Source organism: Limanda limanda, chromosome 13 (assembly GCF_963576545.1).
Source record: "Limanda limanda chromosome 13, fLimLim1.1, whole genome shotgun sequence".
Taxonomy (NCBI): domain Eukaryota; kingdom Metazoa; phylum Chordata; class Actinopteri; order Pleuronectiformes; family Pleuronectidae; genus Limanda; species Limanda limanda.
The window spans coordinates 19,536,241-19,608,329 of record NC_083648.1 but is presented as its reverse complement, the minus strand read 5'-3'; the positions used below and the strand labels follow the sequence as shown (position 1 = coordinate 19,608,329).

The 72,089-nt window shown below is 40.4% G+C and overlaps 1 protein-coding gene across 1 annotated transcript; it reads right to left on the bottom strand.

Moving 5' to 3' along the window:
- Positions 1-16,530: 16,530 nt before the first annotated feature.
- On the bottom strand, positions 16,531-69,692 carry LOC133017626 (vertebrate ancient opsin-like). The gene is made up of 4 exons (XM_061083753.1): positions 69,317-69,692; positions 61,673-62,001; positions 30,171-30,404; positions 16,531-16,812 (listed from the first exon to the last, which is right to left on the bottom strand). The coding sequence occupies exons 1-4, from the start codon at positions 69,690-69,692 to the stop codon at positions 16,531-16,533; spliced, it is 1,221 nt and encodes a 406-aa protein (XP_060939736.1).
- Between the last annotated feature and the right edge of the window lie 2,397 nt (positions 69,693-72,089).

The window sequence follows — 72,089 nt, the reverse complement described above, 5'->3', positions numbered from 1 at the left end:
TGACAAAAGTTAACTGTCAGAGAACATGTTTTACAAGTGGAAATAGGGCAAGGAAGGAATTGAATCACTACAATAGCTTGGCTGACTAGTTGCCACTGGAATGTACAACTGAACAAAAACATGTGTTAAGCCGAACACAGTCTGATGTGAGGATGGAATCAAATAAATTCAATACAAATCTTGCTTTACCTGTACAGCTTTATATGGCACACACTGCAATCCTTCACAATCCACACAAGTGGGACTAATAACTTCAGAACGCACACTTCAGTGAGCATATTTGTTTTGCTTTTCTTCTTATTAATGTATGAGTGATTTTGAAATTATAATGATACTGGTCCACAGCCACTTGAGTGCCAAAGACCTGTAGACATGGGGAAAACCCAATTATTCTACTTTCATTTCTAGCAGATGAGTCATGGGAAGTGCATTGCTTCCTGTCGCCAATTTAAAAACAATGCATTTGGTGATGTATGTGTTTATTTGCATATAGAGTGAGATATTGTCACAGGAGACGGATGTGGAGACCCATGCTAATGCTTGGTGTGAACTGTCTTTCTTACATCTGTCTGCTTGTACTGAGGTCACTTGAAATGCATGTGACCGACCGGTTAGAACAGGGAGTTTACCACAGCGGCCATTTATTTGCTGGTGGATTCCTCCCATGCTTGGTTATCCTGTCAGGGGCTCCAGCAGAGCAAGCCGTATACATGCAGCCATGCAGGCCATGACCCACATATATTATTTAGAATGGCATAACATTTTTCCAGCCTTGACACTCATTCACTAGGTATTCTAAGTTGCACAGACAATATATATGTGGAGGATCTCCTGTCATGATTCTGCCCTGGCTCCTATACAATTTTGAGGAAGACTGCTTTAGTTATGGTTTTGGACTCCTTAGTTTATCAGTTTTTACCTTAGTTTTGCTTGCTCCTTGTGTGTTTCCAGATATATTTCCTTCCTAATGTGTTCCTCTTGTGTTGAACTTCATTGCTTGGCCTTAATAAAGCTTAGTCAGCCTTGTAGTTTTTTTTGTTTATCATGGCGTCACTATCTGGGCTGATTAAGTGGGATAACTTTAAGTTACTATTACATCCGGTTCCATCTCAGAAATGTCCCTGTTGCTGTCACTTTCAATTAATAAATTTTTATTGATATGGTGTCATATGAGTCATGATTAGTTGGAATGGCCTCAATTTTATATTCATTAAGAGCCTCACAGGATGAATACATCATTTTTTGTGTCAGGAGGGACAGTCGACCTGTGATCAAATGATGCATTTTGTTAAATTCGATGACAACGAAGTCGACCATATACTTGCAAAGTGCAGTTTTCATATCTAAGCTCAACAACTAACATGGCACCTCGTGTGTTCAATGCTTGAGGCTTTATGTTTGGGCTAATGATTACGTTAAATGATTTCAATATGCTACAGATACTAGCTTTTTATATTTAGAATTTATTATGGTTAATGTTGTCACCATTACACTAGATGCATTGTGGACAATTTTGAAAATCTACAGATACCATGCTGATTTTTATGCCGCCATGTCAGTTACAGACATAAGACAGAGGCATTCATTTTTTAAGGTTGTCCATATTTTACTTTCGAATTTGGTACAAATGTTTTGACCCAAGGTGGAACTGACTCGAATTTGGAGGGAAACCCTTGATAGAAGCACTACAACAGGGATAAAATGACTACTGTATTGCCTGCCAATCAAAAGAGATGAGATTTTCAACATAATAAATTAACTTAAGGTTCATACATTCATAATAAATGTAGTTAGATACTGATGTTTTATGCACTCTCTTGTTTCAAGGGATGATGGCTGTTTGCTCTTCCTTCCTTCATTGTTTTTTTTATGGAGCTTAAACAGAGAGGAGCAGATGAGCATTGTATGAGCTGTGACAGTGAGGTCAAGGACCACCATGTGGTGTACAGGCTCATTCATCTAGAGGTGTAGCCACACAACGAGCAAGACAATTAAGAACTGGCAGGGCAACCTTTTATTTATATAACACATTTCATATCTGATCTTTCAAAAGGTAAAGCTCAACAGTCTTCGATTCGATAGCAGTAAACTGGCACAATGAGCAGATGAACCTCCAGCACCATGTATTCCAATATTGCATCTATGTGCATGAAGTCTCGTTTGATAATGAAACTCTTAATAAAAAAAACTTGTAGCACTGCTTGAATGCAAAACTTCAGATCCTTTGGCTAATCCTGGTGCTAAACAGCAAGCAACTATTGTTTTGTGGGCGCATTTTGATGAACAGTCTTCATATTAACTGCAATGACACACATGGCATTTTCACTGCAGCACAGTTAAACAACACTTTGTCCAACATTTTGATGTGAGGCAGGAGCAGTCTAAATAAATAGGTTTAAAAATAAGAATTTAAAGTTAATTTAAGTTAGTGATAATTGTAATCATTTGTCTGTAAGTAAATGACCACTGCCATTTATTTATCTTATTATATTCATTTGAAATATTCTTGCTCTATTTGAGAGATTCAAGCTGCTTCAGAGATAAAATAAAGACAAAACACCAGATTTGCCCCGATACACGCTGGATTTAGTTTTTCAGAAAACTCCCACAGTAGCTTAATATAGATGCATGAAAGACAACAGGTGGTTAACGTTCCAGCCTTGAGCTATATCACTATGAATGAGATTGTCAGCAGTGGAGTTTAAATCTCATGAGAGGGGCCTCCCAAATGTGCTTGGCAATCCTTTCTGCTTAATAGGCGTGTAAAATTAATCAAGGCAGTTTTGTCAGAGAATTAGCTGAGTAATACAGTTTACTGTGTGGCTTATACTCACAGACAGCCCCCATGTCCTCTCCTGTTACCTTTGCTGTTTCACCTCAGCTTATGAGATGCTCAAATTCTTCCACCCGCTGCTAGTGAAAGTCTGCTCTGTTTAGTGTTGGGTCAGTAGCCAAAGCCTTGGTGTGTCTGTGCTTGTTTGCTAAAACATTTAAGTGGAGGACTTGGTGAGGGCAGTGAGTTTATGTGTGGGCTGAAAACAGAAACTATTAGATAAAAATGGAAAAGCTGCAACACAGATTCTCACCTGGTTTGGAAATATTAATGTCATAATTGGTTACCCATTCACAATCCAAATCTTCATTATTTGATTGTTCTTCACTGGAAACACCCTGTGGTCCTCCTTCTTGGGGGACCAACAAATCATATTTCTGGTCTTTGAAGAGGAGTGATCTGAGGAGCTGTGATGATACCCAATATCCTTAACACAAGTCTCAGTCATCACAGACACCGCAGCAAAAAAGACTGATTCGAAATAGCATCACAGCTTTGCACCATCGAATACAAAATATGTCTGGAGGTTATTTTTTTAAAAACAACTGTTAAAAGCACATTTCATTCTTTAGAAATACTCTCTGTTATGTCTCCCTTTTTAAAATTTGTATTGTGGAGTCTATATTTAGGAAATAATAATATTTCAATCGTCATATCCAGAAACTTTACTGCAGATTTACAAACTGAACATAAATATATTTAGACACAAATAGTCAATTAATTAAAACATATTGCTGCCAGCAGATTAAAAAACATTTTACACTGATACAAGATCTGACGCAAAAGAGGCCCAGACCTCACTGCCGAGGTCTAAAATCCAATTTAAAGCCGCTCTAGTTGTGAAGCCGAGACATTGCCCTCTCCTCGTGTCTTCTTGCATTTCACCGTCTGCAGTGGGAGGGACTAAAATGTGATTAAAAGAGGCATGTGAAGGAAATGCAGATGCAATAAAAGGAATTGGGATGTACCTCAATTCAGACCCTATCTTACTGGCTCAAAGAAGCACACAGCAGCTCCAAACACCAACAGTGCCATTCTTCAATTTCTATCTACCAATCTCTTTCAAATGCAATGTGGTCAGATACATTGCGTTAAGGCAGTGATAAGATCTTTTCACTAATAATCCGGTCTGAAACCAATAGCAGATCCATTTCCTCGGCAAAAGCGCTCTCCTCCTTCCTGGTAAATCTGCATCAGTAATTACCTATATACTTGAACTAAAATGATTCACCTGGTGCTTGGACATTTTGTTCCATCGTAAAACTAACAGAAGTGGATTTGGACAGACCCTTAATACAATTGTGCCACATACCTTAGACCATTCATTCAAATTTTCAAAATCGAGCCTTCAGTGTTGATATCAAGCTTGGCATCTAAGGCACCTACTACAGTAAATAAGTTAAAGCAGTTGGCTCTAAGAAAAAAATATCGATTTTCTCCTGATATTTTCATGCAAAAGTAACAATCTGGAGCCTTTTCTAAGGAAGACATTTTCTGCACTGTCTTTAGAGGCACTTACCATCCCAGTCCAAAGTTTTTAAAGAACGTTCCCATCAACCTGCTTTTCTGGTGAACTGAAAGAAATAAGATATGTCTTGAATGTGACCTTCTTCTTTTTGTATAATAAAAACTATATTGACCTTTACCCTTTTTGTGCAAACAAATACAATGTAATATGTGGGGACTGATTTCAAAGCTTGATACTTTTAAATCATTCTCAATCTTAACTTATATGCAACAGAAAACCCTAAATGTTTCATTGTATGTGTAGTCAAACAGCCAACTGTGAAGTTTGAAATTAAATTTCATGAACCTTGAAATTGTTTTGGTTCTGATGCGAGTGTTTTCAGAAAGATTTAAATGAAATGCTAAGTGCAGCGACTTGTATAGCTTTCATCTGAAGTTATTAAAAGTAATATAGAATATTGTCTATCAACACACATCATCCCATGTGCTACTGTCATCTACTCTAGCTGTGAGCTGCCTCCTCTCCCGTGCTGTGTGCGCTTGTGTACAGTCCACTGAAATTCAACAAGGAGTTTATGCAAGAGTTTGATAGCAGGTATTTCAATGGATTATAATCACTTTTTAATTTGTGCGGATTTGAATGTACATGTATGCTATGAAACAAAACCTATGCGTCAAGACTTCTTGAATCCTTTAATCGCTCCCATATGGTGTCTTGCGCCACACTTGAAAAGAGGCACACATTCTACCTTGTGTTGTCTCTTGGCCTATGTGTTCATGTACAAAAAATGCCTGTTTCGATCACGATGACAGTCCCTTGCAGAACTGTCTGTCTGATTATCAGGAGGCTGTCAAATCTGCAAAAACCTAGTTTAATATCTTTCTTCCTCTCGAATAACTGTCACAGGCCTCAGGTTGTTTTTTCAACATTTAAAAAAACTCTCACAAACCCCCAGTAATTCTGCTCCTATTCTACCTTCATCTGTCGTGAGTTATTCTTTTCTTAAATTCTTTGTCGAAAAAATGTCTGTTCTTAGATCTTCTTAACTACGCCCACTGACCATGACCCCTAAGTGCCCAGCTGTCTTGGATCAGTTGTAGCCGATTTTCAATCTCCTCCCTATCCGAGGTGGACTGCCATCTGCAGTCCACAAATTGCTTCTCAGAATGCATCCCTGCTCATTTTCTTAACGAAGTCTTTCACACTGTTTTCTGACCATGTATTCTGTCATTGATAAATACCTGTCTTCTCTCTGGTTGTGTCCTTCCTGCCTTTAAACATGCTGTTGTGCAGCCCTTGTTCTTTCTAACTTCAGGCCCATTTCTAAACTGCCTTTCTTTCCCAAAGTCTTGGAGACGTATTTCTCATGTAGCTGCAAACATTTCTAGTCAACAATTATGTATATGAAAAGTTCCAGTCTGCTTTTAAACCTCGTCATAGCACTGAAACGGCTCTTTTAAGAGTTTTAAAGATCTGATTTTAATTGTTGATTCAGGAGACTCTGCCATTCCTATGCTCTTAGACCTGACGACTGCTTTCGACACATTCGATCATGCAATCCTGTTGGAATTAAAGGTGCTGCCCTCGGGTGGTTTCAGTCCTACCTAAAAGATAGGAGTTTCTCGGTCCACCTGGGTAATTACTCCTCCAGGGCAGCCCCATTTACATGCGGTGTCCCCAACCTAATCTCCCTATATATGCTGTCTCTAGCATAAATTTTGTGAAATATGATGTCTCTTTCCACTGCTTTGCCCTTGAATCTTAAAACTGAGAGTTCACTGCGGCCCCTGTTTGACTGCCTAAATGACATCAAATGATGGATGAACGTGCACTTCCTCAGCCTAAATGAAAACAGGACTGAGGTTATTGTGTCTGGACACCCTGAACTGCCGGATGTGGGCCCCCTTGGCCCTCTAACCCTTAATATTCACTCCTTTGTGAAGAGTATTCATGTTCATTTTGATTACCTAAGTTGTTAAACCTAGCTTTTTCCAACTGAGTCTCAAAACCTTTCAAATCAACAGATCCATAAGGGAATATGTGGGACCGGGGCTGCAGTGCGCCTCCTGGGAAATGTTTTAAACTCTCTGACCATTACAACAATGTCAGAAATGCTGGATCCACGGAGACCTCCTGTAATACAGCCAAACACATAAAATTGGTATTGCGTGTTGCTGTCTTCTTGTTGTACCTAATACTTTGCTAAGCACTTTGGTCACCAACCTGTTTTAAATGTGCTTTATAAATTAAATTGACATTGACATTGAAATCCCATGCACACTCAACCATATAGTCATTATGTTTTGTCCTCAAATATAAAATCAATACATTTTCTCACCTCTTTGCCTTTTGTTAATTACCATCCAACAATTCACTCATCCACTTCAGTGAAAGGAGAGTTTGGAGGTAAAGGTCAAACTGTATTTCAGCCAAGTTTAATTGGAGTTTAACTTCTCTCTTTAGTCTTGGATTTACTCGTGGATTTCTATAATACCAGATGGGACAATTAACATGGCCGGGCATAATAACCTTCCATTTTTGTCACTTTTCCACAGCTAATCCCCATCAGCCGCTGTCTGAGTAATTAAATTCTATAACCGAGCTTAGCCCATGCTTGTGGATGATTACAGAGACAGTATAACCTCAACATAAATCACAGTGACATTCACACAAAAGAAGCTGACTAATTTATTTTTCCTTTCCATTTTGAATAAATTTTTTTTCTAACATCTCCTGTCTTCAAATGCCAGAGCTATTCTTGTTGCAGACAAGCTCAGTGTTCTTAAAAATATCACTTATGTGCTTTTATTTGGACGCTATCCTAATGCAAGTTATTGCGCTAGAGTTTATCCTTTTAATACGTTTAAAGAAAGAGTTTAGAGAAAAAGTCTATAGTGTAGATGGAGGACATTTGGTCCGTGTGTAGGAGGTAGAGGATCTCTCAGCTGAAATGTCCTATTAAATACGTAAAACTAAAGAAACTAAGAATCATGTTTTTTTGTGAGCCTTTTAGAATGACTGTTACATTTGGTTAGGGTTATTTTCCATAGTCTGTTGCACTGCTGTGTTTTTAACGGTAGCCAAATAGACAAACAAACCCTGGCTCTAGAGAGGGCCATTCACCCTTTCCTGTGACCTGAAGGTCCCTCTAGGTTTTCCTACATGGTTGGAAGAGGACGTTGAGGCGAGGGATGTTCAGTTGGTTACACAATGAAACTTCACTGCTACAAGACACCAGAGGTGGCAGAAGTACAAAGTCTTTACTAGAGTAGAAGTGCAGGTCTTGAGTAAAAGTATCCATATTGATTCAACCTCTTTAAAATATACTCAAAGTTCAATGTAAAAAGTACTCCTGAGGGCCATTTACCGACATCAGTGCAAAGCAAACTGATACTCGTGTCGCATTAATATAGTTCAATGAACATTTAATTTAAACCATTCTTACTTCAAATCAAAATTAAAAAAAAAAAAAGATATATGATATGAACAGGGGTTGAAGCAAGAGAATAGGTTTGAGCATGAAAAATTGTCCAGGAGGAAATGTGTTGGCAACAATGGAATAAAGTATTGTTAATTTAAATAAGGGCAGGGATAAGAGATGTTTTGTTGCCCTGCTTCGTTGTCGACGTTATCAGTGATGTTGCATATTTCTTTCTTCTGTGTTGTTACCCCTCGTCATGGAGATATGCTCTGAGCCTCGTCACCGTGGTTGAGTCTCCTTTTTGGAGACAGTTTTTTCTCTATGTCTTTGAAACTGCATAGGATTTGCATTATATGCACGAATAGATGCAATCAGAATCGTGTTGTTGTCCATTTAGGTTCAAATCGGTCCTGATATTGGGAAGACGGTGCTCGATGATGCAAAATGAAAACAAATATATCCCCTGAAAGACATTCACACAAAAGTTCAGAGTAAAAATAAAAATTCATCAGAAAAATGGACTTAACAGACACATACTAAGTATTTGTAATCTATTATGTCCCACCTCTGCATGCCACTAAGTAATCCTTTAACAAAGATGATGAAGATTGATTTAATGAGCTTTGTATTACAGAAGAGAGCAGAGTAGGATCTCTTTGTAGATACTTGTAGATTTCAGAGGAAAGCTGACCTGATACTGTCCACTTGGCCTATTTACTGAAGCCCATGGCTCCAATTAAAGCCTTATGATTGGGCTTAAGTGCGCCGCAGGCTTATCAAACTAACCACAGCACACAGTGGAAATGAAATATAGTTTGTCGAAAGTTAGGCTTGGGCTAAAAGGTACAGAATGGACTGTCTCGTCAGCAGCTTGAATGTCGACAGTAAATGGGTCTATGTTGCTTTATCGACAATGACAAAGGTTATAGCTTAAAAACAAAAAGATTGCCTCTGTTCTTTCAGTCCTATCTTTACTTTAGATCAAATACAAGAAACCTCACAACTGCTGTTTTGTTCAGTTATCTATTGGACATGTTTGTCTACACAAAAAACTGTGATAGTGTTTCCAAAAGTTAGTTATAACCCTTGAGATTTCACTCTAACAGGTGCCGCAAATGCACAACGAAACATTGCTATCTAAGTATTTGTTGAAGGGCTTGTTTTCCAAATCTTGACTGTTGGAAACTGAATTAATGAGTGAAGCTGCTTCACACAAGTCAGAGACAGGCAAGTGTAGCCTGTCTCCCTGTCGACACTCTGCCTTATCCTTAGTCTGCATCATTGCTATTGGAAACAACAGAACCTTCTTTACAGTCATTTTTCAATACACACTTGTTTTCAAACTGGCAACCAGCTCTCCTGCTTCCCCGTCATCTGGTGCCACATATCTATTCTGTCTTCTCATTGACGTCCTGCACAGCTCTGCAAGTTGATTCTGCCTTCTGGTCATTGCCCACTGAGGAGGCGGTGACTTTGACTGTGACTCATTGGCCCTCTCCCGGTCTTTTCATGCTGTATCTGCTGTTGACTTCTTGTCAACATTCCCATCACCTGTTCCTGTTTTGTTGCTGTTTACTTCATTAGCATTTGTACCAGAAAATGTGACTGCATGCCTGCCTGATTATCTGCATGTTAAAATATGTCTCCATTTGTTGTGACATACAGTATAACAGAATTTCTCCAGCCAGTCTGGTTTCATGCAATTGGGTTCTCTATCTTGTTGCCTACTGCTATACGTGTGACAGTATATTCTTATACAGATGCAATGATTAGCTTATTGCTGAAAAGATGCAGAGGATATAGTGTAAATGGTGATTTCATTACTCTTTTAAAGCGTATTAATTAAATCAGAATACAAATATTTCAATGTAATGTAATTTTAATCTCTGAAGCAAGGGAAGTCATCTGATATCGCTGTTGCTCAACTATCTAAAAAAAGTATAGTGATTCATCCTAGCAAAGGGTATCAAGGGGCTGAGAGGCTTAATGTCTAATATTGTGAGTTCAGCTTTTGCTTGGTTGAGTGCCCCTTTGCTCCTGTTTGGCAGACCTTCATTTAATTACTTTCTGTGGGTAGAAGATCGTTCACAGTGTACCAAAAAATATATTTTTCATTCTGATTTATAGTGCATCAATGGAATGCCACAAATCTATGTGGGTGGGCTTTTTTTCCAATATTATATGAAGAAAAATTTTCTTGAAATCGTGAATTGCCACAAAACAAGGAAAGGTGATGAGGTTCCTGATAAAACGTATGACAGAAACTTACAGCGACAGACTCTACATGCAACATCAGTTCACCAGACCCCTGTCACTAAATAGACATCGGCAATTAAAACATTGCAGTTGGAGGGTAAAAAGGAAAAAGACAGGCAGGCTACAAAGTGACTAGCTTCGGAAGAAATAATTGGGAACATTTTTAGAGAGAACTGCAGAGGTCCAGAGAGCCACTTGGCTGGAGAGGAACTTTGGAATAGGAGGTGTGAGATGATTATTTTTAGACATTCTTTGCTACAATCTTCCACCCTCACTCTCTTGCTCATACTTCCCCAAAAGCCTCAGATACACAGATAGGTCAACTTAAACATTGACTTACTAATAAAATTTTGTAGAATAATGGTAGTTTAGAAATACTGCAGACTTGAGCTTCTGCATCTTTTAAGTAGAGTTTGAGTGAAGTATTAAAATAGCATATTAATAAGGGCTTCAATGCATGATACATTTCATTTGCAAGTTTGTCATATCTTGACAATTCTAGATAATATATTATGATTTCAAATGATAAAAAGTAATTTCCCCAAAAACCAAGTTAACTTAACCTTTGTCTGACCAGCAGTCCAAAGCACACAAATATTAAATTTGCAATGATGTAAACCATCAACAAGTGTCAAGGACATGGTATAACATAGCCCTTTAAACAATTGATTATCAAAATGGGGGATTTCTTTACAAAGAGAATCAAGCTAATGGTTTTAGCCTCGACTTTTCTATGGAGCAGCATAACTTTCAAAAGGTTAGGTTTCACTTAGACACTAAATGCTATAACTGGGGTTCAGGCGCATAGGATTACCACACCGATTTCTGTTTTGTACTTTAATTTAATAGAGATAAAACCTATTTGGTTCATTTTTACGTATTAGCAGTCTTACCCGTGCACGTTCGCGGTCAAATAAAACTCCCCTTTGTCTTGGTCTGAAGGTGCAGTTGTAAAGTGAAAGTTTCAGCTCCGTGCAGCAGCAGATTCACATCATAGAGCAGCAGGGTCTGATCACATCACAAGGTAGAAGTTAAGGATAGTTAAAAAAGTTCTGTATGTTTTTCTCTAACAGATGCATGGATTAACAGGGTTTGAGAGAGAGAGAGAGAGAGATACACAGCTCTAATCAAGCAACAGCCCAAAACCCTAAGATTATGTAACTGTGTAAGAAACAATTGAACAATGGCTGGACTGCTCTGAACTTTAAGTGCATCAAAGTAAAAGCTCTACAGATACTCAGACAACAGATGGCCATCTTTAGTCAGTAAACCTGTGTTGTCCCGTGTCTACCTGGTGAGAGAATTTCCACACCATGCATGATGATTAATAGAAAAAACATTAACAAATAAAAAAGTAAATTGTGAGGTTGTTGGTAAATGCAAAATTAAATTGACTAAAGTTGTATTGCCACCAGTAAGTGAGCTAAACGGTTGAAATTGAAGAGCCCATGACGAAATGATGGTGGACAGTTTCCAGGTGTCAGTGGACCGTATTAATAAATTAACTCTGGAATCCTCCGTACTGTCTGCATTCGTTTATAATGTGTTTTATCATCAGAGTTCTGGCTGCCCCCTATGGTCACAGGGCAGCCTGCCAGATATTACAATTGCCTCGGTGCGGCTTGTTTGGCAGGCGTCAGAGACATACACAATACCACGTTTGCTGCAGGGCCGTCGGTTAGAGCAACAGATGTGTTTAGTAATTCACTGCCTCGAGAGACTCAATTTTGTGTCCAGTTTCCTTGATGCATATGGATTATAACTTCAGCAACAGCATTTTATGATGGTGAAAGAAATGTTACCAGGTGTTGTTTTTTTCCCCAAATGTTTCTTTCTTCATAATTCAGTCCTGCAGCAAAGCCTCTCATCTGTTTAAGAACCCAAAAACAGATTATGACCTTGATTTAGTATTATAAGAGATTACAGAAGATGGTGGAATAGAACATTAGTTTGAGTAGTAGTAGTAAGAAGAATCACTAAAGAGAGCTGGTTCCCATTATCTTGAAATGTGATGGGTAAGGCTGCTATATAACATGATGCAAATCAAAATCAAAATTGCACTAGGATAATGTGATTTTATGCTGTTAACGATGCAAATTTAAAGACGGTGCACATGTCCTCTACCTTAATTGATATAAGTAAAAATGGAGAGAGGGTCCATAGCTGCTAAAACATGTTGAACTCATAGATATTGACTGTGAATCTTGTAGCAACACTAAGCTGTGAAAGTATAGAGTTATTGTTCCTGATATAGTAACACAGGCCTATAGAATACCTGTCGATGAGCATCTCTGTTTTTACGCTGCTGCAATTTAGAGATTTAACCAGTGGTTGATTAGGGTGGGATAAATGCAATCACTGACTATATTTTATATGAGAAATGGAAGACATCAATCAGCCACCCTATTATAGCCAGTAACTGTTTTTTATGTTGTGGCAGATTGGTGCATTTTTAAATTAATCAAGTCCCGGAGCAATGGACGATAACTGACTACATAATCAGTTTTACATCATGCTACTCATGGCTCAGAATGAACTTCACAACAATCCAGTTATATGTAGTGAAAATGACATGCCTATATGGGAAAATAAAATGTATGTTTGAAAGTAAATAAATAAGCGCTGAAATCTGAAATTGTTTGTTTGGTCACAAGCAGCTTTTCATTCCATTCTATGTGTTTTTTAATTCACTAACTGTGTAAAAAAGACACTTATATTTTCTGTGGCTTTCAAAAGACGGCTGGACAGACTCACTTCCGAGGACACCCATTGACATCGTACATTCCCAAGCCCCAACCTCATCAATCTGAGGTAAATGCCTAACCCCAAAGTAATTGAAACCTAATCCCCTAAGAAGAAATCAATCATTAAAACGTGTGGGGTTCAGCATTTTTCATCCCCACAAGTCTTTAGAGCCCTCATCTTTCACTCCCCATTAATATATCAAAACAAGAGCCCACACATTGAGTCCTAGAGTCATGTTGGAAGTATGACAGAAAGGGAAAGCAACGTTGACTCAGGCCCTTAGTGGGAAAGTGTTTGGTTTCAAGCCGACTGATGGACCTTTTTTTTTGACAAAGAATGAAAGATGACGAAGATGAAAGGCTTTTTAACAAAAGGTCATTTGGATTTGACTCCAAATGACCTTTTGTCGGCGGCCTGGTTAATCAGACATTATGCCCTGAGCCGCTGGTTAAAGGAGTTGATTATTGGGGCGGCTCTTATCTCCGCTCACCAGAGGCTTTATAGTAAACAGAGGCGAGTGAGGACCAAGCATTACACAAAACAATTAGCAGAACATCCCTAAAGGTGCATGTAAGCCTGAAAAAGATTAAAAGTCAGCACTGAAAAGAGATTTGTTCAACCTGAAGTCCCACTAACAAATTCAGCTCAGTCTCAACAGACTTGGGGGTTTAGTCTGTCCAGCTCTTGCAAATCTTTTGAGTGATATCAACTACAACAAAGGCTACTTTATAGAAACCTATCTCATAGTTTAGAATATAATATTCAGTGCTCATAATATAACGGTAACAATAGTTTAATAAGCCCAAAAGTGTATCGGCCCAGTCTTTTGTTAGTTTACTTGATGTCAAGAGTTTGATGAGACTTCAAGATAGAAACAAGACTCCTTGACCTTGTAAACTTGGCCAAATAGTGTTGGACAGTTTTGGCAATTGTATAGTCACAAGAGTCCTGCTTTAATACTGTGTGAGCGTTAAATGTGGGATGACTTCAGTTCTTGGACGTAGATCCAGGTCGACACAGGCTCTTCAGTGAAGTGGTGGAAAATCTTGTGACCTGATTAGACCTAACCTGAAATTTGATATTCCCTTGGGAAATCTGTGCTTATTACATTATTAACCGTAAGTTAATTTACAACTTGCTAGATTCACCAAAGGCAACCTTTTATGTGAAGTGTCTTTGTAACAGGGATATTCACAATTATCAGGGTCAAAATCACGATAACGATATTGCTACAATGTCTGTAGAAAGTCAGACAATGTCAGTAGATTTTATCATTAAAATTGTGAGTTTCATCCAATTTTTTGCAAATTAATTATGCTCAAATTAATACAACATATTATAAAAAATATTTGTACTTTCTATGCTTGTGCTGATAGATAGTGATCTTGTGATCAAAGATGGTCAAAGTGATCAAACTTCTATTCTTATTACACTTATTGCCTGTTTAAAAGGCTGAAGCTGCATCTTTCAGGCAATATTCCCCCCAGGAGATGTTGCATGAAGACATGGGGATTCTAGGAAAGCATTATTCTTATATCAGAGTAAACTGTTGAACCCGGAATTATACACATGGGGGGAAAAATGTGGAAACCACCTTTTTGGATTCGATGCATGTTTTATGTTCTTCAGAGTGTTAAAAGTTACCTAAACCTGGCTGTAGGTTTGATGTGTAGCTGATAAACTCTTTAGCTGTACACATTTTTAGTTTAAGAGTGGATGAAAGATAATACCCCCAAAAACTCTTTATCTGCTGAGTATCACCCTGAATATAGTGGCATGCACATTGGCTGCTAACACCCCCCCCCCCAACAGCTTCTGACAAATGATCTATTACATATAATTTTCATTTTCATATTACAGACAATTACCACCATTGACTCTGTCTCTCCCATATCACCCTGTAGGTCTCCTTGGTTTTAATTATCCTACTTTTCTAGTAGGTTTGCATTAAATAAATCATTGCATATTTAGACCAAAACACTTTATTGAACAGCACTTTCAAAATATATGACAATTTCTTTAGCTTTGGTATCAACATGTGTACAATAATCTATACAAGATCTCCACAGCCATAAACAGTCTTTGTGCTAAAAAGTGAATTAATTAAAGTGATCGTATGCAGTAGAGAAAGGTACAACACCAGACATTCACTTACAACACAGCACTGATACACTGTTGTCAGAAACTTCAGTTATCTTTGTATTGCAAGAGGGAAAGTGTCAAATCAGTTACCAAAAAATTGCAACAAGCTGCAGACAAGCAATTTGCAAACAAAATATACAGAACAACCATGTGTAATGTTTTCAAGCCTCAGATAAAGTCTATTGTTGCGTCCTTTGGAAAAGACATTTCCTTTTGCTGTTGGTGCTGTGGCATTTACTGAGATAACGCCTGTTATTCAGAGGCTGTTCAAAACATTAGTGACTTTTGTAAAAGAAAATACATTTGAAATCTTTAACAATGCACTGCTGACTATGTACACATGAGCAAAGCACTGCTGATCATTTCTAGGATGTTTGAATATCACCCCATCACAATAAAGGGCCTGTGACCTCAATTATTTTAAGGACGACCTGCGCTTTGGATTTAGCCAACTTCAACACATGCAAACTACATTGACTGCATACGCATACAAACACCGCCTTTTGGGGGATTCGGAGCCAGAATCTGTGCAGCAGTGAGCGGAGGATGGAGCTGCTGCGGGAAGGTCCCACCGATACACAAGCTCGACCAATTTTGAGTTAGTATCAGATGTGAATAATTTAGTTTCAACCCGTGTATACATAGCATTGAGTACCTATATAACTAGTACCAAATGTAATGAAACAAGCACTTGAACATATGTCACTGCGATGTCAGTGTCCCAACCACTAACATGGAGGAGTCACAATTTGGGACCTATATAGTAACCAGCCACTACTTTTTTTTTTTTGGTGGGGGGGGCAGTCATTTGAATATGTCAACTTGAAAACCATTACGAAATTAGGTCACAGAGGCACACATTTTCAGGATTTTTAACTACACCAAGTGTTTGTCTCCGGGCTGACCACGAAACATTACCAGATATTGCATTTTCCCGACCTCTTTGCATGTCAATTACAATCTTTATTGAAAGAACTGTACAGCAACCTTCCAACATGCAACTATTTCTGCTGCTAGAAATGCTACATTTTCAACAAACTACTTATTAATCCACTTAGTTCAATCTCCTTACACATTTCAAAGTGATAAATCAAGTAAGCTTTCAGGGGATTTCATGCATTTCTTTATCATGTCTACTCTAGGAAAGAGTTTTAAAAAATTCACTGTAATAAACATCTTGTGATTTTTCCTCTCACTTTGTAACCACAGTCAAGTCACATATCAATGCATCGTATCCCTTTGTCCTGCACTGTGAACACATTTCTGTTATAACTTTAACATGACGGAATACCTTCCCGAAAAACAGATATTGCACAAAATAAATGATTCCTTCTCTTGCTCTTCTATTGTCACAGCAGTCTGGCAGAGCTTTTCCCCAAAATTGTGGCAAGAACATCCTTCACTTCCTATGCGTAGTGAGACATATGTGCACTTCTTCCTCTACAGAGAAACATAGAGCCTCATTCTGAGGCAGTCTAAGATTACCCTCTGTTAACTGTCCATCATCTCTACTAGCCTGGGCGGAGCTGATGCAACAGCTGTGTCAAATCCACCTGGACTGGCAGGTTGCTGATCTCTCAGCCTCAGTTACACCACCCCTCCTCTCATTATTGATGACTTCCTGGCTGACTATGTTGGCTTTAACTATGAAAAAGTCCACAATCATCAGCCATCCATGTGGGCCACTAGTGATACTGCGGCAGGTTTGTTGTCTGAAGAAGAGGCTTTAGTGATGTCGTTTGTAGGTTCAAAGGGAGGGCCCAGTTGGGGCAGTGTGGCGGCTGGCTGTCCAAGGGATGCTACCATATATAGTAAGTCGTTGGTGCGGCGGGGACCATTCACTGCTACACCCCTCATGACCTTGGTGGCGACCTTGGAGGAGCTCTTTATGCTGGAGCCGCGTCGAGGAGTCTCACATCGCAGCAGGGCTTGGCAACATCTGTAAAACTGGGGCAAGCATGACACACAAAGACACTTGGTCAGAAATGTGCTGTAAACTAGAGAAATGTCAGAAGACCACAAAGAATAAAACTATGAAAACAAGCCAAGAGAATTAATGTTGTTCACAATTGGTTCTTGCACCTACCATTGCTTAATGAATTTACCTGGCGGATCTCTTCTCCTGCCCTCCTCTGCTTCACACAGCACCATTCTGTCACATGGGTTATTGTGTCGCCTAAAGGGTTTTTGTTGAACAATAGGCCAAGGGACAGTATTTGTAAATGGTAAATTGATTGCCTTTATATATAGATTTTCTGTGGTTAAGGATCACTCAAAGGGCTTTAAACAACAACTGTCACTCCCACACATTCATACACTTTTGTTCAAGGACAAACCAATACTACAGCATCAGGGGCAGACTGGGGTTCAGTATTTTGCTGAAATATCATGTTTGAACCGTTATTAAATCTTCATGTTGGATTAGGGTTGTTTAGGTATTTGGTTTAGTTACAAATCTCAAAATATTCACACATCCACACAACAAGTTCTTCCCCCTCACTTACAATTTCTGACCTGGAAGCTGCTCCACTGGAGCAGTTTGTGGGTTCAGGCCCATGGTCAAGTTGTTAAAAAGGAAGGAATTGTTTTGCCTGAAAAACACTGCCTGTTCTCTGATTGTCTTGCTCTCTCGTCATTAGTGGGCACGGTTGCAGAAATAAATTGGGCAAAAAGCTGATCTACACTCTGTGTGGTAGTTTGTGGTCATAATTGTAGCTCCTCATCTCAGGATGGCACAACTCCTGCCAGACCACATGATATCAACCTTTTTGTGGGAATATATTGCCTTCACTGATGGTATGAAACCTGGGTGACTACTGAACATAGGTTTGTGATTTGTAACATTCCCTAACTCGCATCAATAAACCCAATGACCTGCTCCTCTGAATCACAGATTTCTTACCAATTACACGTTTGATATTTCAGCTTCCAACAACCTTTTTGTGTCAGCACTTTCTTCGTCTCCAGTGGGTTTCTGTGAGAGACTTGGTCAGCCACATAGCCCTTGATAAGGCACGGTCAGCACTGGGGCCCTTACTGTACTGGTAAGTTTTCCTGTAAGTGTCCTTCAAGTGACTGGATTACTTGTAAACTATTATCAGCAATGTCCTGGTACTTAATGTGACTGCAGCTAGAAGCCAACTTTTGCAGCCAGTGTGTTGATCACACAGAGGAAAGAGGTGACACCCACGGTCCCTGTTACCGCAGCCTAATATCTCTATTCTGCACCTTGTGATTTACGTCTTATTGTAAAACTTCAGTGCCAACTCAGTAGATGGGATTTCTTTTATGCAGCCAGGCAGAAAATAAGAGAGTGAAGGTCAGGGGAAGAGGTGTGGCACAACTGATTTAATGCAGGCAACTGTCGTTTGCTCTCTACAGGCCTGCAATCAACATTTGACCTTCTATTAACTTTAATGATTTTTTCTTTAAGTGTTTTATCAGTCCTTAACCACTATTTATATTTTGGCCTCAAACAGAGTCCTTACCGTACCTTGACAACTCCAGAGAGTGAGGCTTTTAAATACATTAGCTCTGAATGTTCTTGGGTTTAATAATCCCAGGTTTTAAACCAGCCACACACTATGATTTTTCCCATTCGGACATATTAACTGTGCTTTGCATAGTGCACCGGAAATAGGGTGCTATGCTTTTATTGACTAGTATTTGCAAACATTTCCACCACTGTGGCTTCGATCAGAGTCAGATTACGCTGCATGACATATTCTCTCGTTCCAACGTGTTATAATTTATTCAGGTCTTGGCTGATGATCAACATGTACAGTGTGAGCAATCGTGACATTTTTGTTCACAGATGATCTACTCATACAGTCTGAGTTAAAAAATCACACAGTGTATGCCCAGCTTTACAGAACTGTCCAGAATCATCGTTCTTGTTGGCTGCAAGGCTCCACCTGTGATCAATGAACTAGGATTCAAAGTAACACCTTGGCATATTTTAAGCATAATGACAGTTGCTCTGTAACCGCTGTGTGTACATTGAATTCACTTGCTGAGGAACTTCATGAAGAGCATAAGGAACAAGATTTTTTTATAATTAAGTAAAAAACATACTTTTCTAAATCTGATTTTAGTTTTAGTCTGAAAACCTTAGCATCACTCATTAGTCAAACACACAGCACTTTTTCTCAACTTTGAACTTAAGTCTTTAAAGCTGCATTGTGTCAGCAATTCAACAACTCTATTTTGTTATTTGAAAATGGTGAAATGGACAGCATCATGCTTTGCATTTTGATTTACTATTTAATTCTCACTGTTAACAATACAAACTCAATCGTAATTTTAAAGCCTTAAAAGTAATGGAGAATATGTGGGTACACCTAAATTTAGTCTTGGTGCGCTTCAGTGAAAAGGTTGAGTGCATTGCAACCAATGTTAAAATTTGGTCTGAAATCCTGGTAATGGTTAACAACCAGCAAATGTTCTTTTATTTGAAAATCTAATAATGTTAATGTCACAGTGATTCAACCTTGTGAACGAGTGAATTCGCAGACAGCTAACATTCTTTAACCAATAAACATACGAAGCAGCCCTTTCTTTGTCTCTCAGCAAATGGATTTTTAACCTCCTCTCGTTTATGCAGAAAAGGGTTGTGACATTAGCTCGATAGTGTAGTTAGTCGTATCTAAATGGAGGCACTGAAGATGCACAAATCTAGATGGAATACAAACATTTTCATTTTAATCCCAGCTATAAAAGTAGCAGTTGTTTTAGTGATTTCATGTTATCCATTACAGGTCTACACCTCCACTACTGCTGTGTTTTCACCAGCACCAAGGATCGGAACACATTATCAAAGATATGTTGTGGTTAGAAAAGACAGGCTGTCCCCAAGGTGCAGAGTATAGGCACTGGAATATGCTATCTATACACCATCTGTCAGGGTCTAATAAATAGTGAATGGACACCGTAATATATTTTCAATGTGGGAAACAGAATTCCCAGAATTCAGATTTCCTGTAGTTCTCCCTGTTTTATACCACCTTCTTCACAACAGAGAGCCACAGCCGCTGATAGACAGATAGGAAGAGTCTGAATAATTGAAGACCCCCAGCAGCAGGTTGAAAGCGTAACAATGCATTCAGGGCATTTGGCTATGCTTAAAATTCCAGGCATTTCTATCCATATCCAAGACATGTTCACAGGCAGCCACTAGACCACAATTTAGACTTTTTTTAAGTCTTCTTCCGTGGCTCCCGTTAACGGTGAATCCGATTAATGCCGCTCTTGAGTAAACGTAGTATACTTAGTATACTTTCTGAGTTTCATGTATACTTATAGTCTACTACATTTTCTCATGAGGTGCAATATATGATGAACGTCTTTCACAGCATCTGAGAAAAGCGGGGATATCACAAAAGTCAAATAAACAATCAAAGCATTCCAACTATACAACACTATCAAAGAGACACAGAGAACAGGACAATGGGCTGATACATATGTAGACTTGAGATGAAGATGCTCGGTAAAATGTAACTGATGTGATGTTGATGTTATAGGAGCTGAAAAATATGACTAAAATTAAAATTTGGACATTTCTCTTGCTGTCAATAAACCCTATGACAACGCAAAAACCAATGACAAATACTGTTTCTGTAGCCAAACCTTAATATGTTGTATTCCTCCGTGCCACAGAGCACCATTTCAAAAAAACTAATAAAAAAAGACATAAAGGAATTTTTCCTCACGAAATATTTGCGACAATATGAAATCCACAGTTGAAAATAGTTCCAATAAATGTCCTGTTCACTTCATTTTGAGTTATATTCAAAACTACACCCCCCTGTTCGTCTGCTGTTTATTTTTTAAGGAAGTAGGTGTTAAAGTTAAACTTTCAGAGATTTAAATCTTTTCACATGAATCACGGAGCTTGTGACAGAGATCCGTTGACAGCCGAGGAGTTGCAAAACATTAATAGATTAACTAGCGGCTTCTTGACTTTATTCATCCCATGGGATCAAAGTGTCAAAGAAAAACCGTGTATTGCTAACTTTGTCCTTAAAATATGGACCAAGTTCTTTTCAGTTGATTTCCTTGAACATGAATTTTTTAAAGCATCACAAACTCATCTCGTTAGAATTTCCTAGCTTGACTCGACATTGGACCTCACATCGTCAGAAGCCCGTAAAATGCCTGCAGAGAGTAAGAAATGCCTCCGGACATAACTTAAAATTCTCCTCGCATGTATCTACGAACAGTATATTTGTCCCTGCTCTGTCTCTCTGTAACCTATAGGTCATCTATGAGTGAAGGCTAAGAATGAGTTGTAAAGAAAAGGGGGGTTCAACACCTCTCTGTGGCGCTGATGCAACTCTCTCCTCTCCCCATCAGCTGTCTAAACTCAGTGAAGAGCACTGGAAAGATGGAGGATGGGGAGACGGAGACAACAGAAAAGTGGTAGAGGATGAAGTTAGTTAAGACACAGGCATCAAGGCTAAGGTCAAGGCAAAGGGGAAGACGATGACAGATGAATGGATAGAGCATGACAGGGGGATTGAAGGAGAGAGATGCACAAAGTCTGTTGAGATGGAAGGTTGAAAAGGAATCAAAGGGTCATCTCAAGCAGGTCACATCCGATTTGGCTGAGGTTTCTTTGATCTGATCTGATGCCGTATGGGGAGAGTATGACAAATAGGGTAATATGTCAGGCGTCATCTCAAACTACAAGGCCTTTATTTATTTTATTTTCTGAAGCAGGGATGTCAGCTCGGATCCAACATTTTTTTCTATTTGCCTCTACGTGACAGTACAGAAGGACTTTCATTAGCAGTTCACTCACGTCGGCTTTGCAAAAGAAGTCCAACATAAACCCAAAGTTATGGGGTCCACAATATCTCATTATACAATATCAAAACAACTGCTCTGGATGCACAAAATGTGCACAATAGTTCCTGCTCCTTTTAACTGAGTGACACTAATAATGAAGACGCTGCAGTGTTCTCACCACAGCCTCAGAGGAGTTCATTTGCAGTCACTCGAGTAAATTCAACTTAATGCAGTTTAAGGAATCTAAATGAGATGAGGCAATGTCAGGAAGACCTGAGCTTCTTTTATGGACATCAGTAGATTACCCACCACTTCATCTGACAATTTGCTGTTTTAATTTGATGAAGTAATCTCCCTGGTGTTGTGAATAATTCACTCCGACCATAAACTCAATTTAAAAAGAAAGTTATAGATCTGAGAGCTGTCGTTGAGAAAATTACTGGCACACAGGAACATGTGATCAGAATGACAATCATCTGATTTCCTCATGAAATTTAATGGCGCTTTCTGAGAAAAGGACTGCCCTGCATTTATAGTGTGTGTATCAATCATTTCCTGACACAGTCCCACGGCTCAGATGTCCTGCTACATCTCATTTCCAAGAGCCATTGACATAATGCTTCCTAGCAGACTTGCCTTCCACAACATCGATCCGAGTTTATATTGAAGCCTCTGGCCTGTGGAGTGAGCTGATTCTGTTTCCAGTCATATCCTTGCTTGCATGCAGCTGCAGTAGACAGATACAGAATAAGCTATAGCAGTGAATTAACTGAATGAAGTTGTGGTAGCGAAGTACACTTGACCAATCATAAGTCAATCTCAGCTGTCAATCATGTCAGACAACTATTGTAAACCTATTTACTAAATACATTTGCATTTAAACATTAGAGTGAGGCGATCTACCTGCAACGACAGAAATCAATTTTTGAATTTTGTTTGCTTGGTACATGTCCCATCTATTAACATAAAGGAGGCGGGATTTATGACCTTTACCAAGGACCAGGCTGCGATCAAGATGTTTTGGCTTCAGTTTTTGCGAAGCGTCATTTTGTCCATCTTTTTTCATTTAGAACTAAACTTTCACCAACTGCATGCTCACCTTCCAGGTGCTCCCTTGGCTGTAAATATACATTCAGAAATTACTAATTATTATTCTTTATGCTCCTTTTTCTTTTATTGAAAATGTAATCCCTAAGTAAGCCCCAGTCAATCTGCGGATCTGTCGGTTTGAACACCCTGATGAATAGTGGATGGGTCGCGGGTGGTGAGCTAATACATCATTAGTGAGGACACTATTAATTACATTCACTAAAGTGTGAGCAGAGCTGTGGTCCACTTCTGCCCTGCGGCAGACATCTTAATTTTCCATCGAGCAAATTAGTGACAATGGGGAATACTTAGAAATGCTTTACTCTTACAGCCTCCAAATTACAGCTTAGTCCACTTACTCAACTCAATGTTTCTTTGGTTTCAATACAATTTTCTGCATCTCTTCTCAGTCACTAGAAGGAGGCTAGGCAGTGTAACAATACAGACAATAGTGCATACACAGCATTGTGTGTTCTGCCATAGGGGTAAATTAAAGTACGTGCTATTTAGATTTTCCAATTAATCAGATGATCATTAAAGATCATTTAACAACTTTGAGGTAAGTCAGCCTAAGGGCTCCTACAATCAGGTCACAGTGCAGCCACCATTTAGGTCAAACTGTGATTGAAGTTTGGAAATATAGTTTATAAACTGCAGTAAAATATTCTGTCATGTTGGTATGAAAGACCTGGTTATTTTACCCTGAGGTGAAAAATGTTGATAGCGCTTCAGTGGAACAGTTTTTACCCACATCATCTCACTTTGAAATGCTCAACATCTTTATATTTGATCGGTTTATATTCACATGTGGTCAGATGAAATGACAAAGAGAAACACAATAGTTTTGATCATAACCTGACAGTCATTGGTTCTTTTTACAAATAAGATTAGCTCTAATTGGATGGGTAAGGTTAATTCATTGGCAATTTCCTCTGGGCACAAAAAGTCTGCCCAGTTTAGAGAAAAGTCGCTACTGTAAAGAGGCTTCACAACATAAACCTATACTGTCCTATACTGCCCGGTCCGCATAGGATCCTTACAGGTGGCTTTTTAGACATTGCATCTGTTGATCGGCCCTATGTGTATCATTTAAGTACAGATCAATACCTGATCCTTGACCCCCCAGAGGATCTTGTGTAATAGAAACACACAAGAAACAGACTGTAACCAGGACATTTATTCAAGTAGAGATGGAGTAGATGACTCAGAAAATCACAGGGCACGTCAAACTGTCAGTAATGATGAATGAGCTCACAGCAGTAACATGAGAAGATGGTGAAATGATACGACTTGTCAGTTTGTTTGACGTGGTTTCATTATTTAAGTCTGTTCGTCTTGACAGAAAGTAATTGTGGAGTCTTTTGGAAGGATGCTTCAGCAGTTTATTAACAGATGATCAGGTCTTTTGAAGAACCGGTTGGCTTGCGCTGCTTTGTAAAGGCTCATGTCCAGCAATAAGAATTACTGCTGACTGGTGCTTTATGTAATTTCACCGACTGTTTTTGCAATGTTTGCAATTGTGATTACGTGTGATCACGGTAGAGTGAAAGCAATAGTTTGACATTTTGGAAAATATGCTCAAGAAGCTAGTCAGGTGCCCAGAGATTGGTGACCCACTGCAATGTTTGAAATTACTGAGCTACAATATCACAATTACATGACTGCAAGGTGCTTTTAATTTGAAATGGGTAAAGTATACCAGCCTCTCTAGCACACAGCTGCAGAATATATTTTGATAGGAGTGGAAGAAGAAAAGGAGAAAAGAAAGAGAAAGGTTGATTTAGCAAGGAAACTTCTATAAGAAGGTTATATGGATAAATTATCGATAGTAACTTTGTAACTTCTTATTGTGTGTGTGTTTGTGTAAACACCAGACTTGCACTCTATTGGGAACCTGTAATGACTAGCAGTGTTCTGATGTACTGACAGCTAACCACCGTACACATTGAGAAGACAATTCAGGTCAAACTTACCCATAATTCCTGGGGTTTCTTCTGTGCATGTTCCAGACATCCACCTCAGGCCCCTGCTGATCGTTGCCGGGACAAACAGACGCCAGATGGTACTTGTATCTGTACAGCATTTTTAGTCTTCAACTCGCCTCAACTCATAGTTTCCATAGTAACGGGCTGGGAGGAATTGAAGACTGAAAATGACATACAGGACATTTGGTGCCTCTCTCCCTCTCCCGCTGTTATGAGGTAAATGATGTGTGGGCTAGAATGTCCCTGCGAGGTCAGATGGCTGGCGCTGTGTCGGCGACTCGGCGGCAGCTCGAGTAAGAAGGGAGTGTTAGGCGGAACAGACGGTGGAGGACTGGAGGTGCTTACACCTTCAGATGACATGGCTTCATAGCAAATGGACTGCAATTATTTAATGCTTTTCTGGTCTTATTGACCCCTGAACTCACTTTACACTACATGACAAACATACACACACACACACACACATTTTGACATTAAGAATCTTGCCCAAGGACACTTTGAATAGAAACACAGACCTTTTGATTAATTTCAATGTAGTTTTGTGTTGATTAAAATAAAATAACTGTGTGTGAGCAAAGCTGCACAGCAAAGTATTGCCCTTGAGCAGGTTTGGAAGCCGATAAGATTTATTCTCCAGCAGACTGTACTGTATATGAATGTCTGTATGGCACATAAAATCTTTCTGTCAGAGTCTGAATGGAATTGTTTTCTAAAACCTTACACAGCATTTTGTGCTTCAATTAATAGACGAGAGCGAGATGGTAAAGATAAAATTGAGGGAGGGGGAAAAAGTTTCAACAGTCGGCGTCAGTGGGACACCAGGATGGTCTTGGTTATCTTTTGTTATTTTTTTTCTATCTATGATGAAGAATGTTTCAGAAAGGAACCAAACATCTTAAATCTAAATTCTGAATGTATTGTTTAGTACCAAGAGTTTTTACTTGAGAGGAACTTGATAAGGAAGTATGGAGTAGAAAGTCAAGCAGAATTTTTGGGTTAAATTGAAAAACATACACTATAAATCAAACTAAGAGGCAGTGAATTCTCTTCAATGATGAGTTACTTGAAAGTATTATCATCTCTCAACCAAGGACAACAGTTACCTGCAGTCCTCTGCCAGGGATTTATGTTAATACCTTGTTTATGGAGCTATTAATTCATACAAATCAATTCCCATTCAGGAAGCTCTGTATAATTTCATCAAGCAACACTGGTCGTCTTTTATGAGGTGTTACACAGCAGTTGTGTGATAGCTAAAAACTCAATACACCAGATGCAAATTTTTGAGTGAATACAGTGACGAGCGTTTATACTTTTTTTATAAACTGGAAATCCTGAAAAAAACAAGAGCCTGTGAAACAGAAATTTTCACAAAGACACAGAAAGTTCAATTCTGTATTTTTCCAAGCAGCCTCTCTTCAAAGTTGTTTCCAGTATTTCAATAGATTGTGTTCAAACTTCCCTTTATTCTCTTATAGCTGCATGCACTGTACCTGTCATTCACCTGCAGAGCTGCTTTCCCCAAAACACCAAGAAAATTCAGGGCAGTCTCCACCATTTAAAATCCAAACTCCAATTATCTGTTGGTTAAACCTTGCTTCAATATTCATTAACGACTGTGTCTGTAGGAGTTCTGTTCCAAGGATTTAACACATGCTTTGAAGTTTCAAATAAAGCAAAGCATATAATAATAATAATAACGCAGAGGCAGCAAGTAAAGTAAATGAAGAATATAAGTCAGATTAACTCACAAGGAGGCCCCTGTGGCCCCGGTGATCTCCGATTTGCACAGAGCACAAAAAGGGGCCTTTTATAATTAAGAAATAATAATAAATGGGTAAACTGAAATTTACATTCAGCTCTATATTTACACTTTGCAATTTAGTTAATCACAATATTAGAAACTAAATCGTACACATTAAACCATGGGAGGGGGGGGGGGGGGGGGTCTCAAAGCTCCAGGAAAGTCCATTTGTGACCTTAATCACAAGTTTCAGCCGTTCCAAAGCACATTAACCAAGCGGGGAGTTTTAATTTTCCTCGCATAAGGAGGCTATTTCCCAACTCAAAATGTTCCAAATTAGGGCTGCAACTAACGACTATTCTGATAGTCGATTAGTCACCGATTATTGAAACGATTAATCGACTAATCGGATTATGAATGACACAAATTCTCAATTGCTATTATTTAGCAAGCAGCTTTTAAATTTAGCTTGATGTTGTTCAAGGCATGTGATGACTGAAAATAAAGACAATAAAGATTGACACTTCATTAACAAAAATGTCTTTTAATAAACTTTGCTGCATAAGGGTACTGTTGACACAAAAGCAAAGAAAAATCTAGTTTTTGTCCATTTAAAACCAAGGACAGGCAAAGTGCTAATAAAAAATATTAATTTAAATTTAAGTTTCCCTTTTTACTGTGAACCAAGAACAGGCCAAGTGCTGGTACTAAAAATAAATTAAAATTCAAGTATCCATTTTTCGTGTTAACAAAAAAGGACACGTAAAATAACATTAATAAAACATCAACAAACGAAACTACAGTCTTCTTCAGACTAAATCATTTTGATTAAAACAAGAAGGTTTGTCAGGCAATAGGATAATATTTCGCTTTTAAACTCGTTAAAAAAAAGTATAAACCATATTTTTGTAATGGATGCTAGAATCCTGCGCGCAGGTATAAACGTGTATATATAACATCTGACAGAGGCGAGTCCGCATCGTCTCCGTTACGAAGTCAAACGTGCCTCATCCTCAAATGCGCGTGTCCTGCTGCCCTGGAGAGCAGGTCTGCTGTACAGATACTGCAGGTAGTTTTTTTTTTTTACGGGTGAAGTTCTCCCGAACTTTTTACTTCCTGGTGCGCGACTGCGCGCGGCAGCGGACGCCGACATTGGTCCATGTTTTGACGCTATTGCACATGCGCGACTTTCAGAGATAGGAAGGGAGCGAGATGGCTCACTCCTCATGTACTTCCATCAGCACCTCCAGTAAAACGCCGTTTAGTTCCGCTGCGCGGCACGAGAATAATGCGCTATGACGTCACCAACGAATCATCGACTAGTAAATTAGTCGGCGACTATTTTGGTCATCGATTTTTGTCGACGACGTCGACTAATCGTTGCACCCCTATTCCAAATTGATTACATTTTATTTTTATTTGGGTTTGGCATAGATCAGTTATAATATCTATTATTCTTAGATACGAAAAAATGTCTTGGAAAGCTGTAACCATGTATACACATCTTAAATATAATATTTTAGATTGAACCGCCAGGCAGCCAGTGAGGCTTGACATCAGCACTACCTCAGGAAAATCTATGATTGTCTCAAAGTATGATTGACTACAGTGTGTTTGTCAGAGGGGAAACAAAATGTGTGTGTTGTTTTCTCCAAGGTTTTGGATCACCACTTCACTGAAGTGCTTGCCTGTTGATGATATATTTATATTCATGATAGTTGGCAGATATGGAAACAGAGATCTATGTGGCAGTGATATTAATACAATCAGTCATTATGTTAGAACACATCCGGAACAAGACCTTGATCAAAGTAAGTGTGGATTTATCCATTAAACGATAGTTCTTAGTGTTTTCTTCTGGGACAGAACTGGATCAGTGCTCTTACTGGTAAAGCAAGGTGTCTCATTAAATCTGATTTAAATTCACCAAAGACCTCTGCTGGAAATAGCCTGATCTAATTCGGAGGAAAGAGATCTTGCATCCAGCTCAAACATTATTTTGAACTGTAGGCTTTAACTTGGCTGAACCTGAAATTGAAAAAAAAAGAAAAAGAGGCCGCTAATGAATGTTTCCACAAAAACATGCTTGTTTTCATCAAGCTGCGGATTGAATTAAATATACAACACACACCCTCACACAAACACACACAAGGAAGAGCTGCATGATAAATGTGGCATTGCTTGTTAGGTCGGCTATGATTAATTATTTGAATACAAAGGCTCTACTTCCCTTGCTCCTCACTCAGTGATCTAGTATGCATTTACAGCTGTGATCAGACATGGGTCTCCACATGTCGGCCACTAGAGGTAGAACATGAAACGGATGTTTCAGTTCACTTCTCAACCCTGGTTGTCTTTTGGCTCTCTTATTTCTCTGCCCCTTCAACCAGAAAAGCACGAGCACTTGGTTTTGATGCTTCCAACCCAAACACACTTAGTTGTTTTCTTCCACTTTGAGACAGACATAGCGTCATCTGTTTGCAGTACTTTCAGTGCTGCACTGTAAGTTTCAGGCATATGTGACATCAAACAATTTGAAATCCAGAGAACTTATTTTCTCAACCTGCTTCCTATTACGGAAACCTAACACACTATTTTCTGCCACAGTTTGAACATTTGCGATATAGGTTTGAAGTTGGTGGGAACCAGGTGACCAGCTAAATGGGTTGTTTACTTTAATTACAATGTCTCAAATGTAATCAAAAGGCTTTTCACCATACCATGCCTCTGTGTACTCTGAATTGTCATTTAACAGAGATTAGAGTAGTATTGATGTTCTAATTTACCTCAACCACACAGGAAATAAGCATATTTTCCAACATGTTCTTTTAGTGTTATGAATGATGACTGATTTGATAAAGTTTTCAAATGTGAATGTGTCACCCAGAATTTTCTGAGAACAAGCTAAAAACCATGTTTTCATTTCAGCAGTTTGATAACAGTTGTTATTTACTAATAAGTCATGGGCTAATGGTTTTGAGTCAGTTCTGATTCATCTCCTTACAGCAACTTAAAATTAAATAAAGCAGAAAATCTAACAAAACATTATCATAGTCCACAACCGCAGAATCACAGCTCGCAAGCACAGATAATAACTGCAGAGCTATTCATCATATTGTCTGAAGTGGGCATGGGCCAAGGTTAATTGAGACATACCGTGTGTTTTTCATCAACACTTCAGACAACAGGCACCTTCGTGACATTGCAAATACCCCTTCTGGTTTGATAATGAGCAGGATTAGGTTACATCCCTATGAAAGGCTTGAGTTAGTTGATTACAAAACATATTAGATTTGTTCAACGTGGCCTGAGATGCACCAAAGTGCCGGCTTAGACGAGATGGAGTCAAAGAGATCAAGGTAGTGACTACTAACTACTTATTGCATTGTTTATTTAATCAGATGGCTAATTATTGAAACCTGTGATGCTTTCCAACACATGTCTACAAAGGCAGAAGTCCACCACGTGTGTGTAACATATTTTCACTGAGACCTACACAGCTCTGCACACGGGTACGTGGTAGATGTAAAATAATGCATTAGACTACAATCTGATAAGAATACAAACCAGAGGCTCATTTCCATTAAATAACCCCCCCTCTGTAAATTAAATATTCTTTTCCTGCCGCTTTGTGACAGTGTAAGACAAAAGGCCTTGACCCTCGCTACAGCGCCCCCTCCCTCCTTCCATCCTTCTCTCACCTGTTTATTCATGAAGACGTAGATGACTGGGTTGATGACTGTGCTTGTCTTAGCCAGGACTGAGGGGATGATGCTGGCCTCGGGCGTTACCAGGCCCGGGGGCCCGAAAGTGGCCATCAGGGCCATGATGCCGTACGGCAGCCAGCACAAGAGGTAGCATATTACCATGACCACCACCATGAATAACACACGCTGCTCACGTCTCCTGCTCATTGATGGGTTGATTCCGCTCACCTGTACACAACGATAGGAAGAGAGAGGGAGGAAGAGAAATAATATGTTAATAAGCTGGAAATCATCACGCCATGTGTTCAGACGCGTATGTTTTTGACTTTTGCTGTCACAGTGCATCCAAGCTGTCCTCTAAAACAGAGCTGTTGGGAGGAGAGGAGTCTCTCTCACTTCTGCACTCTATCACTTTGTTTCCCAAAGTCGTTCAGAGAGGTGGAGAGAGAAGGAAACGGACAGAGCAGGAACCCATGAAACGCATATTAACATACCATCATTCATTCATCCTACATACCCACAGAAGAAGTCTAATCAGAAGAAGACAATGACACAACTCAATGTCATATATCATTGAATATTCTGGATGTATTGACCTCAAACATAAACTTGAACATGTACACAGTCATTTTTCAATAGACACACATACACTTTATTTTATTCACACATCAAACCTTTTAGAACTAACTTGAAAGTTTTGACCCTTATTCTCAATGTAATAAGATCACAAGTTAAAGTCCTCATTATCAGGAGTTTAATTTCGTTAAATGTACAGAGACCACATGTTATATCTAAATTTTTTGATTTAAATGCAAAATGTGTTGACTTCATGGAGTCTCTGTTGGATACCAAACAAACAATCTTGGACATATTAAGAAGTGAGAATTAGATTTGCTCTAAGGGTAGATTGAATTACCTACAGGTTAACTATTTCCCCTTCTTTCCCGTCTTTATCCTAAGCTCAGCTAGCTGTCGATTGGCTCCAGCCACATGTTTACTTGTAAAACCATTGGGAGCAGTATCATCCATCTTATCTGACTCTCAACAAGAAAGCAAATCGACATATTGCCCAAAATGTCAAACTATTCCATTCACTCCTGACGCTGGAGAAATAAACTTACAGATAAACATAAGGCTTCAGCTTTAACCTTCCATACCACTATTGCACAAACAATTGTTAAATTGTTATTTTTCCACTAACAAAACATAAAGACCTTTGGCAGATTTGCGACTGCACTGACACCCTTGAATCTGATTATGCCCGAGAACATGGACAGCAAATGCCTAAATCCATTCACCTTCATACGGACTCTACTGCACATTGAAAAACATCTTAACTCTCCAGACTTGAGCCGCCTTCGCTTGTCTCTTTGCCTGATGGCCACATGTCAGCTGCTGTCAGTCAATTTCATCGCCATGGAGACACAGTGACAGGGAGCCGGTTTCGAGACGAGCTGAAGCTGTGGCAGGTTCCTGTTTTTTTGAGTTTTTGTGCAAAGGCGCTGAAGTGATGTGGCGGCATGATACTCTGCATGATACTGTCCACACACAGTAGTTGCACATAGGGGTTAAACAACTTCATGATTTTTGAACAAAGTAAAAAAATCTTATTCGATCAAGTCTACGTTTACTTTTACATAATTCTCTTTTTCCCTTTTGCATGCACTGTATACATTTGTATGCTATAAGAGTTTGTGAAAATATGGCAGTGTCTGTGTATATACAGTGTATATTTTTAGGTGTTTTCCAAGCATTATTCAGGTAACATTTTACTGACTGGCTATAAACCCATATATTCCTGTACATCGCTTAGTCATTCACCCTGTGACATTTGTATGGATATACACATAAATATAACGCTCAGCTTTCACTCAACACTCAACGTTTGTCTTATCGCCACAATATGACAGACAACTTTTCCAACGTTGCAGACAAGCCACACCAGTGATTGACAGCCTTGTCACATTTATAGCTAATTTTCCCCAAGTGGCTTCCATGTCTCAGCAAAACTTTGGATGTTTTCCCGATCATGTTTAGACCATCTGTTTGGAGGCTGAGCCTAGTTTCTTCCAGGCAAACTGTGTTATGGTTTGTTATGAGCTGGCTTAGCAAACCTTGATTTACAAAGGGAGTCATTTCTTGTTGAGGACTCAATTATGTTTTCTTTATTGTGGCTATAGTTTTAAATTAAAACCTGATTTGCTCTGAATGCAGAATTAAAGCTGTCTTGAATAAAAATGTCAGGATCTCACACTGTATGTATCTTATCGGCTTCCCACTTGGCATGTGTTTTCTTAAGGGGACCAATGAATTGCAGGGTTGAATTTGTCGCAATCAATAAACTTTGAATAGACAGAAAAACTTGTCCATGTAGTCAGTGATGGTGGTGTAGCGTGCAGGCAGTCTGAGGATTGAGTCGAACATGTCTAAGGATAAAAACCTAAAACAGTGTTGGCCATCTGGCAAAAATCACAGCCTGATCATTTTGATAATTAAAAAAAACAAAATTCTAACCATATTGCACTGACACAGGTGCTGATCTCCATCATGGCACTTCTTCTGATTGAGAGATCACTTTCTCTTTATCAATTTGTTTACAAAGTAAGAGCACAGCATTCGTTTTCTTGCTGCAATGGTTTAAGTCAAGCGAAATTATAGAGCTTTTATTTTGAAAATGTGTTAACTTGGGTCTGATAATTGTATGGCTTTCTTGACAGTAATAAAGCAATTTCAATTTTTTTTTTTTTTTTAGGAAAAACATTGACCATAATATTGGTGCAGAACAAACAACAGAATGCATTTGATCTTGGACGCACAATGATTCATCCCAGATTTTCAATGTTTAATTTTCCTATGTGGCAACAGGAGGATTGTCTCCACCCATGTCCCTGGCAGACTTTCAGCTCATTTGGCCAATGTGTTGGGATGTCAAATTAGTTTTGAACCAAACTCAAAGGAACTGGCTGGAAATAGAATAGTTCATGGTGTCGGTACATGAAATGTCTTAATGCCTTGTGCTAACTGTTACTGGTTTTGGTTTGGATCCTTCACGTCCAAACAAGTATATGTGGACAATGCACATATTTAAACGTGTGTACGTGCATTGTTCCACCACCTATAATGACTTGTATTTCCCGTAAAGTGACACCTTTAAGCCGTGTAAATTACAGCATTATCTGTGTCTGGCTCATGATATCAGGAAAATGCAGCTTTTTTTTTAGTTTATTGGGTCAATATACCCGTAAAATTAAATGTGCAGTGGACTCTGCTTGGGGTGTTAGTCGTGTACACACACAGTGTTCACCTGCTGTGGTCGTCACATCATTTAAACCCTAATTACAAGCAACGAAGTGAGGAAATCTGCTTGTGACAGCCTTCAATTCAAATTCAGAGCTGCCTGGAACTTCTGACTTACAGACATGACAACAGAGAGGCTATAAATGCATCCCTGGCACATCAAAATTAACTCCAGTATTATGAAATAATACAATTTATCTGGTTACTTTAAGCACATTGAGCCAGTTAATTTTATTCAACGTATGGCTGTAGTGCTGTTCCAGAGCAACCACGTTAGCCAATTATTATGCAAAAGATAATAATTTGATTAATTCCACACAGAGATACACATTTCTATTTCCTCTAACAATCACTGAATGTTTAAAGAAATTGTAGAAAAGTGAAAGTAATGTTATATACTTTGATTCACTTTTTTTTGCTCAGAAAATGATCAATACTATGATAAACACAGCAGAAAACTTAATATCTAGATGTGGCAGTGTTGTCCAGACAAAACCAAATTTATAGATGCATGTATAATTGTTTCAAATTATAAACCATTATTACTATTGTATTACTATCAGTTATCAGGAGAAACCAATTATCTGACTGATAATGAAAATTATCGTTGTTACTGCTTAAGTTGGCTCTAGGCCAAACCACCTTGGAATTATGTATGAACACTCCAATGTTCAATTCTGCACATATTGCTCAATTGCAGAAAAAGGCCTCAGCTTGAGTGAATCAGATTTGCTCAAGTCGACACAATGTCAAATCACACTGTTGATTATTTGCTTAATGTGCAATTTTTCAAGGTAGACATTTTGGCTTGTCATCGTAGAAGAAGCTCAGGTGTAATTTACATTAACAAAGGCTTTGTTCTTTCAAGTTCCTTCAATGAGTCATGACAGTGAGTCACCAGGATCAATACAGGACCCTGGAAGTAAAGCATATAAATAGATTTCAACCATGATTAATCTATTTCATTAAACCTTGGTTCTCCTTCTGTGATTTGTCAAAATGTCTGCTGTGACAAAGACCTCTATATCATCCGTGCACACCAATCATAGGTTGAATATCTAAACGCACCAGTCAGTTCATTCTAATGGGAGCTGCTTGCACAGGTACTTCCTACATGTGTTTTCTGCTGATCCACATGATTGACATGAATATAATCTCTTCTGCGATGCAAACTGGGATTTTAGAGCGACTGCTAAAAAGTTGCTTGCAGCACTTTTACATCTGTTTTTCTGGGACTGGTGCCCAGCGCATCATGTGACCTGCAACCCAGTTAGTGCAACACATTCAGGGCTACTGCTGAATGCTTTCTGATCTTTTCTGGGTGCTCATTTTGAAGCTATTGACAGAGCACAGACACTTGCTGTGTAGAAGGGTCAAAGGATCAAGGCAGTAGCAGCAGGCTGTTCTGTGGGGAATGCTGTCAGAATTGACGTTTGGGAAAAATAGAAAAACACCGCTGGACTCAGCTGGTTCATGGTTGAACATTCCAACTGAAGATCAGATCATGGGGGCAATGTTATCGTATCACCTCTTATATGTACACACTGCTTTTGTGAGGTTGTGTGTGTTTGCCTGAGCAGGAAATATGTGTGTGACAGTGATTTTTGTTTGCTGTCCTTCTTCCTGCCTGTCCTAATTCTTGCATGTGTGCACTTTCTGCTACACAAATGTTATCTCTTCCACATGACCCTGAAGTTGACGACATATATTTGCATAGATAGTTGAGTGGTGCACTTTATCATAGCCAGTCAGCCGTTTGTATTTCATGTTCAGAAGAGGTGAATGATTGGATCTCTTTCTGTCCAGCCCCTTTAAGAGTCGAGCTCAGCACAGATGAAGTATGGACTTAACGAGGTCCCTGATGTACTTGGGGAGAGTTCAGAAAGTAAAAAGTAGACTTTATTTGTGCGATGCCAAATGGAGAGAGGGTCATTCCACACTTCAGAGAGATGGAAACGAATCCAAATATGACTCGTATCACGGAGCAGGTGGTGACAGACGTAAGGGAACTGTATGGTGCAGGCTGCAGCTCATCTTATTCACCCTGTTCAAGGAGAAAATAGTGGAAGGGCACATATTAGGGAGGGATAATAGCTCCCAGGCTGCAGTTTGTGTTGTGGTCCATTCAGTGGATGATTCAAGTTTGAGCGAAAAGTCAGGCACACACTTGGGTGAGGAAAGCTAAGTTTTGATGGATTTTTGGGAGACAGAACCTCCATACTCAAGTGCATTGTGGGCTTGTATGACAGTTCCTTGTCTTGAATCAAGTCTGATCTCCTGCTGGTTTCTGGCAGGAGTCGTTACCGTCCTGTCAGCAATGATGGAAAAGTCTAGCAGAGAGGGGGAAAGTACCGCTGAGTCCTAAAACCCCTATCCATTTTTTTTTATTTTTAGTTAACAGGAGAGTAGTTCTCCAACCTGTATTGCCTTAATGTGCAGCCGGTGTATGTTGAATTACATACGTGGGGATGGGCAGAAAGAGAAATTACAAATTTTTAATGCTCTTGTCTCATTCTCCTGTCTCTGAATGGCATTCATTTGTCATCATTTTAAAAGTGTTTTCATTCCCCAAGTTCAAGCAGACAACCAGAAGAGAAATGACTGAATAGAACATTTATAATGCTTTCAATTTGCCAGTGAGGCTAAATCAATGATAGGAAACTAACAAGAAGGAACATGGTGACGGAGTTGAATTGCTTGCCTATAGTTCTTTTCACGGTACAGTGGAGAAGGCCAAAACATTTGGTATTTTAGGAATTGAGGACAGGCTGAGTCATCAGTATAGTTGGGTTTATTGGAAACTGTGGCCTCTCTGGCTGGTCATTGTTTGAGTTTAACTTTATTCAGATGCTTGCATTTCAAGAAAGAAAACAAACTTCTTTCAGTATTTTCATTTCAAATTTCTGCAAGTTCTTTATTCTGACTGCTACTTCCACGACAACTCAAGCCTCAACTTTTAAGCCTCAACAATTCCTCAGAGTAAAATACATTAAAAATAATGAACCATTAATTTGAAAAGTTTGGGAACAAAGTCCTAGATTAAGCCAAACTAACTTGCAAGTCCTTCCTGTTCAAGCTCCTAAAGGCATTCTCCAGGATTTAGCACCAGATGAGCCTTATTTGGACGAATGCAATGAAAGGGAAAACAACAGCAGTTGATTTCCAAAGCATGCATGACAAACTCAAATTATGGGTTTGGATATAATAAGCAGTGGTACTTCATGCCCAGTATGCATTTGTCTTCCTGTGCTCATCATCTCAGAAGCCTTATGACACACGAGTGGAACCAGCTGCTTTTTATATCACTGTAATCAAAGAGTCTCATCAGTTTAATAATGGAAAAATACAGCTGCGAGATAGAATAGGCTCTGAACCACTGAAAGTCTGAAATCTGTCCAGATGGCTTTGAGAGTTCAGTTGTGTTTTACTTTTATAATTACGTCATTGTTTTCTTAATTATCATCTTAGCGGAGAGGATTTCTTTTAAACTTTCTTACGCATAAAACAGGTCAGCGGGGGATGGTGGAGACAGGCTGGCAGCCATGTTGAAACAGTGCTCAGACAAAGCTGAAATAAATCAACTCACAAAACTGACTGTCTGTCTGTTTTCAAGAATTGTCAGGATTGTAAAGTCCTTACATAGCCTTCCTCTGACCAAAGTTTTCATGGTCAACCAGTTGTCATTAGTTCAAGACATTACCGAACAAGTTGTTTAACCCTAACCCTATTATTTGATTACTGGATTTTTAAATCAATACATTTAATAATTCAATAGATTCTGGTTAATAATAACAATTTTAAATTTAAAGTCATAGTGCAGGGTTTCTGCAGGGTGTTGAAAATAAGACTAAAAGACTATGGATACCCACTGTCTCTGCATGACAGGGTAGCGTATCAAGGGTTATTTTGTATTATAGGCCACTATCTGTTGTACTTGATAAAAATCTTTCTTTATGGTCTTAAAAGTTATAAATTTAACCATTTAATCTGCCCTTCTCTGTGAAACCATCATCCTTCCCTATGTTCATATTGTGAGAGGACTCCAGCTCTGTCAGAACGGGATGTCAATATCACAGTCTGGTGTCCAGGCTCATTTTGGCCCCTATGATGTCTTTCAGAGACAAACACTGTAAACACACCTGTCACCTGCCAACCACGGTGCAGCCAGAAGCAGTACAGCTAAATATCAGCTATGTTAACAATGCTGATATATAGCAGACCCACTGAGAGAGGAAATTCATTTGAAACACCAACAAACCTGCAGGTCAGACATGACAATATTCCATGTCTCTCCTGGCCCCTCCTTTTTTCTCTTTCTCTTTTTCTCACCTTAGAAACAGATCCTGTGTCTGCGTCCACCTGGCTTTTCTTTCTCTTAGCAACAGCTCAAATGCTGCAGTTTTCATTCAGTAATTCCATCTGCTTTTTTCATGGCAGGCATGTCAAAGGTGTAATTCAAATGAATGACAGCTGATTAGAATTTAGCTGTTACGGTGTCAGACTCTTCACACTGTCACGTCTTACTGAGACATTTAAAGTGAACAGCCATTGTTAATGTTTCCTACTCTGATGTCTGCTGTGGAAAAAAACAAAAAAAACTGCATCATAAAGAGTAGATTGAAGCAAAAGAAGTTTCCTCATCACTAATGTCCTTCCTGGTCCAGTTGCACACAGATACCGGACAAACTTGCTCAACAGTTGGTGACCCACAGTTACACAATCACACCAGATGCACCCAGACACTCCAAAATTATATTAGCACGCTGTAAGTGTTCCTGATGAAACTACACAATCCGTTAATCTGGAGTCTTCTGTGCAGCTAACTTGATTACACTGAAGTGGGTGGCTGCCAGACTGTCTGCTGAATATCACCTCAGCTCCGGGGGTTGGGGGCATTCAGTAAACCTCCCACGCCTTCACCAGCTGCCGCCTGCCCTCTCTCATGCCTGCAGCAGCACCAGATAATGGTTATTAGACTGTGAGATCGGTGGCGGTGCTGGTGGCAGTGCGACAGGAAGCAGCCTGTATGAGGTAGACACGAGGCTGAGAACAGACAGAGGGAGAGTGCAGAGGGTGAGATAGAGCGGAAAGAAGTTGTTTGAGAATTAAAAAGCGTACGGGGAGAAGGAGCCGGATCACTGCAGCAGAAACAGAGGAGGAGAGGTGAGAGTAGATTCAGAGAAATTTAGGTCTATAAAGAGGCGATAATGCAAGAATTGAGAGTATAGTTCTCTGGTGATTCATTTAAAAGTTTCCCCTCTCCTGCTTCTGGCCTTGTATCATTATGGACAGTTGCTTTGGGAGTTTGCCCCATGCTGTAATAAGCAGGTGAGGCTGCCAGCTTGGCCAGAGATTACCTGGCTAGAGAGCAAAGTGTGGCAGCTGCAGCCATGTTTGCCTTGTTACACAAACTTGCTCAACCTAAAGGTAGAGGGCTGTCATGTGTGAGTTCAATTTTCTAAGCAAGCTGCCAAATAACCTTCTCTATACTCTCATCTTCAAACACGCACACACTTCCAAAAAAACCTTTAGAAAATAGAGACCCAAACCAAATCATCTTGAAGTAATGAGTATTTGCCACTCCTGAGGATTTTGCACTGTCAACACTCTTGACACTCCTGAGAGAGTTGGGCTGGAACAGCTTTTCAGCACTTCACCACCTCAACCAGGAAATAGAGATTAGAAGAATCATTTTACTGTAAATTCTATCTTTCACAGAGAAACGTTCCCAGGTTCAAGTCTGTAAGTCAGCCACAACTAACTTTGGAATGGTGAAAGCCCCAAAAACTTATCCTGTCACTGTTGTTACTAAAGGGATGAGGAGAGGAACAAAATGAAAGATATATGACAGTTTCAGGCAAGACTCTCTCAAAGTTCAGTTGCTTGGGGTGAAACTTGTGAACTACTAAAGCCACAGCTCTTGACTCTCCCGATGTTTGACAGACGGTTTCTTTATCTGATCATTTATTAAACACAAGGATGTGGTGTGCTGCTATGGAAACATCCCCTGCGTCTGACTGGAAGCCAGAACTTTACTTGCCTACAGTACAGGGATGTACATGCAATAAAAGTGTCTCATTTAGTTTCAGGCATTGTCATAAATGCTGGAAAAAGTTAAAAGTTGAATTTTTCTTAGTGGTGTTCAGCTGGAAAATTCCTCTGTATGAGCTCTGTAAATCCCCCTCCCCCCCCCCCTTTGACAGCTGCCTCACAAAATCAAAGCTTGTTGAAAACCTAGCACCAAAACACGAACATCTGAGAAGGCTACACACGCACCAATCTAATGGCACATTTCAGTGTTTCATCAACCCAGACAAACAGTGTACAGACACACACACACACGCACACACACACACACATCACCGGGAACAGACGTAGTAGCAGCACTTTTGACTGGCTTGTTTTGCCTCAGCATTCCAGCTCCTGAGTCGGCCCGGGTGTTCTGCTAGGCCAGTTATTGGCTGCTAAACATGATTGATTGTAGGATTTGTGTCTGCTGCGTTTGTCCTGTACACCACCAGCCTGCTGCCAAACACTCAGGGTTCGTACGGTCATGGAAAACCTGGAAAAGTCATGGAATTTTAAAATGTGTTTTTCCAGGCCTGGAAAAGTCATGGAAAAAAATAATTTCCCAAAAGTTTTGGAAAAGTCATGGAAATTTGTTATATTCTTATTTTCATGTCGTTCGTTTTAGGGATGGGCATAAATACTCGACTATTGATTAATTGATCATTAAGAATTCCATTGATGACATGTTTTCATCGATAAACTATTGCATGTTCGCTATGTGGCAGGAGGTCGGAATTTCCGAGTTGCCCTGAACGCAGCATAGCGTGTCTGTTAGCAGCTGGAGGAAGCAGCCCGGAGCTAAGCCTCTGCTGCTCGGCTTCATGTCCGCACACGGACCCTCAGTCCTCGCGGAGGGTAACCCGGACAGACCCGGGTCTGGGTGAGGGGTTCCGGGAGTGAGGGCGTTACAACGACCGGACTGAGAGGTCGAGAGCCGTCAGATCGAGCTAGCTCTCAGCGGCTAGCTGCTCTCTCAGCGTGGCTTAGGAGGACAGCAGCGCTTATTTACAAGTGTAACATTGAACGGATCCTGTTTAACTGCCACAAGAGTTGTTAATCTTGTAATAAAGATCTCAATGAGGAAACACGCTGTTTTTTCTATTTTCACTGCATTTTAATATAGGCTATAAATAGTGAATTTTAATATAAAAATATGAATGATTAATCGAAAAATCGATCGTTAATTCTTCCGACGATCGATTAAGACAATTTAATCGAATGCCCATCCCTAGTTCATTTACGCTGAGTTTTAAATAATTCATACATTTTTAAAGAAATATGCTCAAAATATAAGCAGGCATACTTTGGTTTGTGTCATTTAAGGTTTGCTGTATGCCTTGGAATTCTCATTGTTAGTTTGAATACTACATTTTGTCACTTTTTCGCGTATACACCGAGATTTCACGCAATGTTCGGTCATGGAAATTTGGTTTAAAGTCATGGAAAAGTCATGGAAAAGTCATGGAAATCCATTGGTCAAAATGTGTATGAACCCTGAACACTACACCAGCCTTTCGCCCATCAAAGGTCCTCTCTCAGCAAGAATCATCAATGCTCCGTTGAGTGGCTTTACAAACATTCTTTCCATATCCCCGGGTTCCTTCTCTCCACCTGCTCCCCTTTGCCGTCACGTCGAGGTGTCTGCAAGGTCATGGGCGAATAAAAGTACCATGATTGTAATTTATTGAATAAGGGAGGGTCAAGTAAATCTTCCGAGCACAGGGGAATAGGCATCACTGGCTGCTTTCTACAGACAAACAACTTATAAAGGAGGGAATCGGGACTTAAATTAAAGGTGAGGCTCTGTTGGGCTGCAGAGGGAATTCAGGGGCAGATGTAGTGAATGGAAGGTTGGTGTGGGGACATGTGTGTGCACGCTGGAGATGAAGTGCCGGAACATTCATTTTCATTTGGAATAACAGCACTCTGAGGACCCTAGGGAGAGAGGAGAACTGTACAAGTGGTGTGAAATTGACTTGTCGAATTGTAGCGCTAAAGGGCTTTTCTTTTGCCTGTTAGATTGCTTTTGGTCTGGAGATCCTATCTCTTGTCCTGCCTCCCGCTAACTCTAAAGGGACTCTATCAGACGACTTATGTTCTCTCTTGTGTCAGAAGTCTTTATTGAGGTTAGCAAATACAGAGGGAAAAAAATGGATCATATCCGCCAGCTGTGAGCAAGGTGTCAAAGATTAGTGCATAGTGGCGCTTACAAGCCTGCTCTGGCAAACACAAGTGACATCTCTGACATCAAGAATGCGTCACATGTCTGGTTCCTAAAATAATCTTTGTGAAACCATTCCACCATTAAATTGTGGAAAAGAACGCCACAAAAAAATATGTAGACTGTGGAAATGTATTCGGCAATTTCCCATACACTGAACCAATTTTGGCCCCTGGGGACCTTTATTTGATTGACAGGCTTTTATTCCAAATCATTTGACGATTGACCTGATTCAGAGCAGTAGCAGTCAAACTTAGAGACAGAAGCTGTGACATGGACACATTAACTCACAAAGATGGACACACTCACTATGCTGGCACGTTTGTGATATATCAGCGGCATGACACCGCATGGGGGCCTGGCTAGCATTTGTTCCCAAACTTCAAAAGACGCACAGTACAGAGAAGTTTGGCAGCGCTTTGCAAACAGAGGTGACTTAATGACCGCAGTTGTTAAGATGTAGTGTTCAAATAATTCAGTTCATAAAATACAGCAGGATGTTTTGAGGGGATTTTGAAATGTTCTGTTAAAGGCCAATTTATGCCTCTCCGTTATTTCTATTACGGACAGATAAGACCGCCCTATCCGTCGTGAAACGTCCTCTCCGAGCGCCTCCGACAGCTTTTCGTACACGTCTGATTTTTCTAACTATCCGTCTTCATTTTGGAGACCCGACGGACCGCTCTTGGCTGTGATTGGTCCGCGAACGACATCATATCCGTATGACGTCATTTCCGTATTTCCGGACCTCAAACTTTCTGTTTACTTGTAGCAACAAACACGAACACAACTATGAGTCTACGATTAATGTGACGTGTGTGTTAAGCCAGCGGAGTTGTCCGGCTGACGGTGGCTCGTTAGAGCACTGAGGGCATGTGTGCACGGTCACATACGGTTATAACGAGCTTTCAAAACGGCGCTAGCAGGCTAGGCTAGCGGGCTAGGCTAGCCACCATGCTAACTGCGGTGGTAACAGTGCAAGAACCCGCCGTCACGACTTTAATTCCACTTCTATCATGACACTGTTTCTATAATACCGTCAGGTTAGAAGCAAACACTGGGTAGTAGTTAGTGCCGGGAGTCCCTGCTGACTGTGTGTGGAAGCTGGGGGGGAGCTAGCTCTGTGTAGCTTCTAGCTACATGTAGCCTCAAGCAGATTCAAGCTGTGGAATCAGCAACACAGTTCGGAAACAAGACCGGGGAACCGCTGTGCTAAGAAACGATTACATCAGCATCTTGACACGCTGGGTGTCACTTTATTTAGATCTGTTAGTTGCCATGGTTCAGTGTGTGGGACGCAAGCTAACATGTCAACAGAGACACGTGGACTTCTTCTTCCCAAATGGGGTAGGCTTCTCTGAGCTCGTCTTCCGTTGCGCCACCTATGGGTTTGGCGGGGAATTGTTTTTAGACGGATAGTCGTCGGAGAAGTAAAAATCAAAAAGACACTTTGTCTTCCGCTGAGACCTCTCCGAAAAACGGATACGTAGAAGTATATAAGAGCCTTTAGGGTTGGACCTTTTTTGTCAAAGCTTCATGAGGCTGTTTTTATAACCCCCCAAGACTTTATTATACACTCACCAAGCACACTATGAGGAGCACCACACTACTGGGTAGTTAGTTCCTCCCTTTTCTCTTGAAACAGCCTCAGTTCTCTGTGACATGGATTCCACATGATTTTGCAAACTTTCTGCTGAGATTCTGCTCCATGTTGCAACAAACAATTTCTGCAGATTTGTCAGGTGCCAATCTCCTGTTCTTCCACATCTCAGGTGTTCCATCTGTTGACTGAGAGGTCACTGAAGTTGACTGAACTTATCGTTGTTTATAAATCCAGTTTGCATAGACTTTGTGACATGGTGCATTATCATGTTGCAAGTAGCCATTAGAAGATGGTGAATTGAGGCACATAAAGAGATGGTCAGCAACAAAACTTGCATAGACTCTAGCATTTTGATGATAATCGTTGATAATAAAGGGACCAAAGATTGCCAAGAACACATTTGCTCCATTATTGTACTACCACCAGCAGACTGGTCTGTTGACACAAGGCAGATTTGGTCCATGGAGTCATCCTGTTGATGCCAAACTCTGACCCTACCATCTGCAGCCTCAGCAGGAATCCAGACTCATCAGACCAGGCTACAGTTTTCCAGTCTTCAACTTTCCATCGCTGGTGAGTCTGTCAGGAGTGAAACCAGAAATTCTCTCTGCTGTTGTAACCCATCTGCCTCAAGGCTCGACATGCGGTGTAGTCCGAGATGCTTTTCTGCTCACCCCAGTTGTAAACTGTTTTATCAGCTCCAGTCTCTCTGCTCTCCTCTCAGATCACCTCTGTCCCCATATTCTGATGTGTGATGTGAACGTTAACTGAAGCTCCTGACTTGAATCTACATGATTTCTTTGCACTGCTGACACATAATTGAAAAAATGAATGAGTGGGTGAACAGGTGTTCCCCATGTGTTCGGTGAATGTAATGAATAGTGCTCCTCATAATGATTAAGTGGTAATTTATGAGTAAAAATAGCAGACTCTCCCATCGGCCAATCTGCTCAATAACACTCAAACAGACTTCCATGTACCTCAATGCTGTAATATATTACTCCCTCGCACATGCTCACACACGTGTGTACAAGCACGTACGCACATAATTACAGTGTACAACAGTTATGCCCTTGTGTTTCATTAATTAGCGGCAGAGGGCTGAAAGCTCATCACTCAATGTGTCCTGGAACTGCCTAGAACACCACCACACACGCACACGCACACGCACACACACACACACACACACACACACACACACACACACACACACACACACACACACACACACACACACACACACACACACACACACACACTTTACCGGGAGGGCTCTCTACTGTGTGGCTTTAAACACATTCAGTGGGTATTTTATTGATTGTCCCCATACGACTCTGGTTTTATACATATGGGGGACATTAGACTCCAACAGCAAATGAATTATCTTCATGAATATTTAATTGGAAATACTGTAAGAGAAGGCAATTACACAAGGTGCAACACTGCAGTTAGAAATAAGTTAGTGTGGTTTTATTTTATTTTATGCTTTCTTCACTTCAAACACAGCCCTGTGTGTGCCATTTTTGTATCAAGGAATATTTTCCAATCTTTTTTTGTGTAGCACTTAGTTATTATCAAACCTGTTGTGTGGGGAAAAAAGGATGATCATTTATGACCTGCTGGGGATAACTTGGTAGGGGGAAGTGTTCACAAATGATCTTATATAACACTTGCCAATGGAATAAAAAGTCTGTAAGTAAGAGTTTCCTCTAAAGACCTATTCACAAAGCTCCTAAACTTTTACAAATTTAATTGGAAGAACTCAAGAGCAGTAGGGAAACATAGACACGTTGGTATAAAGGACATTTAGTTTCATGCATGACTGGATTCCCAGTGATTGGTGGAAAGGTGACCAGGCCGTCAGGTAAAATATCAATACACAGGTACATGTAATCGTTATCTCTAAACACTGTTTTGAGGCAGGAGTTACCTGCAACATAAAAGCTGTTTTCAGGCATGAACTCTGGGTAAAATCCGGAGAATTGGCTACAGAATATACGCGTAGTCTGCCTTTCACAAATGCACAACAGGTTCTCTGCATGGACACGTTCACAACAGCAACAGATCCTCCATATTATTCAGGCGAGAGGTGGAGCAGCCGGTTGCAGCAACCAGAGGCAGGAAGTGACGTACTAACTCCACTGCAGAGATCACGTGATTTTGTTTACAGCACCCAAGCACCGTCGTCTTATCACCTCAAATTCTCCTGACACATTTTTAGAGGTGTCATTAACCCCCTACTCGCTAATGGTGGGTCCAGCGGGGGATCCCCAGCTATGTTAGCACATCGACTGCTCCATGATTTAAACAGACATAATGCTTTCCGACACTAGATAATGTCAAAGTTACAGAGATTTGCCTTAAGATGTTTAATACAGACCCAGATATTCTGGCAAAAACAATCAGCAAGTTACAACCTGACTTATATATCAATGAGAAAATGTGACTTAAAGGTAGTACAAATAAGTTAATTGGTCAGTTTTATTTAGCTCCTTTCTTTATCAGATGTCACAAAGTGCTTCCCAGATCAGTATTCACAGGTCAATGGTCCAACAGGAGACGGGTCCAAACTTTGGGAGGTGCAAGTTAAAAAACACAGCTTCTTATATTTTTAAACCTTGGGGCAACTAACAAACCACAAGCAGAGGACCTTGGAAACCAGCTTACGATATATAACTGCAGGAGATCTCTAATGTAGGTTCCCAACTGTGAAGAAGTGTAAAATTTAATTGGATTCTGAATTTGATGTGTCTCTATGGCTGGCTTTTCACACCTAAACTGTGGCAATAAGGATGTTTCTTGAAGATTTTTTGAAACATGAGAAACACATACAATGTGCTCCTCTAAGGCTTTAGTAGTGTAGTTTAATGGAAAAGAAAAGATGGACTGTGAGGAGCCAGCAGAAATCAAATGATGCAGGTCACTGCCCTCTAATCCCACCCTGAGGCTGAAGACAAAAAAAGTTTCTCTTCATCTACATGTGGGACCTTTCTCCTGCTCAGCCTTCAGCCGTGAAACCTTTGTCACCAGCAGGATGTGATGCAGATCTCCCAGGACCAACTTAGAGGAAGATTAAGAGATTCTAAGAGAAACAGGTATATTGTAAAGATCAGGCTAAATGTCATGCAGAGAGAGAAAAACTGCCCACGCAAAAGGAAAATGACATATGGAAAACTAAACATAATTTGTTAAGAATGGGAGTCTCCAGCAGAGGTTCCATAAGCATACCCTTTTTTCTTAGGAAGCACCAGGGAACTATTTAACAAATGGAAATAGGTCAAGAAGAACCCAATCTAAGTGATAATACATCTGTGGCTGCTCCATTTCCAGTGCAGAATTCTCAGGAGGTGTGATAGAGATTTATATCCTTAGGAGAAAGACAGGTGGGGCGGAGCTGGGGCGAGCACACACTGCCATGACGGCAGAGAGCCATCCTCAATAAACTTGTGGCCTGTAAAATATGTCAAATAAAGAACGCTATAATTTCGACGAATCCATCACTGTTCATCACTACTTTGCTGAATGAATGAGCATTAGTGTATGTGTCACAGCCAACGATGAAATGCTGCTACATCCAACAGACAAATGGCTTCAGAGGCTGGAATTGCCAGACGAGAGGCCGCCTCACATTCAGATGCCCCAATTAGGGCATGGCTTACTGGGTCAGGACAGGCAGAGAGACCCGGATGTGAGCAAAGAGTAAACAAATAAAAGAGTGAGGTATCTTATTTGTAGCCAACTATAGGCAATAGTGCATTTTGTTGAATGATAACCTCACCTGAGGGTTTTTACCTTTTACACTGAATAAACTCCTTGAGTCTGCCAAAGTAACCTGTTGTGTTTTTTTAATTAATCCGCTCTGCATCCCAGTGTTATCACCATTAGGAAGAAACTCAGCACTCAATCTTAAAGAGGCAAAAAGTTGTGTTTTCAGGTAAAGTAATGAGTTGTGAGCTTTATTTAGGCTTGGGAGCTACGCAGGAGAATTACATATCATCTTTTGTTTTAGTCTGATCACATCATCTCACTTTAGGGCATAGCTCCTAATAAGACTGCCTTGAACTGTGTCCCAGTTTGGGGCTTAGTCTTTGAGGTCCACATTTCTTGACTAGATACTCCGTTATTGGTCTGCAAGGTTGTCCCTTCTCGAAGGTTCTTTGCAGGAGTATTTTGCTCACAACCGCTGAATCTGTAGCAGTGTTATTATTAAACTATATTGAGGTATTAATGAATCCAAATACCATTTTTTTGTACAATATCAACTCTTGGCAATTATGGTGATGTGGTTAAGCGAAAAAAATCATGGTTAAATTAGACAACTGAATTTCTTGATTAGTTAAACCTAGCATTGAGATGTTCAGCAAGGAATGTAAGTTATCCAAAGTTTCAAATTGTCTTCCAGCTATGACCAGACAATGGACACTATTTTATTTATTTTATATGTGTCACTGTTCTACAGTTGAAAGTACAGGTCGCTGTGCCGAGGCTTTGTGAGAAAGAAAGACTTTCCAGATGCCAGTGAAGAAGTGACAAGTAAACACTCCTGAATCAATAAAGGGTTATGTCTTCATGTCCAATAATCCTACCAGCTGTAAATATGTGCACTCTGTGAAATACATCTTTTGCTTTGACATGCTAGGAAATACGATTGAGGTCAAATACTCACCAACAGTGATGGCTGGTACAAAACTGGACCAAAGGAGAATGACAACAGCTTCTCAGGAGCTCCATTTAGATGTTTGATCCAGGCCAATTTTGCTTTGATTTTGTGTCAACAAGCGATGTTGCATTGGAAACAAAAGAACTGCACAAAGCTCTGCATGATACAATCAGAGAGTGACTATTTTGTTTGTTGTGACTTTGATGCCTGCACTTTGATTTCCTCTTTGGGAAACCAACATTAAATCTTTAAAGTGAGTAACTGGGGTTGATATTTTCAGGTCCTTCTGTCCCAGTTTGTTTGGGAGGCAAATGAGATGGGGAATTACTGGATTCACATTACTATATATGCTATTTTGACGACATCCATCAAAACTTTGTCTCCTAGCAGAGTTTATGGTTCAAGTGTCAATAATTAATACAGTAATAATGAATAATTTAATATTTTCCCCCATGGGGTAGATGTGGTTTGAGTTACTGGGTCAGTAATTTACACAGGAAGCCTTTGTTCCAGTTAAATTTACTGTATATGGACATTTGAGATATGTGGGTGAAAAAAGTTACTTCTTCTCTGTCAGAGCAAAAACCTTGTGGGCAACTTACTGATGAAACTCACAATATATACTAATTCATGGAAGGTTAATAAAAGTTAATCACTGTGGCCATTTACTTTGTTGAGCACATAAGTCATTCTAATTTACCTCTAATATCCTCAAATCACTTCTAATTCCATTTCTGTAAACAGGGGCCTTGCTAAAGGACAGGCATAGCAGGTAGTTACTTAGGGCTGAAAATCGGCCCTTAAAGGACCCATCGTATGCCCATTTTACCACAAGTTGATATGGTTCCTTGGGGTCTTAATGAAAATGTCTGTAACATATTTTGCTCAAAATACCACAATGATCATTTGAAACAGCACCCTTTTTACCCTGTCTAAAACAGCCCTCCTCAGATTGACCTGTTTTGAGTGCGTTCGAGTTTAAAATATCTTATTTCGTTTGTCCACAGCAACATTTTAGTTGGAAAACCCCTTAAATACTGTGATCCACTATGTACAGGAGAAGCCACGTGCCACTAGCTTTCTGTCATTAGCTTCGCAGTTTTTACCATTTGGTTGAAAGACCATAATCTAAGGATTGTGTGTATGATGTACCTGGGATGGAGGTGGGGCTTTTGAATTAAACTTTACCACTTAACTTGTATTTAATTGTAAGCACAATATGCATTGTGTTGAATTTGTTTATAATAAAATAATCAAACGAAGATTGGGATGATGGTTTGGTATCCTGTGTTTCTGGGAGGGGTTGGGTTTGGTTGGGTGTGGGGAACTCCATGTTTGTTCCCTGAAGTCCATTGAAACGCTCCGAGAGTAAAGCCTGCCATGTCGTCTAACAAACAGTGACAACAAGAAACAAAACAATATGCCAGCACTAAACATTCCAGTATGTAGGCGCTAACAGGGCACTAATGAACAGACTCCATTCTTGTTCCAAGAGCCACACAGTTAGCATGTTCTTAGACAGACCTCTAAATGTGTACTGCTGTGACTCACATTCTGTATAGTAAAGATAAAATTTGGGTTGAATTATACCTTTTCAAACACTGACGGCAGTGTTCATAATGTTACCTGTATGATTGATAACCCCACTTACTGTGTGTTTACATAGAAGGTCGGTCAAAATGAATTAAAGTTATTCATGTGGAAGTTGAGCAAAAGAGAACTCATGGTAAATTAACTCAACGCTTTAATACCATCGACCTCAAGTAACCCTGTGTTTCAACAGCTATCTAGCTCCCCTAACATATATTATTCTGGCAGCCATAACAAAAACATTAGCTCTCTCGGATGGATTAAAGTCAGCTTTAATAACTGGGGAAAAATATATGGCTCCAGGGCTGTGATCAGATGATCACATCTCAGTAATGAATCACACTAATGATAGATCCCCCTCTGCCTTTAGCTGGGTTTCATAGTGTCCAAGCTTTTAAAAGATTAGACAGAAAAGGCACCAGTTCATATAAAGTATTTTGCATGGGTCCGAATCAGAAGCGTGCAGTGTTTAAAGCTATGAGCCTGAATGTTGGTCAGTTTATGGCAACTTAACAAAAATACACCAATGCTTAATTTATCTGTTAAAATAGCAACACACCTTTGCAAGAATGATGAATCTGATCCTGTATATGCAAACAAATAAGTTGAGGAACATGCTATAATGTGGTTGATGGACAGTTTCCGTTGCATATACAGTAGATGAGGTTTATTTGTCGAGGCTGCGTTAAAAAAAATCATGTAATGAACTGAAACTATGTTGAAATCATGTTCATAATGTGAACTGAAGATGAAACTGAACACTATAGGTTGACATTTAAAAAAATCATTTAATTTTAACTCTTACCAAGAATCGTAATACGTTACATCCTGCCTCTGCTGGCTGCACCACCTCTCACCTGAATCCTGCAGAGTTTGTTGTTGTGAACGCATCTGAGCACCTCCACACGTAATGCCTGAAAACGGCTTTAGTCTGCCTCTGTCCGAAGGCTTACGAAGCAGTATCTTTTCAAAAGTCACTGAATAACGTGTTCTCTTTAGTTGAATGTCCACAAAAACGGAGATGTAACAATGACAAGGTATTTGCTAAGTGAAGTTTGAAGTTAACCAGCTGCTGGTGAAAGCAACATGTTTGACACATAAGGACATCCACAGCATCTCCTCCTCACTAGAAAGCACAACTGTATGAGAGCTGTGTGTGTGTGTGTGTGTGTGTGTGTGTGTGTGTGTGTGTGTGTGTGTGTGTGTGTGTGTGTGTGTGTGTGTGTGTGTGTGTGTGTGTGTGTGTGTGTGTGTGTGTGTGTGTGTGTGTGTGTGTGTGTGTGTGCGTTTGTGCGCGCGCGCACGGTTTCCTTAAATCCTCCTCTACAAGGTAATTTATATTAAGTGCAGATATTATATTGGGAGGCAAGTGCAATTAAGAACAGTTCTCGAACCGACTCCTTGCTTGAGATGTAGAGGAATGTGCTCCTCAGTGAAAATGCACTGGTGATCATTGCTAGCCGTTTAATTCACATAAAAAGCCTGCATTAACCACTAATTATTAATGTGCATTAAACATTCTGTTTACACACATTTAATGTAATTACTTGGAGATTCAAAGCGGCAGGTTAATGACATAATTTTTGAATTCATATCCTGTTTAGAACAGATTGATTGTTCACTATACTCACCCTTTGGACAACATGCTGCATTTTGACACGTCTGTTTTCAACACCATCTTCCTATTGTTAAAATTGCTAGATATCATATACAAATCTGTAAAACCCTGAAACAAGAAATGAGATATAAACTTTCATGCTAAACTAAGGAGAGTTTAGGATGTTAAATGACAGAAAATTGAATGGTGGTATAATGGAAAAATAAGTTTCTATTTACCTGAACTCTCTATGATAAAAATGGACTGAATCTGGTGGCTTTGTTTCAGTCAGTGTACAGACTGACACAGTGGAGTGGTTGAGGTCTTAACTCTTAAGGACAGTATAACTGAGCCTGTAGTTCATGTGAGGTCTACTCTCCCTGTGACACAGAACATCGATTAACATCTGCTGATGAACAGAAGCACCTCGGTTTTACTGCCACACAACCACCACACTTGACTGGTTTAAACATACCGAGGGAAATGGTCTTCTCACTACTGATGGCCATGTTTCTAACAGGATCATTAAGAAGTGCAATTAATGACCACATAGTCAGTTTTACTGCTAAAGCCAGATTACACCTCCACCCCAGTAGATCATCGCTTTCTCTCAGTTTTCCTCCTGGACTCTGGAGGTCAGCTGCACTCTTCACCATTATTTGGTGGAATTGTTTCCATGCGATATCAAGTTTCTGAAGGGTTAAGTTAATGGCATCTCACAGCTTGGTTGTATGTGCGAGCTGCATTTTGTCTCTGTACGTCCACAGATTGGTAATAAGTGGTCGGCAGATGTCACATTGGAAGCCGAAGCTGAGACATAAGGTAAATTGTGCGAACATCGCAGCATCTGAAGACTGGAATGCTTCTTGCACATTACAAGGGCTTGGAAGGAAATATTTACATTGAAGTGTTTTTGATTTCATGGTTTATGGTTCATGTTTCTTATTTTGAAAATCCAATTTCTGCCTTTGCAATTGAGCACGAAGGATGCAGATCAGAGTGTGCTTAAATGCACTTGATTGAAATACAGGATACTCAAACGTTTTGTATGTTAATCTCTTCATCGTGCTTAAGGACTCAAACTACGTAAGGAAAGTGTGAAAAATCTCTGACACTACACTGAAGGTAATATAGACAAAAATACAAGTTAACACTGTCATTTATTAGGTGACCCCTCATTTGGAAGCTTTTCTGCTGCCTACTCAAGCTGATTGATTGTTGAGCTCTATTAGACACATTGTGATCTGTTAATATGAGCGACACATATAAAAAATGATTAATTTATTGATTGACTTATTTATTGAGTACCTTTTATCAGGTCAAATTTTGTCTTTGCCCACTGAGTAAACTCTTTTGGTGTCATCCAAGTGTCAGCAAGCCCGACATTCATATTGGAATCGAAACTAGGTCATTAACATTGTGTTTTAAGCCATAAACATCGTGTTTTAGCCCCCATCTGAACAAGGACTCCCCATTGACTTCAATTGTATTGGATTCTGCTCCAACAAAGTTTACCCGGGAGACTCCAGAAGTGTTTTGTGGACTCAAACACTTCACCCAACCCTCCATCGGCATAGTGGTGAGTAGATAATGAGAACATTTTCATTTCTGTATGAACTATCACTTTCAATGCACTGAAGCACACACTGATCTGCATCCCACTGGCTTAATTGCAAAGGCTGAGATTGCTTTCTAAAAATAAGAAACATTGTGTTTTCCACTACTTTGTGTTTTACATCTTCCCTGTAAAAAGTCATTAAAAATAAAGCTCTAAAAACAATATTCAGTTCCCAAACTTGGCTCATTAGATAAGCTTAACAGTTGAGTTTTTTTACGATCCACTCTTGGTTAAGTACTGCTTTGGATTCCCTTCTAAAAACTCTGAGGTGGAAAAATAGTATTAAACCTGCTCCTCTGTCACTATTAAGGGATTTTTCACACCTGAAGGTTTGGACCATGGTTCATGTCTTTTTTCATGGTTTTCAACTGAGCAGGTTATTTTTGGTTTTATATTGCAATTTAGAAATCAGTCTAAAGCATTTTCATCTTAATCACCAAGTAAGGATGAGTCTATAGCCTGATTGATATTTGATTGCTGTGTAGACGGGCTTCTGCTGATGTCGGCATTTTGTCACTTTGGCAGGTAATAGTGTTTCTGTTTGTATGAAAAAATTTAATGAAGCAGTTAATTTTTGTTAATTTAATTACTGCTGTAATATCAATATCCACAAAAGTTTTACTTGCACCAAAGCCTACAAATTTAAATATAAGTGATTATTTTTTTAAAACTAAGCTTAACACATGAACATTATTTAAAACAATGACATTTGTTATATTGTTTTTTTAATCCACAACAAAGTTATTGTTGTCAGTTGCTACATAAGTGTTTCACTGTTAAGTGATGGCACCTATCGGGCTGCTTTCTGGGGAGGGGATGAGGGGCGGAGATGGGATGGAAGTGATAATGACAACCGAGACAACCAAGGTGAAGAAGATGGATGATAATGGCACAGTGAAAGGGAAAGAATATGGGACGAGGGCACACACAGAGCTAGGAGATGGAGAAAGAGTTTTGAAAAGAGCGGAAAAGCGGGTGAGAAAGCAGGGACTGAAGCTGTCACTGTCGAAAATGAGATGAGCCGTGTGTGTGTGTGTGTGTGTGTGTGTGTGTGTGTGTGTGTGTGTGTGTGTGTGTCGGTGTGTGTCGGTGTGTGTGTGTGTCGGTGTGTGTCGGTGTGTGTGTGAGAAAGTTATCAGCAGCAGAAATTGCACAAAACAACAACCATTAATACAGAAAACGTGTGTGTGTTTACTTAAATAGGTAAACAGAGTTGGAGATGGATGCTCATAGGGCAAAGGAATAAAAAGCTGGAACTAAAGAATGTTTTGCAAGGTTGCTTGTATTATGTTGTAAACATGGGAAAAAATGCTAGTTGCGTCAGAGCCACTTGTCCAGACAAAGTGGACAAGTGCCCCCTCCCCTTGGTGCTGCTGTGAAACATAATAGGAGCTCACGAAATAGGCAAGGGGCCAGAGGTGGGAAGAAAAATCTTCTTGTGGCCATTGAAATTATTACATGGGCAAGGTCACTACATGTCATGTGGGATAGAGCTCAAATGGGTTGTTTTGTTCAGTGCATAGCGAGGGGTCAGGTTAACATGCATATAGCGGGTGTCTCTCTCTCTAGGACTCTCCACCTCACTCAATTCTCCCTTTTCATCTCTTTACCTCCCTCACTTCCTCTTGTTATCTTCATCTACCTCCCCCTATCTCCCTCTCTCCCTCTTGGCCACAAAGTATGCTGGAGAAATATCGTGGAACTTGAGAGCATTGCTCGATCTCCAAAGGGACACATGAGTCACGTAATGAATTCAGACCAAGAGTGAGGTTGTTGAGACAAAGGGAAGAACTGCTGGTTGTCTTACGAAATACTCCATCTGTCTTTGTGCGTGTGTGTGCATATTTTATCTAATTTGTTTTGGTTTTCAAGTGTCATGGACAATGTCTCTCGGTAGAGGCATCAATTTGTCTTCTCTTGTTGTTTTGATGACATCTATGTTGCTAATAGAAACTGAAGGACAGCTCTATTGGGTTTGGATCCGGACACATACTGTAGTGGCTTTGAGGAACTTGGTTGGGTTAATACATTTGAATCATCTGAGCCAAAGCTCATCACTTCAACCATTTAGCTGTGTCTACACTATCCTCCAGGTAGAGAGGAATTAAGTTGTCGTTCCCCACATCTAAATCTGTGTCAGATCTATTACAGCAGACACCAAATGATGTGAAAAACTGCTGATGTGTCCCATGTTATGTTTACCTCATCTTTAGCCTTTAGTCATTTTAGTGACCTGCAGCACATCAGAGTGGGAAGAATGGTATGACACATTTTCAGTTTTATAGGATAAAGGTAAATTTGCATAATCTGCCAGTTGAGTGGCTCACAGTACGGAGTGGATCCACGTGGAGCAGTTTCTGTCACTTGTAACAGTGATGCTGGATCAGTGATGTTCGATCCTTTGAGGAATAAGTAATGTGCAATTTGTGAAGATGTGACTTCGCACTTTGATGTGCAGCAGAGCAGTTTGGAATCGCTGTCAGAATGCATTAAGATGCGTATATGTCTCAATTTATATTCGAGCCTCATGTCCTAGTGGAGTCTGGCACTGCATACAGTACATGACATACATGGAAGTAGGGTTGTCATGATACCAAAATTTTGAGTCCTCAATATAATCCCAAACTCTATACCGCAATAATTTTTTTATTTTTTTATTTAAATAACTAAGTGATTAATACGAAGAATTGATCACACAAAAAAACGTGGCCCATATGAAAAGGAAGAGAAAATTGATAATAATGCTTTGGACTATTGGCTAGACACAACAAGCATTGTGAAGATGTCACCTGCGTCTCTGTTAATCAGATGTATTAATCATCAGATTAATCCAAAATTAAAATAATCATTGATTGCAGTCCACCTCAACAACCTATTAATGCCTGACTAATATTAGTTTGATGATATGATAGTAAAACTGTCAAGGAGGCATTTTCCTTGTAATGCTTTACATACATTTTCCTGACTATGCGTGCAGTGTCGTACTTACATTTACTTCTAAACATAGTATTTTTTACAGTGTAGTAGATCTATTGGTCCTTCTTCTGCCCCCCTGCTGATTCTGAGAATATAGAATAGATCGGCTTCTGTACTTTTCAATACTATCAAAAGTGAAGTTAACAGATTGTATAATTTCCAACATGTGGTATTAAAATGTTGATACTTTTGACAACCCTACATAAAAGCATGTTTTGTGATTTTTGGAATTAAATGAACTGCTTACAACAAACTGCAGATTCTGCTCTTGCCCTGGTAACAACATGTCAGAGTCCTGGTGCAGAATGATTCACAATTCAAAGTGACGGTGAAAGAAGACGAGGAACATTGACGACTGCACCACAACATGTTCAGTACCTTCAATTCACCATGCTCTGCAGAGGGTTAGATAATGTAACATATTGTGAACCAGCAGACAACACAACCAGACATTGTGTAGCACCAGCAGCCTACACCAGGTTTGCTGTTGTTGTGACTGCTTAGGATAAAAATAGTATGCCATCAGTCACAGTTGGTGAGTCCAGTTTGTATTATTTGTTGAAGTACCCACAATATGGCCGACAGTGTACATGTCTGACACAAGGAATATTTTTAGAAAAAGGTTCTTTGTCGAATTCAAAAATGCTTAAAATCAGCCTGTGCATCTTTAATGTGAACAAAAGTCACAATAACAACATCCAGTTGACACTAAAATCAAGACAGAGCCTTGGACTTTGTAAATATTTAAAGTAGCTGCAGCATCAGGTACATTAGGATTCATGTGTGGGTGTTTTGGTTTGTTCTTGTTTCTGTGACTTTTAGGCAGCTTCAGTATATTTCTGTGGCTTTTGGATTAATGTGTGAAGTTTTAGGGTCAAAGAGCACATCGGCTAGAGGCAGAGAAAGAGGGAAAGAAACTAGTTTATTTAAGGCAGAAGGTAGTGTTGCATCCATACAGTAATAGATTGTGCAAACTGAATATATAGGAAGCGTATACATCTTTGGATTCTATTGTATGGTCTTGTTTTGCTTATTCGTTTTGCAAATGACATGAACTGACAAATAGAAAGGAAAGCATCTTTAAATTGTTGTTTATTCGGTTTCTGTTGAGATCTCATAAAACACAATCTACAGCAGTTGTTTTCCTGGTTGCAATTATGTATTAAACTTAACTACCTCAACAACCTCTTAAAGCGCTTTACAGTACAAGCCACATTCACACACAGCGCTCTACTATACACAATGCTTTTTCTATCACACACCAGCACAGCCAGAGCACGGCCATGGACACTTTGGCATGTGGAGCCTGGGATTGAACCACGGACCTTCTGATTAGTGGACAACCCACTCTTTCTCCTGATCCACAGCCACTCATGAATTTCCTTGTTCAAGACATTTTAAAGCACTTACAAAAGCCACGGACGCTGTTCTTTTTGGTAATAATTTACTTATTTTGCAGAGTAAATTACTGGATGTCTTTTCTAAAACCTGGTCCCAGATGGATGTTGGCATGTTGAAAGGAGGTAGAGGCTCATTTTAAGTAACTCATACACATACTGTACATCTGTGTGAGAAAGATATCTTGAGACACTTTAAGTGATTTCCTGTTAAAACCTTTTCTGAGAGCGAGCAATAAAAAGAGACGAAAACATTGACAGACACTACGAAGCATGCACAAGCAAGCATAGACGATGTGTTTCCGTCCATTTCCTGTCTTAAAATCCTCTCAGCCAGCTATTGATGGATGCATGATTAAACTGAAAAAGGAGGCTAATCTTCACCTCATGGAAACAGTTTTGAGCTGAAGTAGGTCAACCATTTCATCGAAAGCCATGTCGAAATACTCAACTTCATCCCTATGCCTCTGATATTTGGTTTCACTATGAGATGGGATCAGGCAAATGCACACAGCCTCGGATCAAACCCAGCGTGGACCGCTCCACTGATCGTCACATTATGAGATAGGGGAGCCGACTCTTTGAACTTTTAGTCGACAAGTTGCTGACATACTTTTATCTTTTTTCAGCCGTGGATTTCCAAGGTGACCTGCCTTTTCTAATGAACAATAGCAAGTACTCACCATCAGTGGGAGAGGAACAACCCCGAGCAGCACAGAGAGCCATTAGATAAAGCAGATAAAGAATGCTCATGTAATTCTGCAAAAAGAGCAACCAAAGGACAGGAAGAGGGGACAAAGAAGCTGAAGCTGACGGATAATAGATAAATCGGAGCATTTGGAAGGAAGAGAAAGAGAAGCGGGGAAAGACAAAGAGAGAAAACACTGAGAAACACAAAGAACTGTGTGTGTTTTCTGATGAGGCAGGACAGCAAATAAAGGGGCAAAATACAAAGAATGAAGCCAAAGAAACTGATGCCAAACCGCAGATGGAGAGGAAGAAAACTGTGCACAACAACACGGGAAAGAAAGGAGGCCGGCATTGTTCTATTAGATTAATTGTTACCTATCTTTGCTCACAGTTGAGGCTGTGTCACACACCAAACCACTGAGGGAAAACAGAGCACATGCAAGCAGATACACACACACACACACACACACACACACACACACACATGTTTATACAGCTATCTTAGTGAGGACACTCATTGGCATAATGCATTCCCTGGTCCAACCCTAAAACAAACTCTTAACACCCAAACAGTCCATTAAAGGGGGGTCACAAAGAGAGGACCTGCCACAAGATCCTAACTTTGTGACCTCACACCCTAGGTTGTAGACTCAAAGATAGCTGAACCAGACACACACAGAGTCACTCTAGGGAGGGGGGGGGGGGTTTGTGTGTGATGACTAACTTCCCTGGAGAGAGTGCTTGGGCAGGTGTAGGTGGTAGGTTGACGGTACAATCCTCACTCTTCCCATCTGCATGCCGAAGTGTCCTTGGGCAAGATACTGAACCCCTTAATGGCCCCTCATAGATGTTGAATTCACAAATTGTAAGTCGCTTTGGATAAAAGCGTCTGACAAATGACATGTAATGTTATGCACACTCCCTCTCACACTGTATCCCCTCATCTCTTTCAGTCACTGTGAGACTTTGTAAGTAATACTGCACATGCAGCCGGATGTTGCAAAGTAGGCTCATCTCCTACTCACAGGGTTTATATTCTCCTCCACTGTTCTGCTCGCATTAAAATTCACCATAGCTTTACCTATGTATCCTCACTGTTGGGGGGTAATTATTTTCTGAAGTGTCAGCTATAGGGTTGGGAACTGCAGTGGGACGTACGCTCAGGGGCTTTGTTTTTAGGATCCTGTGTGCAGTCTGTTGGGGTTTAATAAATGAGGTTTCCCATAAAGTTTACATCCTTCAAATTATAAGCACCATAAAAACATATTTAAGGAAAAACAGCTGAATTTAAAGATTCAAGCCTCCTACATTTGGCACCACATCCAGCATCAGGGATAGATGTGGTCAGAAATGTGCTCACTGGCACCTGTAATCTCACCCACTATTGGTGCCACAGGGTTTCGAGAAAACACCAGTCCAAGGTGACTGACAGACGACCACTGGAGGTCAGCAAAACATGATCTTTAAGCAATGTTAAGTTACTCTTTAAAGGTTCAGTGTGTAGAATTTAGTGACATCTAGTGCTGGAGTTGCAGGCCGCAGCTGAATACCTCTCCCCTCACGCTCCCCTTCCAAACATGAAAGAGAACATGTGGTAGCCTTTAGTTGTCCTTAAAACTCAATTGGTGTTTAGTTTGTCTAGTCTGCTACCTTAAAAAACATGGCGGCCTCCGTAGAGAGGACACCCCACCACCCCTTAATTTAAATATAAAGAGTCCATTCTAGTGTAAAGAAAACAACAATTTGTACAATTTGGATGAAACACATAAACCTCACTAGGATTATTTTAAATTCAGTTTCTGCAAATAGATCCTTTCACCTGAATCTTACACACTGAACTTTTAATATAGATTATCTGTTAACTGAGTCCTGAGGAAAAATCAAAGAATTTATAACTGGACAAAGGCTTTAACCAGTCACACCTAAATTCCTCTAACTCTGCTCCCATAAATACTTGCTGCGACTCTTTCTGGATTTGAAGCCAATGCATTTAACTGTTCTTCGGTGTGCCCCATAAAGACCCAGCGATTGACTTTATGGACTTCGATGATGGCACCCATGGTCCTTTTAGTTGGATACAGCTAGAGTTAGGGGAAACTGTAATTACCTCTGCAATGTAATGGCTGCTGGGATGGATGGATGTCAAATAAAACACGATAATTAAGCCCCAGAGTCACAGCTGCACGATAGGTCTTCATGAAACACCTGCAGGTGCTAGTTCACTGGTTCAAAACTTTGTGAGAGAAGTAGAAGTACAGTTATTGCTTGTTAAGTTTAGTTACTTTACAACAAAAACAGAGACTTTCATGTTCATGATATTAAATCTTTGAGTTGAAATTCACTATAAAACACTTCTCTCATAACGTCTGCTTAAATCATATTAAAACATTTCATAACCCAGAACACATTGCAACTGTCTCTGTCTCTAAATTTCAGGAGTCAATATAAGGGTATATACAATATACAGATTTTTTTATTTGGGTTATTTCATTTGCAGTAATATCCAGCATCTAGAGCTTTCGGTTGAAATATGTTCGATATCATTGTTGTTGCTTGTGTTCTTACTTTGATTTGTGTTGGTCTGCAGATAATGTGCAATATCGCCACGGTGAGATTCCCAACTTCTGCTGAATCAGTTACGATCACCCTCCTGTGAGCTTGATGAGTCATTTTATTGTATTAAGATATATTGGATGACTGTGTACTAACAAGTTTATTTATGCTTCCAGCAGATAAGTCACTGCTTTTACATGTACTTGCCCCCTGATGAAATTACATATAAGGGCGCTTTCAAACCTACCTTGTTTGGTCCGGACCTGCTGTATTTTCAGTTTTGTCTCAACCAAAATAACAAGTGTGAATGGTCCCTCGGACTATGTTGCGGATCAACTGATTCAAATTGAGTCCGACTTGATCAAACTGAACCATGGCTCTGATCATATGCAGTGTGAAAATATCTATTTTGGATAGTTTGGGCTTTCAAGACTGACTGCAGGAAGTTAAGGCAGCATTAAACAATTAAATATGAAAACGAAGTGGAAGCAGCTTGTAGGATTGCTTAAAGTCTTTACCTTTAACGATATAATGTTTGGATGACAAAGAGCGTCATTTTGCTGGTAGCAACAACATAACGATATTAGATTGGCAATGAAATTAACAAAGTGAAACCGTTCACTCATTTCCTTCATTGAAATGGAAAGACTACTTCTTTCTATTAGCGAGAAGACATGAACCTTGGTTCGGACCATGATACAGACTTTCAGGTGTGAAAACGCCCCAACATTTATTCTGGCTTTGTTTTGTTCTCCACCAACTTCTTAGAAAAAACACAGTCTCTTTAGCTGCTCGCTTCTCCACAATACTACCTTCTGGTGTCAGTGTTTTTTCAGATTTTTATCCATATGAACAAATCATTTTGAGACATTCAAGATGGTGTTATTTCCTCTAACATTGCCTCATAGTTCACACTGTGTGCACCTGTTCTAGGCTGGAAATTGTTCCTGTCAAAAATCATCCATCTTTACTGCGGTAAAGTTTTAAAAAGTTTCCTTAACAACAAGAATCTGCAGTATATTCTTGGTCAATAGTTCTGACTGCTTAACTTGTCAGGATATCAATGAGCTGCTGCCAGCATTTGTTATTTCATCCCCTGAAGTATCAAGGTTTATGAGAAATGTGGTTTCACTTTTGAAAATCCCAAAGACCCAAGATGCATTTAGTGTTGAGGGCGGACCCAGATTTCCGTGTGCTTTAGTGGAAGTCTTCCCCATTGACTTACTTGTCTGATGGCGCACAGCAGCTTCCCATAGCAGAAGACGATCACCAGGAAAGGGATGATGAGGCAGAATACAAACAGGCAGATGATGTAAGAGATGTTATTCGCTGTCTTGGCCTTCCAGTCAACAGAGCAGGTGGTCCCGGGACCTTCAGGGCCGTATTTGCTCCAACCTAAGAGTGGCGGCACGGTCCAGATGAGGGAGTAGACCCAGGACAGGGTGATGCCCAGTGAGATCTTCTGGTAGTTGGAGGAGTCCGCCTCGGTGGGGACCATCATGGTGCTGTAGCGCTCATAGGAGAGGATGGCCAGGGAGATGAGGGACACGATACCTACAGCATAAAAGACAGGGGACACATATACGTAATTTAAAAGAATGGTAGATCCAGCATTTAACAATTAATTGGGTAAATAAGCAGAATATAACACTGTAGACATCTTACAGGTTTGTTTTACCCTGGCTGCTGTACATCACATTTAATGAGGCCATCAAATACAGACTAAACACAGTCGGTTCAAATCTGAGCATCTAAGATGAACATGCACAGTCAGAGTGATATAAAACCTCACAGCACTCTCTGAAATAAAAGTAAGGCGAAAAAATTACCTTTGCGGTTTGTTTTCAAAGAGTGTCGAGTTATACTTTCAAAGAATAATTGCCCCTGTGAAATGGGCAGAGTAATACAACTATAGCAAATGTGGTTGTGTTGTAGTTTAGCTCCCGAGCTTCCTGCAGCAGATCCATGCTGCTGTAAATCTCAAACAGCACCACAACCTGTAGTGTCTCTGCTCAGTGAGCACACACACACACACACACACACACACACACACACACACACACACACACACACACACACACACACACACACAAACTAACTTGATAGCTCAATGTCTTACTGTTTCTGCTTATTTCCGAGGCAGAGCAGCAGGAGCCTTCAGCTCGGTGCTCACACTGACCCCTCAGCCTATTGTTGAGAAGCTGATGTGATCCACGGGGCTGTCCTTCATGCTCATTGATTTTCAGTGGCAGCGAAGTGGAGCTAAACTGAGTGTTCCTTTTGGGAAGTGATCCAGACCTTTATTTAAGGTGCTAAAGCCGCAAACACGCAACACAATCAATGAAAAAAGGTAAAAAATGAGCAGGGCAAAAAGTTAGAAAAATAAGGCAGTAGAACCAGTTCAAAAACTTTTAGCTCTGTGTTTTTGTTTGCGTGCACATGCATTGTGCACACACATCCACCATCCTGCACTGCCTGCACAGTCTCTATTGTACAGTGTGTTGTCTATTGCCCCCAGATATTGCCCTCATGCTGCGTTTTCTGCACAGTATGCTTAGCTCCGGGCTTTTATTAGCTCTGTTACTGCAATATTACAAAGTAAACAAAGTTTTACAACAACCTACTTGTGTTTCTGTTTGATGTGGGTTTACTGGCTCATAGCAACCGACCCCAAACACCCACTGTCTCCCATCTATTTTGACAAAGGGCTCTTTCATCCTAGATCATCACTACTTGATCTCATCCAGCATGTCATTTCACTCTTCTGTTCTCACTGCAGTTTGAAAAGAAACAGCAGAAGAACTTCTTGCTTTCTCACAACAGGTAGACTGGCTGATGTCCTCTTCGTGATAGTGTTAATAGCTGGCAACAAATTACATCTCGCTAGAGGTAATCATTACTCCAGTATGTTTTGGAGCAAAAAGTAAAAGTAACTAAAAGACTGCAACCCCTTAGAAATTGTGATTATTTCAGATTCATAAGTGTCTTATTTTGGTTATTTATTTCATTTTCTTGTGGTTGGTGGTGACTTTGCCAAGAGCTGCAGCCAACATTTTGTTGACAAGACAAAAGGGCTTAATATGCCATCTGAGCAGTGCTGCTTCTTCAGGGGAGACGGACTCAGTGACTGGCTATCTGAAAGTGACCAGCCGGGCCGAGGCTAGCCAGTTAGCATCCTGACATGCTAGGAGCAAAAAAGTGATAGAAATTGCATCAAAACAAGAATGACCATTGGTGTTACTTTCCTTCACTGGAGACAATTAATAGAATTATCAGTCGTTACCAAATGAACATCACGCTTTATTGGTGAAGACTTGAAACTAGCGATTAAGACCATAACCTCTTTATGAAAATGTGTACTAACGTTACAAATCACGCAAGTCACTTCCTCATAGACTTGAATATACAAGTTTCAGGCACTTACGAATTGTCTTATTTTTCTGAACGTGGAGTCTACCTATGTTTTCTATGTAGTCTGTGGTCCACAATCAGCTTTGAATGAGAGGCCAAATCAATTCACACTTTCTCAGATTTGCCAAAGCAATTCTCCACCATGACATAAATGCAAGGGAATAAAACTTTAATATCGGCTGTCATCATGTTTCTGAAACCTTTGACAGCAGGCTTTTCGAATCTGCTGTAGTCGATTATGATTTATCCTTTTCAGAAACTACATAATGCCGATCCCATCACATTCCCCTTGCTTTATTCTTTGGTTACAAAGTGTATGACTGACAAGGAAATCTTTATTTAAGCCCATGTAATGTCATAATGAAAGACACCCGCAGAACTCTGGATGTAACTTCATACCAAGTGAAATCAAAAATCCCTCTTCATCAATCCACTCGTCTTCAGGCAGGATCAAAGGAAGCAGGTGAATCTAATCTTCCAAAATGAAAGATCTTATGATCTAATAATGTCTGAAATCAAGAAAAAGGAGCATATTGTTCCATGTCTGTGCAGCTCCCTGACTTTCCTCTGTCTGATTTGTCTGTTAGAAAGTATCTGGCTCCGCAGCACTCGTCTGATAAGGTTTATCCAGGAAAAGACGGTTTGAATGAAAAACAGAGGCTCAAATAAAGCTTTGTTTGTCCGACAAATCTCATCGCTGTGTGTCTTTCCTCGGCCATCATGTGTGGAGGAGAAGTACTGTGATCCTGATACGTTTCAAAGAAAGAGAAGTCTATTATTTGGAAGAGAATGTCTTGCTAACATTAAGGATGATGGCTTCGGCCAGCAGGTAAAGAGATGATTGTTCCCATTAATGCACAACTCAAACCAGACATGTTCCCACAAAATATATTTTGGTCCCTGCTTTGAAAGACCTTAACTTTACTATTTATCACGCTTGCTCATTAGATGGCTCACTATCTTTGACCTTTATGTGCAGTAGCGTTGTTCTGCTCTCTTTCTCCCTGCTGAGACTTTTTTACTTACCATCGTACCAAATTAAAATCACTCTGCCAGGTGCTGCTGGTGCCTGCGTGATGCACATGTATATGCATTTCCTCTCCCCTGGACATCGTCATCTATATCTGTGCTCGGTTGCCTGCACAAGTGTGTGTGCATGCAGAAGGGCAATCTGACTTCAGTATGCAGCGAGGGGGCCCAGCAGTGCAAGGTTAATCCAGTGACTGTGTGCAGAGATCACTTGAGGCAGCCAGCAGTATGCGGGGACACGCAGGCCTGGTGTCAAATAAAGACAGAAAAATACCTTCCCACCTGTTCCCCCCCGAGAGTAATGGAAAACAATAAAAGTTCCGTGAGAGAGGGAGAGTGAGAGGAAAACGCAAAAAAGCGGTCAGGGCAGGTGAAGCAGTTAAATGGTTGCAGGGAGGTTGATGGCAAAAGGGAAAAGTGCAGGCTGTGAGTGTGTGGACATGTGTGCAATTTCCACAAATTGTCTTCAGTTTGTGCTTGCAGCCAAAGCGGAATATTTTCTGTTGTTCAGTCGTTCATAAATCTAAAATGTTATGGATCGAAAGCAGGACACTGTGAGCAAGAAGTAGAAATCAATGTGCAGGAGGGAGTAGAAATACCATGTCGTACGCCAGGCTAACAACATATTTTGTCACTGACAGGCATGCCCTCTAATTTGAAGGAGCATCGATCATTCAGAGAAGTTTTACAGAGATTTGGTGAATACTGTGTCAAAGGCAGCACCCAGCCTTATTCATCTGAATTATAAATTTCACTACTCCTTTCTGTGACCCTGCTCCACTCTTTCCTGCACTCTGTTTTTTACGAGCCTGTTGAGGAATTACTCATCCATAACCAATGGGCGCTCTAATGATGTCTGTAAGCCATCTCTCGTTCTCACATGAACACACAGTCTGTCTTCCTGTGATGTAGTAGCGGGTAGAAGCTAAAGTCCTGTCAGAGAGGTTTAAATAAATTGTCTCCTTGTGGATGTCACTGTTACACGACCTCAGACGGCGCTTAAGATCAGCATGAAACTCTAGTTAACTGAAGGGTGGATACACTCAGTGTACATCCAGATACTGATTAACATGGGAGTCTCACTTTATTCTCTATGGTCTGACGGAAATGAAGTGATCCTTTTTTCGATGCTGCCAACGTGTCCATGGAGCTGAAAGTAGTGCTGAAGAGTCTGTCATTGATTTAAAAGTTTCACAAATTCAAGAGGCTGTTCAGGAAAGAAATTCAGCGAAGTTAAGTAAAACGTAGGGTGGGAAGTTTTTAAGTAGCAGATCAAGACAGCGATACAGTGTCCCGGTGACAAAAGCCATGGATGGAAAAGCCTGCTGGATTCGTCTGCTGCCTGAATCTTAATCAGTGAGCGTATGTGTGTGTAAATCTTTAGTTCCTTCCTCCACTGCATGGATAGATTGAACAGCCAGAGGCTCGATGGGTTGCAGGTCCGCTGGGCTTTACCATATAACACTTAAAGAGATACAACCGGAAAGAGACATGAGATGGCTTCGAAGAAGGACAAAAAGACTTACAGAGATGTAGAACTACTAGATGTAACAGTACGGCAGAGACACAAATTGGCCATAAAGAGGCACATAATGCACACAAGACTACACACATTACACACATATTATATTATATTGCATTACATTGCATATTGCAATTTGACACTGTTCTACTGTTTGCAGTTTGCATTCCACTTTTTACTGTACTTTTTAAATCTTTTGGATCTTTTATATCTTTTATATCTTTTATATCTTTTTATTTTATATATTGTTTTTTATTGTTTTCCTTATGTGTGTTGTATTTATTGTGTTTTTATGTTTTTATGTTCATTGTATCCACCAATAACCAGAGCAAATTCCAGGTGTAAGCCTGCTTGGCAATATATAAATAACTTCTGAACTTCGGAGATGTAAAATGACTCAAAAGACAAAAAATGAGTACAAATGGACGATCGAAAAACGCAAATCATTTACTACATTCGCATTTTGGAATATTTCATTATTCAAAGGCTTCATGTTTGGCTTTAGTGTTGCTGTGATTGCGGGTGGTCACCAGCAGATGCTCCACATTGAAATGGAGCGTGCAGTGAATGAGAGGAAACCTTTCCTGTACGATTTATGAGTACTTTTCTATAAACTTCATCAGGGAGAACTTATCGGCCGCTGACTGCAGAGTTGTTCTGCGTCCAGCATCCAGTGTGCACTCAATGTTCAGCTGGAAATGGAGCTGGAAGTCTGTTTTTGAAAAGCTGTAAATATTTAATCAGATGTTATTATTATGTTTAATGCTGTGAAAAATCATTCACTGTCGGGACTTTTTTTTTATTTCCAGCAGTGACTGATGAACTTTAGGAAATCGTATTAAGAGGAAGCTGACCATGAGATCCAGTGGCTATGATTAATTGATGGGGAGGGGGGGGGGGGCGTTGCAGGAAACAAAGCAGCAATGTAATAAAAACATGATCCATTATTAAAATCTGATTGAAGGACTGACAGTTGTCTGTCAAAGTTCATACAAACAGAACCAGCCTTAATGCAGTGAATTTTATATGAGATTAGTATATATTGATTTTAGCCAAATTCAGTCAAGAATGATGTTCAGTGGGAGCATGGAGGGCCCTAGAAACCAACTACTGTATTTTCTAACCCTTCCATCTGTCTTCCCGTTTGAAATCAGTAAGTGCAACATATCCTTTGACGTGTGCACTTTGATTGGACAGCCAGAGAGAAGTAGGACACACAGCTCAAAAGAGTTGAGTGTTTTCAAAAAGCCAATACCTCAGACGTGCTCCTCTAAAGGTTGTGTGGAAGGCTTGGAAAGCTTTTAATGCAATTAGTGCGACTGAGGGTAAGAGGACTTGTCCATTGAAGAACCTTAAATCAGGTGTCAGACGGAGGACTTGGGTCTTTGGTAGCCTTTTTTATGTTTAATGCACAAATGAGTAAAATCCGGATCCCACCCATTTAATCACATTAGTACTGACGGACACACATGCTCGGGTGGGACATGATTTGAACACTGTTATGCTAGTTTCATACAAACTCCTTATGAATCACCTTATTAGTGCCCCCCTGGCCTGGGCACTAGCCTTGTTTTTTGGCTCTGCCCCCAGCCTGGCCCGAACCCAGGTGAGTGAGTGAGTGCTTAACCTCAGGTGCGTCATTGCGCCCTATTTGCATCAATATCAGCAAAGGTAGACCTGCATCTGCTTTCCCCACGCTAATTTCCCATGGGTGACATTATTCCGCAACAAATGCTGCTGATGCATCCGTCATTTCCTGCTCACGGACCGAGACCGTGCATGTGCCCACAGCGCACGGACCTGCTCCACTTGCTCCAGGCGCAATCACTCAACGATGTGGTAATGAGCGTTTAGCGGCCATTTAATAGGACTGCACGCCGATTTGTGTATACGGTTGCGTGCATGCGCCCAAATCACCAGCTTGACAGTCGGGAGTGACATGTTTTCAGAGTCAGTAATGAAATTTGAAATGACCAAGCATCTGCGAGGGGACGGCTGAGTCTCTGAATGCCAGCACTGTGGTACCGGGGAGATGCAAAGCACATGCAGCTTTGGAAGGGATTCAACAGTCTGTCATGCAGCAGCCGGAGACTATAGGACCAGAGCTTCACCACGGACATCTCCACTACACTGATTTTACAAACTCATTCGTTGGGAAGAAACATCCGTAGATGAGGTTTTGTCCTTATTTTCTATACAATTTTAAACTGTAATGCTATGAAAAGAACACCTCGACCATGACCTTCTCTCTTAAGACGAGCTAAATGTTTCCGAAATGACACTCTGCGCTGTGTGTGGACGTGCACGCATCTTCAGAGCCATGAGGACGTGCACCCTTTACGCGTTTATATGCCTGAAACACTCTATCCCTGTTATCTTGCACCTCGCACAATTAACAGTTAATAAGAGGATCTGCACTTTCACCACCTTCCCTGTCTCCGCTGTGCATGCACGCATGCAGGCTGCAGGATGGTCTCATCCAAAATTCACAAAATACCACTGAGAGAGTCCGAGACAAAGAAAACCCGGGAAGTAAAATCAACTGACCAAATCGGTTTGATGTTTTGGAAAAGCTAACCAATCATCATGGTATCATGATTCGATACATCGGAGCTACACGGATTTTCAGCCTTTTCTAAAGTTGTGTGTACGCACCACTCGCACCACAACGGACCGTATAACAGCCAAATGTTTCTGTAATGGTTACAAATGCTCCATTTCAAACAATAAAGCTTAACTTCATTGAATGAAACAAGCGCAGTGCCGTGGGCAGGATCCACACAGAGGCTGCAGCGCACCATCTCTCACACCCGACCCAGAAAACACACAGTCTACAGATGTGCCACAGACACACAACCAACACGTCCGTGTGAACATTTCCTCGCATAAATCCCCATTTCTACTCACCAAAGAGCGAGTTGGCGAAGCCGTACCAGACGCATCCCCCTTCTCCTATGAGCCACCGTCCCTGCGTGCTGGCCGCGAAGCTGAACGGAGTCCCCAGTACGCACACCAGCAGGTCGCTGATGGAAATGTTAATCAGGAGCAGGTTGATGGGCGAGCGCAGCATCTTGTAGCGGCAGAAGAGCACGAGCACCAGCAGGTTGTTCAGGAGTCCCAGGGTGCCGATGAAGCCCAGGCACACGGCCACAATCAGGTTGCCCGTGGGGGTGAGGGTGGTCCGGGCCGAGCCGCCGCCCGGGTGTCCCTCCGCGGCTCCGGCGCACAGCGCGCTGCTGACCCCCGCGCAGCCGCCGCTCAGGCTCACGTTGGACACGAGCATCGCGGTGGCACACTGAACAGCGGCTAATGGCTCTTTAGCATTTTCTTTCTTAGATGTGTGGGGGGGGGGGAAGAAGAATAAATAAAAAAAATAGATAGGCTGTCGTCCCAAGCGTGCCGCACTTGTTGCTTTTAAAACAAACAGTTGACCAAGTAAAGCCAGAGGGAGATGTGTGTGGTGCGGTGAATAGTTAGTTTGCCTGATGTCTAAACTTTTTGTCCCACTGCAGGGGAAGGGGGTGTTCTAAAGAATACCAAAAAAAAAAGTTTGGTTAGGCTTTGCTCCACCATGTAGCAGCCAATGCCGCGCGCTCTCACACTTGCCAGCCACGCTGCTGCTTCTCACACAGACACCTTCCCCGGCTCTCAGTCCGTATTTAAATCACTGAAGCCCGCTCTCCAGCAGATGACGTCTGGGCGGGGGGAGGGGGAGGAGGAGGTGGTGATGAGGGGTGCGTTAGTGAGAGACCAGCACGGAGATCCAGAGGCAGACCAATGGAACCACAATCACAATGCGTCACAGAGGAGCCGGGATACAGCGCTGCAGAAGCTCAAGCTTGATTAACCAAGAAAAAACTCCACCTTAAAGTTCGAGCATGTCCTCTGTGTTCATCCGTGGGTCTGATCCAGATCGCAAGTTTATCCAACTCTGAGTCTGACCCTGAACTCTGATCAGAGTAGGTTCAATCAACTCCGAGTGTTTGGAATCAAATGCATGAGTTGCATCTTATTCACCAGAGACAACAAATGTCGTCCTGCTTTATTCCATAATATCATAATTTCAGGAAAACCGAGAGCAACGGGATGACACTGCTTCATCTAAACCGCATAAGGGCGGACTGAATAATATGACGGTCTCAACTCAACAGCTTGGATCGACGTGTTGGGCTACAGCGGAGAGAAAAGAAGCTCATTTAGTTAATTTACACATCCACGATTCATTTGTCTAAATTTTGAGAGTGAGTGAGGTTTATTTTCTATCAAATTCTTGATTTTGGACACCTCTAAGATGCTTTTTCTTGATCATATCGACACGAAGTCCACTATATAAACTGCTCCAACATGCGATAAGGGAGTATTGATGCATGGTGCTGTCCGTGGTGCTGATCCCAGTCTCCCAGGAGCAGTCGCTGCTCCACCTAACTGTTTATTCTGGTCTGCCGTGCATCTTAATTACAGCTTTTAAATGTATTGATATTTATTATTTATTGATCCTTCAGGGGTCAATAGGCTCTGGATGTTTATTTCAACAAATGCCTAAAAGCTTTAATTAAAAATGCTCATAGATCAAACAAAAAATTTGGATATTAACACAACTTTTTTACATTTACCCAAAATAATTAACATTTTAAGGATCTTCTGCTGAATTTTAAGTCGGCAGAGGGAGATGAGCTGCTGATTCCCGTCCAGATTTAGCCACTCCACATGCTGATTCATCCCCATATTCACCCCCATGATAAAAATGAATTTCCCAGGCAGCTCAATTTGTTGTCACTTACGTTGGGACGACAGTGAAGATGTCACTTTGGAGACACTGTGTACCTCTGTGTTTATCAGAAATAAACTCAGAATGACACTTGGCAGATGTAAGTTGCTTTGTCCTTGTAGAGGAAATCAATTTTAGTAGATGTCCATTGTCCAATGGCTTTTTTTCATTTTCTGGTTCATTTGATTCCATCTGTGAATTGTTACCATCATTTTCTTCCCATCTGTCATCACTGGAAATATACACCCCAGGGATGATAGGTTGAGGTTGGAATAATGAGGAGCAGTGAAATGCTAAAGCATGATGTGTGTCAGGCATCCCAAGGTGTCCAAATATTCCACCACAGACCCAGGAAGCTGCAAGTAGATATTTTTTTTCATAAACCACACCCTGTGCTACTAAACCTAGGTTTCATTCTGAGTCCAACGAGTATGATGTGCACCATACTAATCCACTGCAGAGCCAAGTCTTATCTGTTACCTACTGGACATGGCTGACGGGTAAAAAGGTAACAAATCCAGGGTCTTTTTCTTCTAAAAAATAACACGTTTTTATTAGGCAAGTTGAAATGGGTTTCCACTATGTACATTTTGTATCAGCGACCCACCACTACATAATTATTACCTCCATAAGAATTAGGGCAGACAGACAGTAGGCTCAAATCAGGAGTTATTAGAACCCACCGTCCTTGAAGTTATTTTTGTACCACACTTCAGCTGCCACGCGGATTCATGATCTGACACCATCGATTAATAACTTATGTAGTTATTGTGTGTTAATATGGTTGTCAGATTGCGTCTGACGCAGCCACTGGTTAAAAATAATCTATCCAGTGTTTAGTTTCTAAAGTTCACAGAGTAAGCAGAAGCAGTGAATACAAAGTTGCCTTAATTACCACCTAAAGGAGCAGTT

Coding starts and splice junctions, on each gene's coding strand:
- LOC133017626 (XM_061083753.1), bottom strand. CDS start 69,692: ATGCTCGTGTCCAACGTGAGCCTGAGCGGCGGCTGCGCGGGGGTCAGC. Junction 30,405..61,672: donor TGCTGTGCGCCATCAGACAA/GTAAGTCAATGG, acceptor CGTTGTGTACAG/GTGAGCGGAATCAACCCATC. Junction 16,813..30,170: donor ACGTCTTCATGAATAAACAG/GTGAGAGAAGGA, acceptor TGCTTGCCCCAG/TTTTACAGATGTTGCCAAGC.